At 38.6% G+C, this 72,089-nt stretch overlaps 1 protein-coding gene across 3 annotated transcripts; it reads right to left on the bottom strand.

The window, feature by feature from the left end:
- Positions 1–24,426: 24,426 nt before the first annotated feature.
- MAP9 (microtubule associated protein 9) lies at positions 24,427–44,573 on the bottom strand. Of its 3 annotated transcripts, XM_051790622.1 has the most exons (11): positions 44,365–44,573; positions 43,375–43,471; positions 40,631–41,050; positions 38,881–39,137; positions 37,997–38,055; positions 37,311–37,476; positions 36,135–36,224; positions 35,290–35,439; positions 34,698–34,843; positions 33,813–33,945; positions 24,427–28,007 (listed from the first exon to the last, which is right to left on the bottom strand). In XM_051790622.1, exons 1-11 carry the CDS (start codon positions 44,398–44,400, stop codon positions 27,885–27,887), a joined length of 1,677 nt encoding a protein of 558 aa, XP_051646582.1. In that variant the 5' UTR covers positions 44,401–44,573; the 3' UTR covers positions 24,427–27,884. The 3 variants fall into 3 exon arrangements, with proteins under 3 accessions (XP_051646582.1, XP_051646583.1, XP_051646581.1); XM_051790623.1 differs by lacking the exon at positions 40,631–41,050 and having other exon boundaries at positions 44,365–44,568; XM_051790621.1 differs by lacking the exons at positions 43,375–43,471; positions 44,365–44,573 and adding an exon at positions 42,749–43,349.
- Between the last annotated feature and the right edge of the window lie 27,516 nt (positions 44,574–72,089).

The raw sequence follows: 72,089 nt of genomic DNA, 5'->3' as shown, positions 1-72,089 counted from the left end.
CTAAGTAAAGATTAGGTGCTTCTGAAATATTATCATTGCTAAATGTTTGACCCTATTACAGAAATTAAATACATACCAGTTCAAGTACTGTAAACAGAGTGCCAAACAAGTTTGACCCAGTCTGTACTGCATTAACACTTGACACAGGTTTTGCATTATTTAAAGCACGATATAAGACTGTAAGATACAAAGTTGTAAGAGCTTTATCTGCTATTGTTACAAATGAAATCCAACGTGACTGAAAGTGACTAGAGAAAGTGTTTCTTTTTTCAGCTTAGTTACTTGGGACACTCGACAATAGTTTCCGTACAGTAAGATTCTTCATGCTGAAAAAGATGAGCTTGTACAAATACACAATCGTTACGATAAAGTTTCAGCCAACACAGCTTAGGCTCTGTGTATAGCTCCTGCTCTGTTTTATCTGCCTTCAACCCCATTTAAGGACATGATACCAAGTAGCCTGTATTCTTGGTCATGCTCTAGTACTGAATGCTGAACTGGGGGAATTCATGCGAATTCACTCCATAGGCAAGGTTAAAACGTGACAGCTGTTACTCACTAGGTCTCCCTTAAGCAATCTCACTCCACATTAAAGTCATAACTGAATGGGGCTCTGCAAGCCAAAAGCTTGCCTGTAACAGCCTTTGGGCAAGCACATGCAACCAGTTAAACCTCAAGAAAAAAGCACAGCTTCATCTCACTACACAAATGCCTCCAGAAGAATTTACCAGAGAAACTATTGCACATGGCTCTGGGCAGAACACATTGCTCTCCCTTAGGGAGTTCTCCCAGTTTTAGGAGATCTGATGTAACCGGTCAGGCCAGGTTGTGCCACTCCCCCTGTGTGGCCAGAAACCCCTCTGTGTTCTGCCACTGCCTTCATTTTTAGCTCCACTCCTCCATGTGCAGGTGCCACAAAGCAACTTGCTCTGATTCCAGACCTGGACCTTACTTGCTCCACTCATGCCTGCTACCTTGCTAGTCCACTTTTACTTGTTCTACTTAGCTCATGGGTTTAAAAAGTAGCTTTCTGGTAATGACTGGCTGTTACTCTACGGATCCAGCCTGAATTCAGTTCACAAATAATTTAGGTGGAAACTTCATCCCGTTTCATAATAATTTCCCTTGAAATCTGTATTATGCTACTTTGTTTCTTGGCAATATACCAGCAGACGCCCAATGCCTGTGGGAGTTATGGCAGCCAAGTAGCAGTTGTTTCAAACCACAAGCTTTTTCTCAGTAACACTGCAACCCACACTTGCTCATCTAATAGAAGTCTCATGAACTGTCAGCTCTGACAGTTAAATTATTGATAGGTTTGAGCAGATTTATCTGCAATAAAGTGTCTGAATTTTTTTCCATCTAAGTCAAAATATTAAAACTTAGAACCATAGGAAGGAAAAAATACAAAGTTCAAATCATTAACTTTAAAAGGAGCAAGCAGAACCAGTTCTTCTCAAACATAAAACCTGACTGTAGAAGGAATATTGAAAATCACAAGAGTCACTACTTTCAAGCAAGAAACTTCTCTGGGTAAAGTACATGAACTTAGAAATGAAGCATGAAAAAATAATATGACTATGATGGAACATTTACTCAGTTGCCTCATAATCACTAAGACATTTCTCAAATCAGATTTAAGAAAAACATTGTTAAAAAATCCTCACAAACCAACTAGAAATACTTATTACCCCACTAGAAAAAATATTTCATTTTTGGAACTGCTAATTGCTCTTGATGAACTTGGTAGAGGAGGGCAAGAGAAAGCTGCAGCACTCTCCCCTCCAAAAGCTTCAGAGGTTGTAGTAGTGTTTGTGATTATGTATTTTACTAATATTAGCAATACTGAGAGGAGGGCAACTCTTTAGTATGATTGGATACCTAGGAGTTTTTATAGATGCATCTCTACTGGGAAAAAAAGTTCTTCTGTTAATTTTTAATGCACAATCAATAAGCCTGCAAACTCCAATGCAATCCACAAAGATATTTAAATTTAGAGCATCTACTTACACGCTCCTAGTGGCTCTGGAAGATAGCATAACATCCTACAATGATCTAAACAACCGCAGACCTGCCACATTGCCAACAGTTCAACTGCCCATGCATTTTGATTTTGTAATTCAATAATGTTTCCTAAAAAGAGTCTGTGGCCCAATTTTCCAGCTTTGGAACTATTAAAAATGTTTGAATCATCACTACATACTGAAATTACCTACATAGGAACAAGAGTTTAGGATTTGGCAGGAAGATACTCAGATTTTAAACCTGTGCTTTTCAGCTGAAGTCCAGCACAGCATTACACTTAGTTACATCAGCTAGGAATCTAACTAGCTCTAGTCAATACCTACAATTTTAATTAGAATTGTCATGCCATAGTGATTGGGTCTTCATTACAACTCATGATTTTGTGTTTGCTAGTCTCAAAAAGGAAAGGAATCTGATGAGCCAGTGCTGTTTTTGCAATGAGAGTTCTGCTGTCCCTCACTATGGATGATTTCATCAAGAAAGCAAATTCCATGGAAAAAGTTCTTCTATTCTATCTGCTTTTTTGGTACATGGTTGAAAATATTTTCATCAGCATTCTCTGAGAAATGTCTCATTCTTACAGAACTTGCTCATGACAGAAGAAAGGTTTGCTTTCTGTCGTTTTACACAGGGAATTCAGCACAAACAGGAAAGGATGACAAATGGCACTGGATAGCTAAAACCAACATTCAAAGAGCAAGATCAGACAGACTGCTGACTCTTTGTGCCCATATAAATGCAGTAAGGATACAAAGCGAGTCAGCTACAAATCAAAAGTTTAATATAGCTGCACATATTTTACTGCCCTTTAAACTGGTGGTTGCTCTTAGATTACCTGAGAACAAGTACACTGTAGATTGCTGGAAAAGAGATTGCTCCCAATTTTGTTCTATTCACTCATATATGGAAATCTCAAGCTAGCATGATTGCTTTGATTCCCTACATCGTGCTTTGCCTTGGCCTTCATGGTTACTGCTTTTTTGAATGCAAATTCACATAAAACAGTTGTCTGTGTGGATAGGTAAAAACTGGTATCTTTAAATATATACATCAAAAAATCTGAGAAGCAATATGGTTCTTTCTCTTCCCCACACTATGTTAAGGGACAGGGTAATTTTAGCAGCTTGTGATATTTATTGATACAGTTTAGAGATAATATTCCTAATATTCTACTGAAGTACTTTGACACCAGTCAGTTATTAAGTCAATGTATGCTATACCACTTGAATGCATGACTGGTGTCGAAGGCTGTTAGTAAAATCGTTCAGTAGAATATTAGGGATATTATCTCTAAATATAATTACTGGTGTCACTCTTCACTCAGTAGAAATCTCCCTACAGTTTTGGGCTATCTGATTCAGGCCTTCCTTGCACTCCTTAGAATTTTTTTTCAGTTCCCCTAAAATGAAAGGTTTAGTATTACATACAGACAATAATAACTGCAATGAAAACGTTAGTAAGTCATGAACTACCTGGCCCTCTCTCTCCAAAAGAACACGTCTCTGTGTTTTTGAAGGACTATTTATTACTTAAAACGTGAGCTATTATTTCACTGCATTAGACATTGGACACAAGGTAGGATGCAGGAATGTGTCACCTCTGGATGAGAAGGTATTTAGTAACCTAAAGGGATTTCTTCAGTTTTGCAGAATGACCCAGTTTTTCTACAAAACGTAGAGCATACAGATTTAGTATTAGTGAGGACTGAGCAACACAGATCACCTTAAGCAAAGTATTTGATACAATACGTGCATATTTTGAAAAAAAAAGTTTACTTAAATATTCAAAGTGATTCATGTATATCTGTTGGAATTTAAGCTTTCAAGCAGGCATTGCCAGAAATAAGGTGCCACAATAATACCCATTTCCAGCACTAAGTCCCTTTTTGTACTTCATTCTTACAACATTTTACCTACATTTAGGTCCATTGTTTTCAATCTGCTTCAGGTTTGTTTCCGTTTTCCCAGGGAACAAATTAGTGGACCTAGTACACAAGTTGTCAACATAATTAGGTAACATTCCTATATATTTTACCATGGAAAAAGCCTCATAGAAGTGGAAATTGTAAGAGCAGAAATGGACACCACAATATTAGTTAACCTGTCTTCTGGCCCAGAGGAAGAACTGTCATCCCTCATATTAATCACAGAATCACAGAGTAATTGGAGTTGGAAATGACCCACTAGGATCATCAAGGTCCAACTCTTGGCACTGCCAGGACAGTCCCAAGGATGACACCATGTGCCTATTCCTTGAGTCTGTTTTTAAACCAACCTCCCAGACTGAAATACCATAACCTCATCGGTGCCCATCCAGCATCAGTGTTAAAGTATCTTTTCTTACTTTTTCTAATTACTTGCCTAAGTCTGCTCGCTATTGTTTAAGTCCATTACTACTTGCCCTACCTGCAGCACATGGAGGTGAATTGAATTCTGTTTATTATACTTTTGATGTAACTGAAGTCTTAGATCTCCTCAGTATTCTCATCATTAAATTTGAAGTTCCCCCACCACTCTGGATCCTGACATTTCATGTACATCCTTCCTGATCTGCAAAATTCAGTGCTGAAAAGAGTCTGAGAATCCTATTTCAAGACTGTTTCTGATGATGCATCCACTTCGGTGTGTGTCACTCCAACAGCATGACACATTGAGTCATATTTAGTTTGCAATCCTCTATAATGTTTAAATCCTTTCCTGCAATTCTGCTGTCCAGGCAGTCTTGATCCTCTAAAATTGGCATTCATTTCAAATGAACTGTTAGATAATTCCTCAAAAGTCTGAGATCCTGATCATGTCTCCCAATGTGTTTATAGCCTTTTCAATAAATACCATCTGCATAGGTAAAACATTATTCCTTCATCAAAATCACTGATGAAAGTATTGAATAGTACTAGACTCAAGTAAGGCCCTTGAAGAATCATATTTGAGGTCCTTGAAGAATCATGTTTGATTATATCCTTTTGATTTGACATTAAAGCACCCATTTTCAATTCTAGATTAGATTTTTCTTACCAATCCAGTATTTCTTAATAGTCTCACCTCCTGCATATTTTCTTGTTTCTTAGGCATAATGAGGGAGCATAAAAATTTGTAAAAGTCAAATTATTTGACTCCTATTGCTTCTCCCTTATTCATTCTGTCAGAGAAGAAAATTAGATCAGTTTGACATGACTTACTCCTAGTACATCCATGCTGGTTGTTACTGGTTGTTATAATTTGTTATAATTTTCCAGGCACCTACTGATCTTTTTGAATATTCTGGTATTTTTGCAGGATCTAAGTTGCAATGACACCAGTATAATTTTTTGGTTGCTATTTTTTGCTGTCTTAGCACAAGTCCCACCACACCATTGCTGGCCACTATACTTCCTCAGCATCTGGCTCCAGACCAAGCCAGCCAGGTCCAGCTTAACCGTTCACCTCAGTCACCACAGACACACAACTGCAAGTGATGACTGTCACAGGGCAGGTTTGAGCACAAGGGAACAGTGGCTCCAAAATGGGCTGAGGGGAGAGGATCTTGGAAGAGGTAAGGGAAAGGAACAAGAGATTAGACACCATGAGGCACAGCCCATCTCAGGCAAAGCTCAACTACAAAATAGTTGATCCGATGGATGTTAGCTCTGGTCTTGAGGCAGAACCTTCTACATTCATCTCCCTTTTTGAGAGCTAACAGATAGATTATCAGACTTATGGAACTTGCAACAATTAAGGTGTGATGAAGCAGATGAAGCAACAGATCTGAAGAAAATTAATTCTGTATTTCACCTTTCTCTGAGGTAGGTACACATCTGTGATAAGAAAGTAATGAGTATGCAGGTAATCATGCTCCAGACATCCTCTCAAACAGAGTTTAGTATTGTCTTCTTAGTAGCCACACTCACAATATTCATACTTATTAATGTTGTCGACAGCTAATGTACCTGCATTTTGCTTGCAGAAGACAAACGTAAGAGAGATGCTGTGGCAGAAGATTCTATCACAGATGTACCAGAGAGACTTTACAGATAACAAACATGAGCTTTCACTGACTCTTCCAACTTTGTTATTTCTGTAGCAAGTATTTTGAAATACCAAATCCAAATTACATAACACTCTGCAGCCTTTCCAAGTCTGCAAAAAAAGAAACCAACTTATCTTTAATACATACTACAAGCATCTTCTTGTTGCCCTCTGCCTTGAAGCAACTGGTCTCAAAAACAACAAACTATCTTACTTCACACAAAGTTCAATGTTTCTTATGGATTGCACAGATCCAGTCATGCTATTTGCATTTTTATTACTACCTTGTGTAATACAGGAATGAAGCAGAAATGTATATCAACTCTGACTTATTTTCCTAACTCTGGTTGAGTGTTGAACAAAAAATCTGGACTGTTCCAAACATCTGACAGTTATGCTGAATCTCCATTTGATGGAACAAAAGTCACTGTATATCTCTAGCAATGAGTGTAAAATTGGAATTTTAAATGTTTTTCATGCATCAAAAGGCAATATTATGTCATCTGCTCCATCAAAGCTTTAAAAACTCTGTTGGAGAAATTAAGGAATACATTCTATTTAACTTAATACCTCCTGTGATCAGACAGCTTTGTGATATAATACCACCAAAATAACTTCACAAGTAATGGAAACACTCCACATGTTAGAACTCAGGAAGCAGTAATAAATCTTAACGATTCAATTTGCTACATATGTTGGATGTTACAGCAACACAGAGAACAGCTCTGCACAGTGTAATAAAAAGAGGACACATGACAAAAATGCAATTTATAATATTCTAACCAGTTCTGATCAGCTTTTTTAAGAAGTTGAAAAAGCTGCATCTGATAGCTTTAGACTTGTGTTTTATTTAATCCTAAATTTTCTCCCTAGTAAGATGCCTCTAGATCTTTTTTCAGATCACGCTTCAGGCTTCAGAAAACTTTATTGCTATTACAAATCAAGCAAATAATTTATACGTTATGCTTCAATTTAGCTAGCATAATCTGTCCCTTTTCATCTTTCTCTGTGCCATCAGGTACTAGCCACTAGTGCAAGTGGAATACAGGTCCTTAGACTCAATCTACCACAAAAGTTCCTAGGTTTTGTTTAGTATTATCCCTCAAAACTGATCTGAGCAACCAGGAAATACAACTTCATTCTTGTCATATGACATATGCTTACCAACAGCTAGTGATGCCTCCTCTGCATTATCCTTCTGCATTTCGAAAGTGTGGTGCTAAATTTGTGTTTAAATGATCTAAGTGTCAGAGAAGTATAAAGAATTAGTGTAAACAAACAGTGGATTGATGGCTGAATGCCAACTCAACCATCTGAAGGACAATATTTTCCTTACATTAAGATGATTACATGTTTATAAACTATTAAGTATCAAGGCATAAGGAAGCTTGGTTTAACATCTTGAAAGAATGTGGTTCTTATGTCAAATAGCATAACATTACCTAAAGCCATTTTATTCACTGTTTCAGGGATAGATTTAAATCAAAGTTTGTTAAATTATGAAAATTCAGGCCACATGGTAAACAAAAAAAGCAAGGGAATAAAACAGTTGAAGAGGGTAGTTATCTAACTTAATGTTTTTAAAATATGTTAATAGCAAAAGGCAGACCAGAAAAAACATTAGCCTTTTACTTGATGAGAATGGTCACCTCACAAACAAAGCAGAGATGTTCAATTTTTCCTTCATCTCAGTCATCAATACTTGGTGATCGGCTCTGAGGGTCCTAGAGCAGTAGGACCATAACTGTCAGAATGATAAACTCCCAGTCAACCCCAAACCTGGGGGATTTGCTGCTCCAGCTGGATCTCTGTAAGTCTATGGGGCCTGATGGAATTCATCCCAGGGTACTCAAAGAGATGGCTGATGTCATCATGAGACCTCCCTCAATGATTTTTGAACAGTTTGGGTAATCTGGAAAGGTCCCAGTCAACTGGAAGCTGGCAAACATTGTCCCAATTTTTGAGAAGAGCAGGAAGGAGGACCATGGTAACTACAGGCCTGCTAGTCTCACTTCAGTGCCTTGTAAAATTATGGAGAAGATTATTCTGGGAATTACAGAAAAATACATGAAGGACAATGCAAGTTCCACTCAATGAACTTAAATTCCTTTTATGACCACATTGCCCATCCAGTTGATCAAGGGAAGCCAGTTGATGTAATCTTTTTGGATTTCAGTAAAGCTTTCCATACTGTCTCTCACAGGATCCTTCTGGTCAAACTGTCCAGCACACAGCTGGATAAACACATCATGTGGTGGGTGAGCAATTGGCTCGTGAGTCTAGCACAGAGGGTAATAGTGAATGGGGTGACATCAGACTGGTGACCTGTCACTAGTGGGGTTTCACAGGCTTCATTATACGGTCAGTGCTCTTCAACATCTTCGTAAAGGACTTGGATGCAGGACTCAAGGGGATACTAAGCAAGTTTGCTACCAACACTAAATTGGGAGGAGCTGCTGTCTCCTTTAAGAGCAGAGAGGCCCTGCAGAGAGACCTTGACAAACTAGAGGGCTGCACATCACCAATTGTATGAAGTTTAACAAGGGTAAGTACCGGATTCTGCACCTGGGATGGGGCAACCCTGGACGTATGGATAGACTGGGGAATGAGAAGCTGGAGAGCAGCACCACAGAAAGGGACCTGGGGGTCCTGGTTGATGGCATATAAGTCAGCAGTGCCATGGCAGCCAGGAGGGCCAAGCATGTCCTGGGGGGCATCAGGCTTCACCAGTCAGTCAAGTGAGGTGATTCTCCTACTCTCTTCTGCACTGGTATGGCCTCACCTTGAATATTATGTGCAGTTTTGGGCACCACAATATAAGTAAGATATTAAGCTCTTAGAGAGTATCCAAAAGAGAGCTGTGAAGATGGTGAAGGGCCTTGAGGGGAACCATATGAAGAGCAGCTGGGGTCACTTGGTCTGTTTAGCCTGGAGGAGACTGAGGGGAGACCTCATAGTGGTCTACAGCTTCCTAATGAAATGAAGGGGAAGAGCAGACACTGATCTCTTCTCTTGGGTGACCAGTGACAAGACCCAAAGAAATAGTATGTAGTTATGTCCAAGGAGGTTTAGGTTGGATATTAGGATGAGGTTCTTCACCCAGAGTGTGTTCAAGCACTGGAACAGACTTCCCAGGGAAGTGGTCATACCACCAAGCCTGCCAGAGTTCAAGAAGCATTTGGACAATGCTCTCAAGGCACATGGTGTGATTCTTGGGGGTGTCATGTGCAGAATCAGAAGGTGGACTCGATGATCCTTGTGGAGCTCTTCCAACTCAGGATATTCCATGATTCTATGACTCATCAAATAAAGATTACCCAGGATGGGAGCGTTGTCTAAATACCCAATATTCACCGTGATCTCTTTATATATCTGGATAAATGAGAAAAGACATTTCGTGAAACTAATATGACATGCTGATATTTGTATATCGTCCTGTAAACCTAGGAAATGTGTTGCTCTACTAGCATTGCTGAAATATGTCTCCTCTGCTTTGCTTCTCTTTTCTCCTGTCTCATATTTTTGCCTTACCCAGTCCAACCATGCACTCTACTCTCTTTCTGCAAGAGGCAGTTATCAGAAAACTGGGTGGCCGCAGGTACGTTTAAGAAGGTTCAGTTAAGTTTCCAGAACATTTCTATTTAATGAAAGAAGATGTATCTACAACCTGGGTATGCAATTATAATAGATTGTTTTAATATAGATTACGCATGTTATGCAATAATATATTATTCATAATGTATTATGCATAATATTTATTATATTATATATTACGCATAATATAGAGTATGCAAGTTCTGCTTTGTTACTAAAAGCCAAATGTAGAACACAATTAATGGTTTACAGTCAATTAAGCAACAAGTCACCTAACAGTATCTTTAAATGACGCCTATATTATCAGTCCTAATTTCTTGGGAATCAATGTTACTTTTCCATATTTCTATTTAAAACTTTAAAAAAATTGATTTTTACTAATGGATAGTCCAATATTTTTGTATTTGTTCCTGTGAAATGTGCCAAATGTGGTATATGACAAACTAATCGTTTACCCTGCTACAGAAAAGACACAGTAGTATGTATTTGAAACCACTGATTCTGTTCACTCCAGTTCCTATCCCAGAAAAAACCACAGCATTAAGAATTAAGTAACCTGTGTCCAACAATGACAGTACAGAAGAGAATTTGTCAGGAAGGGAAAAGTTCAGTCTCAGTGCCCAGTCACGGTTTGAGCCCTTTACCAAAAACACAGTAAAACAATCAAGCCATGAGAACAAACACCCCGAGAAGCATCTGGGAAACTCTCTTCAAGTTACAAGACTGAGGAAAACAAAACTGACCTTGCACATATGACTGTGTTTTGCCAATATAAGTAAATATAGGCAGAAAGGATCTAGGCACCTAGGAGGTAATTACTATAACGTTGAATGTTCAGGCTCATAATAAATACAGCGGGGTTTGAAGGCTGTATCAGATGCCTAGGTCCACACATGATACCCAGTGGTAAGCTGGTGTCTCATCCAGGTATTCTATATAGACATCATGCTGAGCAAATTGTCATCTATATACAAGGAAATCTGCAGGTTATAGGAAATACAGATTTTGCACCCTCTCTAGCATATCCTAATGTTCAACAACAAGTGCTGGAAGGTTGTGTCCACTTGTTTAAGAGTAAGTAAACACAGCTGCAGTACAGGATGCTGTTAGGGAAAACCTGGCCAGTATTCAGCCTAGTCTCACCATACTCCCAGCACTCTGAGGGTACATCGCTGCCTATGGTTTCACAGAACTAGCAACTTCAGCATTACCTTCCAGAGTTGCAACCGCCAGTTTTGAGCTTAGCATCCCATATGCATGGATTATTTTTTCTCCAGAAGCATTACTTTGCTTTAACAGAGTAATCTATATTGATGACGGTGTGCCTTTTTTTTTTATTTCCCCACTCAGATCTGCGAGGTCCTTCTCGAGTTGCCCGCCGTTAGTACAGCATTTAGCCACCCAAAGGAGCCAAAAGACTCATTAACTAGAAAGAAAATTTAAGGCAGCATAACAGAAAAATGTTGATGCTAATTAGTTAGGACACGTACTAGGGTAAGACCTGTTTTTTGTCTGGAATTCATTTAAAGTCCTTCAGTATCTGGTTGAATGCAATCTGTTTCAATTTTAACAGAATTTGTAATAAAAATGTAGTCTCATTATCAGTGCACTGAGCCATTTACTTACTCCCACACACAAGTCAGATGCATGGCAAATCAGTTTGCAGAGATCATTTAATTAGTCACGAGTGCATCTAGGGCAGTGTATCCTAATTCTCATAGATTATCTATAATTTCAAGTGTTTATTCAGAAGAAACACATTTCAGAGGGTCAGAAGGGATCATTCATCAGTGGCTTAGAAATTGCTCCTCTGTCAGTTTTACGTACAGCAAAAGCATACACAGTAATTTTCACACTTGCATCAGGTTTTACTATTTCTCTGATAACGAGCTATTTTTTTTTCCACATGAAGAATAAATTCTCATTTAAAGGATTTCTGAACTAGTATATCTTTCATATTGAATCTAGTACTGAACATCATTTTATGTAATCATCCTAGAATAAAAATATTTTTTTCCTGACACTCAGAATTTGATTGCTTTTGTATGGCTACATTTTATTGCCATGTACATAAGCTCTCCCTCTCCCCTAGACTTGAGAAAGAAGACTAAGCTACATTAAATTTTGAACACTCCTGAAGTATCACACTATTACCCTAAACATAAAGAGAATCTGATTTTCAGCATTTTACTACAAGGATTTTACTATTTACAAGGATAGAGATGTTTCCATGTGAATGAGAAAAATGAGGTAAAGGTCCTTCCCTTTTCTCTTCATCCAGGTATGTTGTGAATGACAGAAAGGCACGTTCTCACATTGTATGCTGGGAGCAGCCACGTGACTTGGGGTCCACCAACACGGGGCATCAAGTCACTTCAGTAAAGGTAGATGAGGGGCAGCACCACAGCTACAGGGAGACCCTCTGAGCCCTCTTCCTCCTCCCACTTCCCTGCCATGGCTCTGCAAAGCCCCAGGGAACACATGAAGTTCCCAGTCTGCCTAACAGAGAAGGAAGAGGAAGAGAGGTGAGATCCATGGCTGACCCACGCTCCAGCACTGTCTGCAGGAGAAAATTAGACTCTACTACAGCTTACACCTTACAGAGGGCATGACTTGCCCCAAGTCTTCCTTTGTATAACTGATGGGCATTGATTTTCACATCATGATTCATTTATTGCTTCTCTCTCTATAAACTAAAAGATGCAATAGTAATGATTGCAGTCTGTTCAGCATCCAACTTCAGAGATGTGGTGTCCTGAAAGGTTGGTACAGACAAAGACTGTTTGGCTTAGAACGTGTTTCAAATCTTCCCATCTCCCAGGAAACATTTATGACCTGCTTAACACACAGTAGTGTAAATGCAAGTATTTGTAAAGTCAAAAATATAGATATAGATTGGGTATAACTTACTATACCTCCACTTCCCCACAAAAAGATTGCAAAATGACTGAGGGTTGAAATCTTCCTTTCTCAGTTAAAAAATACTATTCTGAAGCCCAAGATAAGCACGAATGTAAGCACTAACTATTCAGATTCCTGTGATTTCAGTGGCTGAAAACTGGAAAAAAAAAAAAAGTTGAAATATGAACTCCTGATAATAAAAAAAGTATTTGGAAGAGAGACAAAGAAGAGGAACAAAAATTGAAACAGTACCAAAACCAGGACAGAAGCCACTGGGGCTCTTCCCTGAACTCACTGGCACTCTGCAGGACATATATCATGACAAAGTCCCAAAGAATGAACAGTTATGCCAAGCCAAACTCTACCCTCATCTCACCTGCAGATATATCATTGTTCTCAGTAAAACCTGACTTTGAACAGAGAACAGCACATACACGGACATGAGCCAGAATGTAAATTGTTTGAAGTGCGTTGTCTCTGCTGAAATATTTTGCATGACTTTTGGCTGAGAGAGCGGGACCTCCACAAATTTAAACAGAGAGTTAATAGCAAACTGCAACACTAACAACTGTGAGGTCTCTCTGAGTATCCACATAGCTCTGTGCCATATGTGAAGTCTGGGAACACTCTGAGGGGCAGACCCATCTATGGGTTGCTTGTCAGCGCTGATCAGTACTGCTGAGTGTATAACTGCAGGTGCCAGGGATATTGGATGACCTCAACCTAAGAGCAGTGAGCTCTAATCTCCAAATAAATTTAAAGACTCCAATTTCCTACTGACTTAAAAAGTGATTCAAGAGTCTCTCCAGCTACAGACTAGACTAGTAAGAAACAGCAAGACAGAAAAAATACAGAATATTCCTTGCAGTAAGCACCAGCTCACCATTACCCTCTATCAGTCTGAAGATCCCGAGCAGTTTTAAATATCTTGTAGCAGTTAGACAGACAATTTGTGGTAAAATGGGCATCTTCACTGGGACAAAACATACTTAACCAGCTAGATTCCAGCGTCTCACTTTCTGATTTATTTTTCTCCTCTTCAAACAACCCTAATAATGTAGATACCGTTTTCAAGGGTAAAAAAATTTAAAGTTGGCCCCAAAATTTAAAGAGCTTCCTCATTTTTTCATATTCTTACTCCCTCCCCTAGACTCAGATTTTTTACTATTTCAAATTCTGCAGTTTGAACAGCTTTCCATAAAATTAATGGCAAGCCTTGAATTTTGCTTCACGTGACTGATTAGAAACAAATAGAGCATAAGCTACAAAGGAAGAACTTTTCTACTTCTTCAGTTGACAGAAGGCAAGTTACTCTCAAACTCCCAGACATGGATCTGCTGGTTTATAAATAATTTCCAGACAGTCAGTCAGTCACATTTAAGCCTCCCTAAAAGAGAATTGAGAGGAATAGACATGTTTGGACAAAATTGCTGTTCTGGATCATTTAACCATTAAATTGAACCAGAAATTCAATTATTTGGTTACACTGCATAGAAACACTGGGACAGATATTTCCTATTGGAAAACAGGACACAATTATCCCTCTTGTATTTTTGTAATCACAGAATCATTGAATGATGACGATAGAGCATCACTTTGCCTGCAAGGGCAGGTATTATAACTGCACATGTTCTAATATTTCGGTAATTGTTTTAAAAATACCATTTATACTTGGTTTATTTTATATATTTATTTTATATTTGTATTTTTACTTGCTAAAGATTCATAATTAAACATTCAAAATTGTAACTAATTTGTATTTTATATAACACATATTAGAATCTAGCTGCTTAAAATTTCCTCCTCATGTCCATATTTTCCTGGAACGGCTTTAAAAAGTAGCTGTTTTCCTAGCTTTGGTGCTATTTTTAGGTATCTTTCTAGAGGTTAACTGCAACAGAGGAACACAGACAAGTCAGGTGCCCTGGGCTCACCTATGACCTTGTGTATTAATTGCCTCCAGTTGGACCAGATTGAAAATACCTTTAGTGTTTTATTTGCACACTACTGGTGCCTCTAATATCAAACAACAACCATAACAAGCAGGAAGGTGTCAGGAACATACCTTTGTACCACTAGAGATACGTGTGTACATCATGTATCCACCTGCGCTGCACTGAGCATTGATATTTGTATTAATTTAGTTTCCTGCTGCTTTAACATACATAATGCAAAGACTAAGAAGTTGTGCATCTGTATTCAAATAGGTACTTGTTATTTTATGCTACGCAACGGGACCAGTGACCAGCAAGTAGTTGTGTTTGGCAGAAGGGTGAAAGGGAGTGAAGATGATGACAAAGCCAAGAATGACGTGAACGTAGCTGACTGAAGGTGTTGGCAGAGACTTACAAAAAATTTACTTGAGGTCCTCTATATTAAAATCAATACATTTAACATCACAAAGGAATGTGCTAAGCTGCCCTGAATCTTAGTGATTTCCACCTGAAAACCAGCCTGCTCAGTTTTTTGCCACTGAATAATTCCAATAATATGTGAAGTGGGAGGGAGGGGGGCACTGGGAAAAGTGCAGATTCTCAGTTTGGATACCCCTGTCTACACAGCATCATGTCTACTCCTGCTCCCATACCAAACTGTCTTTATGCAGCAAGGTCACATGCATGAACCATGCAGAGAAAAATACTCACACAATTATGACTGACATGATTACACATTTAAAGATCAGTGTGTGGCTTCCAAGTTGCTTTGAAGATCTAAAGGAAAACAGAGAGCATAGATGCTTGTTTCCATGGGGCTATGCTCAGGCCTCTTCATTGATGTGGCCATAACTGTGACTCATTTTAAAACAGAGAAGACCCAGGGCACATCTCCAGCAAAGATCCTGAGGCTTCCCATTTCCTCACAGGATGCCCCTGCTTTGTAAGGTACACCTTGGAGTAAAAAAATCACTTCAAAAGAGAACACTGTCTCTCGAGCCATGTTTTACAAAATACTTTACACAGATGCACACAACTTCCCCAGGCTGTGAAGATTTTCTAACCTTTCAGGTTTTAAAGATTTCTATTAAACAACACTTAGGCGAGTGGGAATCCTACTTTCCAGTGGTAGTGCCAGTTTCCAGGGTGCCATGTTGTAATTTAATTGTGCCAGGTACTAGCTTAAATTTTAAAGCATGCTTTTAGCAGTTTGAACTGCATTTTCCACAGGACTCTTTCACTACATATGCTCTGAGCTTGCTGTTACACAGTCAAAGAACCAGGTTTTGCGAACGTGTAAACATCACGATCAAATCATGACTGTCTGATATGATCACAGTTGCTGTACCATGTCTAGCAAAAATAGATTATGGAATGTCATACGATTAGCAGAAATTATCTTACAATAACAGTATTTCTGGAGAGCTGACATAAACATTCAGAGCCACTATCTACAGCTCCTCCAGCAAGCATAAGGGAGCATAAGCAAGCCAAGTTTTCCCTGAGGCTTTTTTTTGTTGAGTGGATAACTCCAACCAGCCTTTTCTTAGCTTTGTTGAGTTCATTTTCTCTCACTCACCTTTATAATTATAGCAACATTTTTATCTTAAATTTTTTTTTATGCATTTGTTTAGGTGCCAGAATTCAGCTTTTCTCTTGCTTTCTTTATACTTTCCTTTAATTAAATCTTCCTTTATTGTTACATGTTTATTTTTAGCATTTGTATTTTCATGGCAAGTACTCCCTCTGGCAAGGCTTACTGCAAGAATTACTGCACCATATTTCTTTCATAGCACTTCCGAGGTTTGTCTGTCCCCTTCCCATCTATGTGCCTCCTTTTAGAAATACACAAATCATGCTAAAAGTGCACTGAATAAATAATAAATAACAACCACAACAACAACCGCAACCACCACCATAATAAATAATAATAATAATAATAATAACAATAATAATAATGTCTATACAGGAGAAACATCTCAGGAATCTGAGCCTCATTGCCTCCCTGCAACAATATATAAACAATCACTTTCCATTAGGATATCCATGTAGGAATACAAGGCTGTTGTTAATTACAGTCACCAAATATACAGCCCTAATGCTGGCAAAAGTGTCCAACAGAAAGAATATAGACGGGAACAAATAGAAAGGACTTGTGACTTCTACTCCATTCTTTTCACTGTGGCTGCCTATCCCACTCCTTAGCGGCCTCTCCTATCAGCCTCCATTTCTCTTCCCCTGTGTGCAGCACTGGCATCATCCGTCTCCTTGGGTATCACCCATTCAGATTTCCTTCTCTCCCTGGGCCTCCCATACTGCTCACGTCAGGCAACATACCTGTGCCTCAAGCCAGGAAGCAATACCCAAAAGAAGGCAGCCCAGAGGCAGGTTAGGAATTATCAGGATCTGCATCGTGAATCCCCAAGCACAAAGAGCAGAACTCACAGTTAGAGTACACCTGAACATACTCCTGAAAAGCTCTTGTTATTCCTCAGTTCCCACAGCTGGGTATACTGCTCAGGAAGCTGCCACAGGTTCTGTTCCCCATCTTCTGAATTTGCTTTCTAGCAACACTCTCCTTCCCAGGTTCCTGTCCCTCCTTTACATATGTAAATCCTCCAGCTACTACTGAGTGCAAATAGCCTCATAAAGCACATCCAGGTGATCTCACCTACCTATTTGTGCTGTTGCCAGGATGTAAGGGTCCTGCAGGTGAGGCAGCTGGTGGAACATGTGTAAGCTTGGCTACAGGGATTCACTAGGGTGATGCTGAGTATCAGCATGCCAACATTTTCACCAGGCTTTCTCAGCAGTACGCTCAATTCAGCTTCTGACTTCACAAGTACTGCTCTGCAAATTACACATAGAGTTGGGTGATGACCCTTCTATCCCCCTTAGAGAAGCACTTTTAACCAGTTTTGTGTTTACTAGCATTTTAGCAAGGATACATGCCACATTAATACAAGAGATACTACACCACAACCCTGTTAGATGCAGGAGTTAATGTTTTGGACACACATCTGGAGTATTTTCAGTGTAGTAATAGTGTAGTAATAGAAGATTGGTCTCTAGTTTCCCTACTGTTTCTTTGCTATAAGACTACAGCAACACCCATTTTTCCAATGAATCAATATAAAGCATGAATGAAGAAAAATAAGCAGTTCCTGATGCCCTACACAAACTCATTAGCAAATATATCTGTGCAACTGTGTTCAAGGGAGTTTAGGTTTCCAAGGTCTACCTGTACCAACATTCCTTTAGTAAACCATTGACACTAACTTCTCTGTGTGGTACTGCTGTCAAGAACAAGAGCTGAATATGAGTGAGCAGGGTGTCCCTGTGGGATCGTGCTGGTAGAAAGAGACCTTCAGGGCCAAGAGCGATTCTCCACATGTTGGGTGCAGACATGGATGAGTGGGATCCCTCCTGGCTGCTCTCCAGGGGAGTAGTAATGGACCATCTATGGCCTGTTGTTCCTACTGCCATTTAATGCAGCCTCCTTCATCAGCTGGCAAAGCAAATCTCAGCTAAAAATCAGCTTCCCAAAGGCAATGAAAGGGAGAGGAGTGGCATTTATCCCAGCTTGTAAGGCATCAAAAATAATTCAAAAATACACATTTCCAAAGCTTTCCCACTTAGAAGAAATAAACTAAGCTAGTTCAAGAGCTTCAGTCAAAACAGACATTCTCCATCCATAATTGAATAAGGGATTTGGGTTTACTGAGCTGCCCAAAGTGCTTTGTTCCTCACCGGCTGAGCACCAGCCAGCAGCAGCACTTAGCCCTGTTTGAGCAGTCGCCTGGGAGAGTTGCAGGCCCTTTGTGCCCTGTCAGCCTTGGTCTCTCGTCACGCAAGATTTTGTGTAATGGACCACATGCCACACAAGTGAAATATTTGTCATAATCATATTTACAAGGTGCTTGGCTCCCAGGAGAGAACGAAGGCCTGAATAACATACCAGAAATTAAATAACATGTAGCGTAATTTGTTAGGGTTTTTTTTTTTTTTTTAATTACATTCAAAAATTTGGAGCCAGACAAAAACCCTGGTTTGTTGGGGTCAGTGGCCACAAGAAATACTTGAACATTTCTGATGAGAGTCAGGAATAAAAGTAACTGAGCAGAAGCAACACTTATCAGCAGAAAGCCTTTCTCCTTGCATCAGGCTCACAAAACCCCACTGCACCTCTCCCTGCTACCAAACTGTTTGCTCTACCCCCACCTATCCCTCAGGTACAGACACACCAGCAGCTGCATGCAGTCGGTTCACTGGAGGCAGCAGGGCATAGCTATAAATGTATAATGAATGCTTTTATGGCTCCCCAGCAGGCAGTGTGTGTGCCACTTGTGAGACTGTGCTGTAATCTTACATCCAGGGCAAAATGTTGGTAGGCTAAGGGAGACAAGAAGCTGCTATGGAGGGAGGGAGTGGGGTGATTCATGGGGTGAGGGCACAGCTGTTGGCACAGCAGTGGCAGGGCACCCAGCAACCCAAACTGCAAAAGCAGGTGCCTGAAAGTTCCTACTCTGTCTGGAACTTAAACGCTACGGAAAATGTGGAAAGACAACTTTTTTTGCTAGAGCTTTTGCCCATGTGCAGCTCTGGAGGCAGGTTGGGTGCTGGTCAGGGGAGGCACCCTGATGTCCAAGCTACAAGTGCGGTAGGGGATTGTGCTTGTCGGCTTCATGAATCATTGTCTGTAAAAGGCAGTATGTTCTCATGTGTTTAGATGGAGGGAAGATTCAGGCTACGACTCCTTGTCTATAGCTGGTTGCCTCTTCCTCTAAAACACTTTCATATATACTTTACTCAAACACGTGATCAGAGGGTTCAACAGATTATGCTTATGTTCAGGTACTTTCTTTCACTTGCCCTTTGAGTCTCAGTATGTGTGCATCTAGCCAGCCACGCTGGTAACAGTCCACTAAGGGAAACCGTTTTGGGGTTTCTGTACTTGCCCTGTTTGAGGTTTGTCTCCACGCTTTTTCATGAAAACTCGCATGAGCTGATATTGTGAGCCATAGTAGAGCCTGATACTGTTAGGGTCACCTTCATCTGGTCTGATGAACCTGCAGAACACTTAAGTGCTAATGTTCAGGCACTGAATTTTCTCCTAGAGACGGGCCATGTCAGTACTGGCAATACTATCAGAATTTGGGGCTCAGAGCGTCTTTCAGGTCACACTGGGTCATTGCTGAGCTTTGTTCAATGACTATATTGCAGTATAAATATCTAAAATACCAGTTCCCATTCTCCTGAACAATCAAAGACGATGTGTGATAGGTGGGCAGGAGCAACACAGTCTAACGTGGCAGAAGCTGAAGGCTTTACGAGGAACTTTGCACAGCCAAAATTTTGTAAGAAAAAAAGCAACATCTGCAGGGGACAATGCAGACCTGGCAAATAAGAAGATGTGTTTTCTGACCTCTGATTTGGTTGGGACTCAGGGTTGAGAAACCACCTTTGCCTAACATGGAGGATCAAATCTAACCTCTTCCCATGGGACAATGGGAGGATCTCTTTAATGATCACCTGGGCAACAAATGTATCAAATGCTCTAATTTATCCAGGTATGGCTGGACATGAATACAAGTGAAATCTCTGGGAAGTCCAGATGCTTAACACCTGAAAATCTTACTTTGTTTTACAGAGCTGGAGTTCAGGATTCATAAAGCAAGCTAAATCTATCTTTCAGCTGCTAAGCTTTTAAGCATGGCCAAAACATCAACCTTTGCCTTTTCCCTTAAATATTCTTAATAGTATTCCAGGGCAATCTAGGCCTCATACAAGAGCAACAAATATGTGTGTACTAATTCTTGGCTGCCAGTTCTGCTAAAGATGGGTAAGATGCACTTATTGCCCATTGAGTGTTTTATTGTGGCAACAGTTTATTCATTTTTCAAAGGAATTAAATGTTTAAAATGATGAAAACAGAGCCTTGCCAGCTATGACTATATTACTGCTTATAGTAAATCTTGCTCTGGCACATGTGGCCACCAGCTTGTTCAGAGGCATTTTCCCAAACATTGTCAGGTCAGAAAAGAGACATTCAGCCTGTAACAAAGAGTGAAATCTGTACAAAACCCCACTGGCCAGTCTTGTCCTTGCTGTTTTACCCCATCAGTGGTGAGACAGTGGAGGAACTCAGGATGTCATTGCAGCTCTGTGGCATGGCCCCTTGTACAAACCTGATGGCAAAGGTGAGCAGAAAATGGCAGCTGGGAACTGGGTCCCGTGGCATCCAGTGCAGAGGCTCTGAGATTGAGCTGCAGGCTGGCAGACTCCACTTCCTTCCCTTGTGGCAGTACTTCTAAGTAGTACAGTCTTGCCAGTTCACGTTTGGCATCCATGCCCATTTTATAATTGTACTTCTACATGTAGCTCAGATTGACAGCAAGAATTGCATATAGACATAAAACTCTCTCTTCTCTTTCTCTTCTGAGTGCTTTAACCAGTGTACAGGATTGTTTAAAAAAAATACTTGTGTGAGAAATGGCATAAGTGAATCAAAGAGAATAGTTTAAAGGATATTTGAGCTGCAAATCAGCAGAAAGGCTTTGTGAAACACTTAATGTGCACTTGCTATGCTTAGCCTTGAGCCATTAATCCTGTTGTTTCCTCCAGTAATTGCCCTGATATTATTTGCACATAACCTCTCTTTCTAGTAATATTTCGTGATCCAAAAAACATAGTTTGTCCTTGAAAATTGGGGGTCATTATCAAGAGCCCTCACTTTGGATAGGTTATAAATGCATAGCTGTTCACAAAGAACATTTTTCCAATGCAGCATTCCTACATTTTATTGATTCACATGAGGAATAGAAACTTTAAACAGAATGTCAATTTTGCTGCAGTGAAATTTAACTGCTTGATGCATTACCATCTTTTTAAGGGAAAATACATATCAAGCTGATGTCAGGGTTTAATGCTATAATAATACTTTAAATTGTACGGCAATACTGATGGCAGATTCATTCTTTGAGCAGATTGATCTCTTTTGGAGGCGCTGTATGACAGCAAGAATGGACAGAATGATTTGGTCTCTTAAGCAGGAAAGACAGGAAATTTGTTGCATTAGCAGAAAGGACACCAGAGGGAGGATGCTTGACAACACAGTCAGCAGAAGAGTCAAGGGGAAAATCAGCATATTGGATTTTCTGCTGAGAGCAAGATAGCTAGCAAGGACAGTAGCTGGTGGACTGTGAAATCCAATAGCCAGGAGCTGTTGATACAACTGTACCACAGCTGCTGTTCAGCAACTGATGCTGCCTTCCTCATTTTTCTTGTGCTTTTGACTAAATCTCTATTGTGTGTTTTCTGGGATAGAGAGCCTTCTGTGAGAAGTCATCTTTACATTTTGCTTGTGCAGTATCCAGCACCAGGTTCATAACCACTAATATTTCCCCAAATGATAAATTTAATAATGTTTGCTTTTATTTTCTTATTGGTATTCATTTTGCTCACTCAACTGTTGCAAAATAAACCTTTCTGACTCCCATTTCAACTGGGCACAATATTCTCCTTCAGTGGTAGATGATCTAAGCAATAGAAACATAACAACAAGGGTCTACTTAGACAAAAGTCAAATCTGGGAAGTTTGGAAAGCTTTCTGCAGCAGTTACTTATTGGCCAAATTAACTGCTGTGCATATTTTGCCTGCAGTTCTTGGTGACAGGATCTTTCTCGTATGGGCAGGGGAGAGTGGATACTACCCTGCCTGTGTCAAGAGAGCAAACCTTGCAATCCCCAGGTCTCAAAGAAGCCCTTTGGGATGCAAGCAGTTATCCTATCCACCTTCAGGGGTTCATGACCAGCCTGTTAGGCTAGATGCTAAATCACCTCTGCACATCCTCATTACACTTCAGTATTGGAAGTCCTAATAAGCATAGAGGAATTTTTTTCCCAAAACATCATTTATTTGCCATGATTCTGCAGATGTGTCTTAAAAAAGGCATATAGAGAAACCTCCTTTGCTCTATTTTTTTTTCCTTGTTGTTTTTCCTTAATTATTTGGTTAGAAAGCAGCATATGGGAATGGGTGCTCAGTATGTTACACCGTATTAAAAGGTACAAAGGAAAATAGAAGTCAACCAGCGTATTATTATTAATATCGATGCTCCACCTGGGCCTTACAGCAGTTAAGTGTTGAGAGTTAATGATGCTTGTGTAGAATGTTATCCTCCTATCATTTGTTAGCATCAGGGACCAGACTATTCATGAAAAATGATTAACATATAATGGGAGTATTTGATGCTTCTTTAAATGAAAAAGTACATGAAAAACTTTCAACTGTTTTAGTCTGAATATATCCAGAAATAAAAGCATCACAGAGAAAGAGTATTCATAAAAGAAATAGTAGTAAAAGAGAAAAATATCTTGCAATACTAAGGGTTTCTAGTAGCACTTTTCCTCTGTTTGAGTGTAGGTGCTAAAATTATGTGCTATATTGAAAATAGCTCAACTGCCTGAATGCAATCTGCTAGTAAGAGCAGATTTCTCCGTGCCCCAGGCTGAAATAATGAGATAAGAGTTTTGCAATTACTTTACTATCCATTAGAGGTAAATCTAACCAATGAAGGTTATTAACATCTTAGAAATTGTCCTTTAAAAGCCAGTGGTTCAGTAGAAATTTGAGAGTGGAAATGCTGATGCCCTAAAAGGTGCTGGAGACTTGACCTTAGCTAATGGATGGTTACAGGGATGAACTGGCCTGGGTTGTGAAAGCTGATGGCTGCTTGGCTGCCATGACTCTGAGATAGTGAAACTTTCAATTGTGTAAGAAGCAGCAAGGTAAACAGAACCACAACCTTGGCCTTCAGGAGAGAAGATGATGGCTTGCTCAGGGATCTGTTTGTCAGGATCTCACAGGAAGCTGTCCTGGAAAGCAAAAGGACCCAGGAGAGCTGGCTGACCTTCTTTAATATCCTTGGCAGAGCACAGGAAAAGTCCATTCTGATATGTGGGTAGTTGAGCAAGTGTGGCAGGCAGCCAGTGTGCATGAACGGGGCTCTCCTGCCTGAGTTCAGACAGTAATCAAGCACAGAGATGGAGCAAAATAGAGATGTTACTGGAGTGAGCATGGAAGCATTCACTAAAGACGAAGACCTGCAGGAGTTAAAGCTCATACAAGACTCCAAGAGTATAAAGAAGGGCTTCTGTAAGTACACTGGCACAGAAACAAATATGTGATCCTGCTGCTCAGGGGGCCAAGTGATTGTTCCCCTCTGTTTGGCACGTGTGGGACTGCAGCTGGAGTGAGACTGCATCTTGAGCATCATGTTCAACTTCGGGCTCCCCAGCGCAAGAAAGATATGGACAAACTGGAGCAAGTCCAGGTTTTGATGTGCAGCCAAGGCTGCCATCAGCCTTCACAGCCCAAAAGAGTTTATCCCTGTTAGTGAGTCAAGTAACTCAGTTGAACGTATAATGAACCAAACAAAACACAGCAGTGCATAGCATACAGGCCAGATAAGATGATATTTTGTGAATGTGAAAGAAAAAAAAATACAACAGAGAACAACATATAATTTTTCTTACCCAGAATGAGAGACCTGAAAATTTTTTATCATCAGCCTGCCCCTATAGTGCACCAATGTAGCAACTTAATGCCTGAATGAAATAATTTGGGAAAAAAATGAGAGATACTGATCATCTTCCCAGTTATGACTTGGAAACTACGTTCCTGAAATGAATGTTTGCACTGTGTGGCAGCAAGCAAGAGTGTAAGGGAGGTGGAGGAGATAGCTGTAGTGCTGTAGAAGCTCTGAGTTCAGTGGGATACTGAAGTTCCCTATGTACTTGTCATATTAACAGTGATGAAAGAATAGCTTGTGCTTAGAGACACTGCCTAGTTCACTTCCACGTATTAAAGCTTTAAATAAAGATTTGTATCCTAGGATCTGTTAGAAACATTGAGGCTATTATAATAAAATATACTTTATTAAATACAAAATATTTTCTCTCTGTAATCAAAAATCATATAGACAGGATTTATACAGACATCTGTACATTTTTGTAAATTAATGTACATATGTTCATATTTCTCAGCTCTATTTTTTCTATGACATTTGCATCATGATGTAACATGTCCAAGTTTTCACAATGTAAAATTAGACAAAGCTCCCAAAATTTTACTGTAAAAGTTAAATACATCAACTGTTTTCCCCCCTCTACAGATCTTCAGCATCTTTTTCTAACTCAGAAGTTGTGAACTTACGTAAGTGCCTCCTCACTCCTCTGGAAGATGTCACCAACATCTTCTCACTTCTATTTTCTGTCAAAAACCTTCCACCCAGTCATCTAAAGGCTTAAAGCCAGTAAGAATGCAGTATTCAACTCAGGCACAATCACCCAACAAACTTTTTTTTATCTCTGCCACTAATTCTACCACACTTTTCATTTGCATCCCTCAAGTACAGGACTGTCAGCATAGCGACCTGCCTTACTTCCTCCAGCTGGACACTGTGAAAACAAAGATCCAGATGGTTCGCTTGTCGCAGACTGCATTCCTTGTCTCAGACTTCCCAGATCTGTTGGACAGCAAACTCTGCTGCCTGCTACACATTTCATCCTCCCATGATACTATAGCTGGAGTTTCTTAACAAAGTAAACCTGAATTCAAGGCTCCAAGATCTAGAAGCCTAGAGGACCAATGATGCACACCACGGCTCCAGTCTAAAGGCCTGAATTCATTCAATATTTTTCTTCTAAAATCTGGGTGGGTAACTTTTGAGTTGGCAGTCTGTTACATTCTGCCTGTGCTGCAATCCCACTACCTCTCCTGCTGCTATCTGTAATTTTACCCTACCTTTTAGGTTGACCAGTGAAACTGCTCTGGCTGGGCATTTTTTCAGCTTCTTGAAAGTTTCTGTGGGCAGTGGATTCTTTTCCTTTGAAGGCCAATACTGTTGATCTGATGCCACTACTGCTGGAAAAAATGCCTGGCCTGCCATAAGGAAATAGCCAGAGCCAGACCTGGAGGTTATGAGAGCCACATATTTGCTTATCTGCAATGTCTGGCTTATGCTAGATAAAAATCTGGATTTATTGATCTCTGCAAAAAGCTAATGTGCAGAATCCCTTAACTAATGTGCAGAATCCCTTAGCTGGGAACTTCTGTAATGCCATGCACTGCAACACTGCAGTGTAGGAAACTCAGCATGAGTACTACTATAAAGAGAGTCTTCCTGAAAAAAAACACCAAGGGCCTTGGAACACAGCCAGACTCCAGGAGCTTGGAAAGAGTTGACTGCAGGATTTGAGGTGCTTCTGAAAGCTCCAGCCTCTCTCCTGACCTCTCTCCCTTTTGACCAATGTCTTCCTCCTCCCAAATTACAGAAGATGAGCTTAGCATAAACTTGCAAGAACACTGCCCTACTCAGAAGTTCAGCATCTGAGTGATGACTCTTGGCACAAACCTGAGTCTCACAGAAGCATCAAAAAGGTCACTACTGTCATTAGGGTTAACTGGAAGACATCAAGAGTGCATTACCTGCAGACTGTATATAATCAAAGGATGGGTGTCATTAAGGTCCCTGGCTTCTCTTGAAACTCTTCAGTGGAAAAAACTGTTCTAGCCACACATTTATGGGAGAACAGCCCAGTGACAGAAGGCTAGAAACAAATAAAATAATAAAATCCAGGTCCAGCACAATTGTCTTTTTGAGGAAGAAACAGAACTAAAAGCAAGAGCCAAAACCAGCAGAGTTCTGCTCAAAAATCCCAATATGCAATGGGGCTACCATGAGCAAGTTACATGAAAAGCAACTGGAAGTTGAGCCATTCGAGGTAAAATAATGAACAGGACCTTACTGAATACTGAGACAGAACAGACACCCTTTTGATTTCATTTGTACATACATACGAGCAATAAATTTCACCTGTACAGCACTTGGGTAACAGAAACCACTATGGTCAAAACAAATGCCTCTAAATCCTCAGTCACTCTCATTAAAATGTAAAAAAAAAGCCAAGCAAGAAACATCAGGAAACTAAAAAGATTAATGTGCTTGTCAATCTTTTCTATTTGTCTTTTCTTTTCTGAGGAGATGCCCCAGTTTTACATGAAACGCACACTTAAGGACTATCTCAGAGATTTACAAACAGGACAGAACTCTAGGGAAAAAAGACAAGTCTACTTCTCATATGCTCCTTTTACTTCCCAAGGAGGCTGCCAGTCTAAACAGGAGCAAGATTTTCATTTGAGAAAATATATCCATAAATTAAAGACCAGGGTGGTTTTTTTTTTTACTTCTTGGTTGGTGATACTAGTTTTGTTTTGTTTTAAAGAATACACATTTGAGGAGCATATCTGATCTGGAGTGATTATTAAAGTTCAAATAAGAAAACACAAACAAAAGGAACAGCTTGAGTTTAGACAGCAGGCAAACAAGATGTGAAGATCTCTAAAGCCACATAGTCTTGCCATTGCTTCGAGAATAGTGAGGCAAATAGCCAAAAAAAATAAAAAAGAAAAAAATGTATTAATTTACTACAGGAACCTGCTCATTAGCAATGATGAAAATGTGTTTGGGGAGGATTTACTTGATCTTTTAAAAACAATCACAGAAGCCTTTAAATTAAGTTAAAAAAAAAAAATTTTCTAAGTTTGCCTCACAAGAGTACCACTGTTCTGCCCTTGAATTCTTATGTAAGATTTTGTGTGAACATGTCTCTAAAACTACTTTTTCATGAAGGAAGCAGGAAATCTATGGAATGTATATGAAGATCTGAAAGGGAATTAACAGCTACAATCTTACTTAGTCCTATATAATTTTACATTATATGGATTCCAGTTTAATTCTTCTGTACCATCACATGGCTGACTGCTTTTGGCCCCATGAAAACCTGCTTCTGCTAGATGCAGTTTTAATTTAGGAGCTGTATTTACATTTCATAATGTAACATAATCTAAGTTTATTTTCTCTGTATCTTATCTCTTCATGTATGAAAATGACATCCTCCTACCATTCTCCTTAGCGTTTTGTCTTTTACCATCACAGGAGAGCCAACATCTCCTTGCCCATCATCTCCACACCCCACCGCCTCCTCCAAGAATTTCTTCAAGACTTAACTCCTCAAAAGTGTGGCCTAGTAACTTAAAAATAACCATTCTGCTACCTATTGGGTAAAAAAAATGGCAGAGTCCAGCCTTATTCATCCTGAATATACACTTGCACGAAAAAGATACAAAGTAGCATAGAATATAGCAAAACTACATCAAATGTGGAATTAGAAAAATTAGTATGTTTTCTAAAGCAGTGGAAAGAGACAAGTGATTTATTTAAACTATGTAGATCAAATAAACTAAAAAGAAAGAATGTAACACCTACAATGTATCCAGTGAAAATCAACTGTTAATGAAATAGCGACTAGCCATTGTCAGAACTTTGTGGACTATGTTTTCTTCTACAAGGCAATAAACTTCTCAGTAATTCCCTGAATATGTGACTTTGCCAGGTGGCCTCCAGGGAGGACTCATTTCATTCCCATGGACAGACTGCAACTTCCTTTGCTTCTTCTCAAGCTCCTCTCTCCTCTCTTTGTTTTCCTGAGAATAAAAAGATACATCAAAAAAAGCCCAAACCAAAACTAAACAAAAAAAAAACCTACAAAAAACAACTCCACTAACAGAAAAGTTACAATTATTGTTATACCTTTCTCGTGTAAAATGAAAAGTAAACATGCAATAGAGATTTGCCTTTTGGAGCAGTGCCTCAGTCACAGACATTGCACAATGTAATACAAGCAGCTGCACACTGGGTGTCATTTACAATCAAGGTTTTGTGCACCAACTAAACAAAAACCCAAGCGAAGAACTAGTGGATCAGGTACTTGTATATAATTAGTTTCATATTAATTACTTACTGTCTTGAAGAGGATACCTAAATATGTTGTTCTCATGTAACATTGATGCAACATTGTAACTTTTTGTATTTATTAAATCACACTTGCCATGTACTAGAACAAACTAGGAATTAAACAATTTAATTTTAAACAAAGATCTAGCTAACATATTATAAGTACTGCAAGGTTCTAATTCCATTTTCTATTGTTTCAGACAGCAGTGGGCAATCAGGATGATGAACGATAAGCAAGATATTTGCAACATTCTTTTCGTGTCTAAATAACTAATGAATTTCAGGAGACTTGCCATTCTATATAAAATAAGCACTCTTCTTTGCAAATGACTGCCATTTCACCACGGTGAGGACCAGCATCTAAGGGTGCATCTGCATTAGCAATTCAGTACACTGGTGAGCTGGTGCAAATTTTCCTTATAATGACACTTGCAGATTTGTGGTGCATGTTGGTGCACATTTCTGACTGACTTGAAGTAGTAGGTTGACATTTTAGACCACAGCATAACTTACTGTGCCCCACTTGCTGGGTGGCTAAGAGGTCCTTGAGCAGCTGGCTTTTGGACACATGAACAGACCGACAACTGGCATACACATCATAGGTAGCAGACATGCAGTGTGGATATGCCCGCTTAAAATCATCGTGCCAAATCCAACCTCGGTCCTTTCATCTGTTGCAGCCCATCAGCCAGTATTGTGAAGCACCATAAAAGTGCTGTATTAGTTTTGTATTTTCACATGTATGAACTGCATTGCAGTGAAAGTACTGCTCCTTGAAGACAGCTGTAAGATAACTGGTGCGCTCATATAACCCATGATCCCATCCTTCTGATGGATACTGTACGTTCCCAAATCCTCAAGATGCTAGCAGTGTTTGCCTGTTATTCATATGTGAGAAGAGAAACAGTGATGTGACTGTGGCTGAGAGTAGACTGGTAAATGAATGTAGAAGCGTTACTGTAAAAAAGGGAGCTTGAGTGGAAGTTTATTCCTATTTTATACATATGCAGCAGTCAAACTACCAATGTGTACAAAATTTTTAAAAAGCACAACATGCACTGAAATATCAACCCTATGACATTAATCTGTGCCCTTTAGCTCTCTGTCAGTGTAAATCTGAAGATCCAATTGAGTCAGGAACATCTGGTCTAACTAAACAGACAATTATTTCATGTTGTTACTAGTAAGGCTGATTAAAAGCAAGGCAAAGTTTGTGTGGAAAAGGAATGCCCTTTGCTAGAATAAGTGATTCAAAAGTTCATCACAGTTAGTCTAATAAAAAAATTATCTCTCTGTACAAACTGTATCTTTCTGGATTACATGGAGTAATGGAGACAAACTGGGCTTGTAACATTGTGAGATTCTGACTTTTCTCATCCTATACTTTTGCCTTCTTTCTCCTTCCATAGAAATCTTCCTCAGATGAGCACAACTAGTGGCTTTGGGTCTTTAGAACAAATTCAAGATATTCTGAAATTCTTGAAGTGAACTGTTTAGTTCCCTAAGAGGAAAGGAGTCTGCATTATCAGTGGTATTTTTCAAAAAAGACAATAAGATATGTCACCCAGTACAGATGAGCTTGTGAAGAATATGCTCTAATGGAACACATATATAATACATGCTCCTGTTTTGGAATTTTTGCATATATCCAGTCAATTTCTTTTTACAAAATCATAGAATCATAGAATCATAATCTATGAGGCTATGTGTACCCTCAGGACATGTAGATGAAAACTCATTAAAAATAAGACCTATTGCAGCAGTATTGGCAATTATTTGAACAATCATATGTTACAAAAAAAGTGCATATTTAATGTTTGTCAAGCACTCTTTACTGAACACATGTGCACAATAGACTCCTGTATGAAAAGCCCAAATGAAAAATAAAGCAAACATCCACCCAGGAAGAGAACAAAAGTTGCTTTGGATTTTTTAATTGTGTCTCAGTGTTGAATGTTTGGGTTTGAAGATCCAGTTTTCATTAATGAATCCCAGTGCCAAGAAAAGAATCTCGAGCTAATTTAACTGGTTTTTTAAAGATTAAATTTGACATCAAGACTTACCGGCTTCTTCCCTGTCTTCAACACACACAAAGCTTTTTATGTTCTAGTCCTAATCACAGTGCACATTCTCACAAGATATAACTGATATAAATCTTCCATAAAATAATAAACAAGATGTTATTTGCACTAACAGAAGAACAGTAACAGAAATAGTGAAAGACTAAATCAATAACTGTAGCTCATCATACAGTAGATCAACTCAACTGCATGGTTTGATTTCTGTGGAAGTTTTCTACTCAATAGCCTAGTAAGATGAGTACATTTTTCACCTACCAAGTTCTGGGAAGACCACATTCTTTAGCAGTATGACTGCCACATAATAATTGAATTTTAGATATTAGAGAAGACGTACAACATTTAAGAGCAGTAACAATAGCAGCCTTATTTCTAACATGCTGCAGTACCACGACATAAAAATTCCAATATAGAAAGTATTTTCAGAGAGATCTTATTAAATCACACAAAATGAATAACCCACATCAGCTGCTCCTAACCCAGAAAAGCAATAAATCCATGAGACTCATCTGGTACATCCTTTCTTAATATTTTTAAACAGCTTTAGAATGCTAAAAATAGATGTTGTATATGCTCAACCTCAAGGGTTGTTGTATATGCTCAACCTTCAAACTTCCTCTAGGGTATTTAACCTTACTATGTTGATCTTTGAGAATCATTTGTGAGCAGCCTTACTTCTCATCAACTCATACTATGTTAATGTATAGCACAGAAAACGGACAACATAACATATCCAGGCTACTCACTTTTATCCACAGTAAACAGGTATCAAATTGATATCTCAGAAATAAATGAAAACTAAACTCATCTGTCATTATAAACTTCCAATGTGATTCTTCTCCACATTTCACTCCTCAGAACAGGTGCATGTCAGTAACAAGTGTCAGACACTGGTATTATGCATTAAGTAAAAACTCATCATTTATCAGGCTAGATTGGCTTGAAGAGTTCTTGGTGAATAGCAAGAGGCAAACAGTAGGAAAGAAACAAAATAATCAGAAGCTTAAATTTCCCAGGCAATACTACAGCATCTCAGCTCAAGATTATCCTTTTTGTGTTAATATTGTACAAGTGTTAATAACCTTTTTTAGGGCATTTATTTTCAGGCTTAAAAAGTAATCTTCTCTATGCAATTTATGTTATCAAACATTCACATAATGATCTCTAAAAGCAGAAGTAACACAATTTCCATTAATACAAAAGCAGAATGTTTCTTCTATTTAAGAAGAACTATAAGCAGATTTTTATGTCTTTTTTACCCATGCATTATGGTCAACACTTAGTTCAGGAAACCCAAGGATGAATTTAAACACATTTATTTCTGTTGAATATCAGTGAAAACATATTAGAATACTTGCCACTATACTACTCCTATTTTATTTCCCTTCGAACCAAAACCTCCTTAGTTGAAAGAATACACTTAAAAGGCCTCCACAATTCTTCCTTCAGATCTGATTCCTGTTTATCTACCTGCAGGCAGATATCATCTTAGTTCCCTTGACAACTTTAATTCCCAATGACAACTTTACAGTGTTTCCTTTCTGCAGTTCACTAAAGGTGTGTATTTTTTCTATAACTGTACAAAGTGAGATGATATTCTGGTCAAACATGATGACAGAGCTATTGCCCAATATGTTTTCTGAAATAAAGGTGTCTAAGCTGAAAAAAGCCAGCACAAATTCTGAAAGTAAAAACGTAAAGATCGGGTATGAGACACATCAGTCAACACCTGCACACAGACACTGAAAATGAGATCATTTTAGAGGTACCTCTGCCAACCAGTTCAGTATCTATCCCATTCTCCTGCATCTGCTTATTTTTCAAAGTGTTCCTCTCATGTAGGTACTTGTATATCCAGTTAGATCTGGTCATTCCTCCAACTACTAACGTTCATATTAATAATCCCATTGAAGTGGTGACCTCAGGAATTTATATACAATTTGAACAGGGGAGTCTGTGCTAGGCAGCATCTTTCATTCCCCCAAAAAAGGATAATATTTTTACCTTTGTACAGAGTCCAAGACAGCACAGTCACATTCAGGCTTTGATACAACTACGCTGATTAGGATAGTCCCAGTAAGCAGAGCATAGAGGACAGTGCATTAGTTACTGCTTAAAATGCAGCACTTCCTTCCTTGGCAACCAGGAATATTGACTAAGCAAGAAATAATCTAAGATTGGACATTAATAATTTGACTTAACTGAGCTGGAAATCACTTGACAAAGAGGACTAGAGAAAATAATTCTTACCAATGATTACAGAAATCACAGGTATTACAACAGGGACCAGGTCAAAGACCTTAAAAGATCTAAACCTCAGACTAAAAAAATATGAAAACAGAGAAGAGAAAACATGCAGGTTCTTGCTGTTTTATGCAACTGTGTATTTCTGAGTTAGCCAAGTAAAGGATGACTGTCCTTTTTAAACCTGTCCAACATCCGTACATCTGCCCGCCTCAATTCTCATTTCTCTGCCTCCTCATTCCTCAAAAAAAAAAACCAACAAATAAAAGATTTTTTTTAGCCATTGACAGTACAAAGAAATTCCTGTAAGGACCTTAAGCCAGATGAGTTGCAAGATCTCACTCTTACAAGTGACAATAGAGACCATATGTACAGGATGTGTGCCAGAAATCACATGGAAGAGAGAAAACAGAAGAAACACTCTCAAACTAAGAAAACCTTGAGAGTCAGTATGAGGAATGACTGTGTCACAGGGTGAGGAATTAAAACACAGGTTTTTCTTTAAATAGCAAGTCACATACGTTCAAGAAAACAATATATGCTAAGAATATTAGTGATCTCTCTTCTAGTTTGTCTCTCTGTAGCAAGGGAAAAAACCCTGCCTAACTGTTGGGACTAGAGTAATAGATTAGTTTACCGCTTAACTATTGAGACTAAAGGACACTGTTGTGGGAAAAATATAATTGGGAGCATCAGAGTTCCACTCTTTCTTGTAATAATAATTTTGAACATCATTACAAGTGCTTTTACCAGCTGCAGGTATACAAGTCTCCACTTTCAGTGCTTCCTTGAATGTACATGCACTCACTGTTGCAGCCGGGGATGCTGTTTGGCTTTGCAGGTTTTGTGCTGTGGTGAGTTGGCCCTTCAGAGATGGTTGCCTCTGACGTGAAATGGCAAAAAATCAAGAGTAACTATGAAATAGAAAACTCTGTAACATGTACGTAGGGAGAATATATTTTCCATGTCTGCCAAAAATCGAGTCCACCGTACTTTACCATCATTTTGCTCACGAATTCTGGAGGACAAGCTATGCAATGTTGCCACCGTCTGGCCTTTCTAATAACAGCACGAAAATTCATAAGTATCACAATACACAACTGTTCACACTCATTACTGCATTAAACTTTTTGGTTTTGACAAAGTGCAAAAAAAATCCCCAAACAAACATACCAGCCATCTTTCATATTCCTCCATAGCCTTTTCATTTTTTTCTTCCTTCTTTGCCTGTTGCATTTCTTGCTTTTTCCTCTCTAGGAATTTTTCTACTTTCTTCTTTTTTATATATTCTTCCTTCTTTTCATTCCTGTATAATGAGAGGGAAGAAAAAGAGATCATCATGTAACAGACTAAATGCTGTTGCTGATTAACTAAATTGAGTCAAGAGATATTTTATACTTTTAATAAAAGTTTGAGAATATATATTTAATATTATATATTAATATATTATATATTAAATCTTCCCAGTTCATTTTGATATATCACCAAGGTATAAATGAACCTACTACTCTATCTGTTATGGCATCACTTTTTCTTTACTGCTTTTCCCTTATTCAGTATCACAAAATAACCCTTAGATTCTGAACTTCTGTAGGTAACTGTAAGTTGCACGCGGTCTGTGAAAACTCTTGGTTTATAAAACACAGAATTTCTCCAGCAGATACATCTCATTTCTTTCCTTCCTGCATACATCTGCATTCATACATTGTATTCCACAAAACTTAAAGATTTACTTACCTTCCTGTGGCTTAGTAATGAAGCATGAAACTAACCACATAAGACATTATGCTCAGTCAATCTTACGTCTCCGTTGCAGTATCTCTGACTGGGCTTAGTTAGTAGCTTTTGGGGGAGGAAAGCAATTAAATTACTAACTGAAAGGAGCTGTACAGCTTGCTTTCACTGTTATACTTATTCTCCACTGGGACTGAAGAGTCTGATCCCAAGCATGCCATTGTCTTACAACTACAAGCACATCAAGCACTCACAGAAGACCTATTACATTTGTACATGAAGACTTTGGAAGCTACGATACAGGAAAACACAGTGGAGTAGTACCATTTTTCAACTGCTGATATGCTGATTCTCCTCTTCTCTGCAATCAGTTCCTCTTCTTTCTCCTTCCTGATTCTTTCAGATTCTTTTTCCTTTCTGCTTTGCTCTCTTAAATATTCCACTTTTTTTTCTTTCCATCTTTTGAATGCCTAAAGAAAACCATAGATTCATGAGAAATCTTACCCCTCACCTTTTTGTCAATACTCCCCTTGCCTATTCTGTATTATTTTTTTTTTGTAATTTCTACACATTCCAATTTCGGAATATTTGTTTGTAGCATTTCTTAGAAGTGGGCATCACTATGCCTAACAGGAATAAGTTATTTTGACAGTAAGTATTAGTTAAATGTATTTATATGGCGTTTATTTTATATTCAGTTAGCAAACTCCAAATATAGAAGTATGTTTGTCTGCAAATGTAAACATTACGTATTTCTGGCAGAACAGAACCTAATATGAACTTACTTCAAAAATTAAGCATGTCTAGACTTAGATTCTAGTTAATTTCCATCTCTTTCTGGATTAATCAGAATTATTTTCTACAATCTCCTGAACCACATTTGATATACGTTTTTGTACATATTTCACATCACCACCTGTGCTGCTTCTGTTTTCTCTTTATTCTGTTCTGCTGGGGTTTTTTCCTCAAGCTTCTTTTTTTCACTTAGCTTTTTTGCTTCTCTTGCTTTCTTTTCTTTCCAGGCTTCAAAACATGCAATTGATTCCTCTCTTCTAAGTGCTTCTTTCTAGATTGCAAATAAAAGTCTACATTTAAATACACTTCAGTATAAAATTATAATTGAGGTAGTACGCTTTAAACTAATTGTTAATGGAGCAATAAAGAAACAGAAATTGATTTGACAACAACATTTCAAGTATTACTCACAATGAAATTTTAAATACATATGGTGGGGTTTTTTCTATGTTCATTTTTAATTTAAGTTAACTGAAACAAACTATTCCAGCAAAATATGTGTATAAGGATATGAAATACATGTTAAGTGCCTAGCAGTGAAATGTATTAAATACTTAAAAGTCAAATCAAAGAGTGTGTACAGTACTATTCAAAATACAGTCCTCTGGAGATAAGCATCTCTTGAGGGAGGAAGCAAACCCCTTATGTTCTAATAGACAACATAAAACTTAGCACCTTAAGATTTGAGCATTCCAAGGTCTTTGTAAACAAACCTGAAAATTAATCTAAGAAGCACACTTTTAACACACCTTATGTAAATGTGTAGGGAAACATCAGACACACACTGTTTGCCACAACCATAACAAGTAGGACATATCATTTAGTGTTCCAAATCACCTCGTGCTCTTTGGAGAAGACCAGATGCCTTACAACAGCAGACTGATGCACTCAGGCAGAAAGTACAGGCAAGTACACTTCAAAGAATTATAGTCTGTTAACTTCTTTTTAACAAGAATGTAAACAAACCTTTTCAGTATCGTTTCTGAGATTTTCAGCTTTCTCCTTTTCAGTTCTCTTTAATTCCATTAGAAAGAGCTTTTTCTTTTCCAACCAATTCTGTAAGAATCATTAAAGACTTCTGAAGTCCTTTTAAGGTGTAAGTACAGAGCAGCACCAATAAAATGACCACCAAAATTACTCTTAATTCTTCCATGTGCTACTTAGATACTACCCCATGTGGAAGACTAAGCTGTTATCACATACACATTGAGATCAAAAAAAAGTCTAAGCTTCTAAAATCACAGCTACAAAATCTAAAAAAGCTTAAATGTCTTAAAAAAATCTTCATAGAAACACCAAAAAAATGTAAGCTTTAAACAAATTTAAAAAGAAGAATAAAATAAAGATTCTTATCACTTGGAATATAGGGATATTATTTACATTTGTTGTCTGTCTTGTAAATTCCTATAATTAAAGAGAATAAAACCCTACTGGGAAGAGTGAGACTTCAAGCAACCATAAAAGGTTATGAGCCATCTGCAGAAACAGACTTAAATTTTCAATATTTAACTATATTATTTGGTATACAGCTTAGAGATACAAGTGTCCTAAATGAAGACTATTTTACCTTTAAAATTATAGACAATATAAATTGTAATTTGAGGGTCTAAAATTTGTTCTAGGACCATAACAAGTATTAAAAACACATACCAATACAAACAGCTTCTGGATTTAAAGTTGTTCTCAAACAGATTAATAGTAAAAGTCTGTTGAAACCCATAAACTAATTGTTGTGAAATTCTACATGGAATTTACATAGATTTTTCTTCTGGAGAGAGTACTAGATTTGTTATCACTTTTCCTGAATGTCAGATGAATAGAATATACCAGGAAAAAAAGAGCAACTTCAAACTACACACTCATGTTAAAGATGAAGTAGAAATAAAGGAAAATATGTGCCGGAGAATAGTCTGACACAATAAATTATGAATCACAGTACATCCCTTTCATATAGCTTTTGAGTTCATAATTTGAGGAAAAGTGATAGCCAACAGAATAAAAGGATTATTACACCTGTAAGCCTATGCAAGGAATATAGTAAGAAATATTGATTTCAAGAAATATGAGGTGTTGACTCCTAGATCAGGACCTTTCTATGCACAGTTTTGTTTGTTGGTTTGTTTGCTCATTTTTAAGATTTACCTGAAAAACAGCTGCTCTTAAATTATCTGCTTTGTCAAATTCTGTTCTTTTCTTCTCCATGCATTTGTTCTCCAACAGGTTTAATGTTCCCAGACATTGAGATAAAACAGGTGTAGCTGATGGAACAGCCTTCACCTTTGTCTTTAGGTGCGCAGAAGATGGAGACCTACGAAAATACCAGGACACAAACACATTAATGATCTTTCCATTTATTGTGGCTGTTACCAAGCAGTGTTCCCTTTATTTCAGTACATACCAAAAGTTACTGTGATTGGTTTTTTATATGCACTTGACTGGGGACTGGGGAAAAGAAAAGAAAGAACCTTTTTTTTTTTTTCTGAGGGCTTTATTATTGCCAAAACAAGCCATTATGCAACATATCCAGGCCAAGAAAGTTTACAAATTCCTTACACTTTCACCTAAAAAGCAGCTTAAAACCTATAAAGACTTCAGTAGCACACACACATCACAGACAATGGCAAAAGATTTGAGAGTCTGATTGGATATAAACCTGAGTAAGGGTCATAATAACATGCCTCATCCACTAAAAGGTTTTTCACAGATGGTCAGATGTTGTCAGCAGTGAATACAGTGCTGACAGAAAATAAGAATGAAGCAGCACTGTCGGGGCCCTTACATGCATCTTACACTGTGCAGAGTGTGATACCTAAGAGTGTTTCTTTTACCTGTCAGATAAAGAAGCCTTTGAGTCTTGTAGAACTCTCTCCTTTGTTTCACCTGGCTTCTAAGAAACAGAGGAAAAGTAGAAGTTATAGAGTCTCTCAAGCAACAGAACTAGATCAGGATGAAACAGATTTTTACAAGTTAACAGGGATTTTGAGAGTTGGGCTTGACCCTTACAAATCCCTTCCAAACTGAGATATTCTATAGTTCTATGATGTTAGAAAAATAGGCAAGAAAGCCACTCTAATACAGAGGGGGTACAGTACAGGGTAAGAAAGTAAGGAGAAAAAACAACCAACCAAACAAATCCAAACCAAGCAACCAAACTTTCAGAATGCCTGTATAATTTTCAAATAGCACCTAGAAATGTTTATTTGTATTACATAAAAATATATTCTGTAGTTTAGAAATACAAAGAAATAAAAAGAACCCAGCTGGGTAGTGGGTTTCCCTGTTATTCTATCAACACTCTTTTAGCTCTTTGAATACTTAGCTTTAATAATTGTATGTATCTACATATTTTCTTTCTTATGATAAAGTATAGAATGCTTTGCAACCTATCCCTTACTCAGGTCACACCAGGGATTCCATACTCTGCCAACATGCACTGTTCACTGCAATTCAGTTAGCCTCACAATAGAGATCTGTTATTTTCACTTGGACAAGGGTACTTTCTTAAGACTGGAAAACACATGTCAATACCTTCAATACAACTATATAGAATTTGTAAGAGCCTCAGCTCTAGATAAATCTCAGCTCAGAGGTAAATTGTCAGCTCTACAGATAGCATTTTCACATTTAAGTTACCAACAGTAACCTTACAAAACTTTCCACCATGCTTCTAGGACATTGTTCCACACAATGGCAAAATGCTTATGAGTAATACCTTGACAGAGTTCTTTGATGCATTCTTTGCCTCCCTATGTTCAGATTGACCATTCATTGATATCTCCTGCATTGTATCAGTTATTATTTGCCCTTCTGCTATTTTCACTGTTCCATCTGAACTGTCAGCTGTTGGGTTCTCCAATTCCCTTGTCTTCTCATACACTGTGGTCATCATTTGTTCTATCACAGAAGGAGATTTTCTATCGTTGTCCTCCAGTTTCAAGTCACTGGTGTTGACAGTCTTCTGATCCTGATCTAACGGGAGGAAAAAAGATTGAGAGGACACATTAACAAGAATTTCATTGTTTCTGAGTATTTTTATTTCTGTCCAAAAAACATCTGTCCATGAAAGTTTTTACTAAATTTTATACAGTATTTTCTGTATACTTCCTTCTAAGAACTATCTACTAATAAGAAGAGTATTCACTTGTATTTAAATGTAAGACTGGAGTAGAAACTGAAGCTTTAACTAATGTTAAAGAATGTGAGAGCATGACAAAGGCAAAACTTCCCATCTGCCTTACCATCCAAATGCAGTTCTTAAAAGAAATAGAATTTTTGAATGAGAAATGAACTCCAAATTACCTGAAGAAAGGAATATCAATGCTCACAATCTAAGAAATTTAACCTAGATTTACAATGGTGAAGGTAAGTTCAAGGTGACAAGGAGAATTCTGAATTGAAAACCAATATGCCATTATCACTGCACTACTTTGATTCACATGAAGACAAGGAGTAATTCAACTTTTTTCTGCCAGTGTAAAACTACACAAGCACAACAGCCAGGACAGAGAGGTGTTGCACTGCCCAACTGTGCATTCAAATATCCAGCACTTTGGTGCCATCATGTGGAAACACAAAAAGGAGCTGATATCATTAATCATGCTCTAGCAATTTCAAAGTTGTAATCTTCCACCATGGCTAACGACCAGCCACAAATTTATCTCAACATCAAACAGGACTAATTCCTCTCATACTACTAATTAGATATGAATCTGAAGATTAGAATGGAATTAGATAAGAATACAAATGGAATTGGATATGAATATGAAGTCTTTTGACATTTTATATCTGTAAAAGTTAATTAGCAGAATTCCAAGTTCTGCTTTGCAGATTAAAAATGCATTACCTAGACTTATAACGAAACATTAAAACTTAGGGGTTTTATGTGTTTGACTATACATCCAAAGTGTGTCAGTATCTTTAAAGTAAAAGATCATTTGAAGTTTTAACTTTGCAATTATGAGAATCTACTATTCTGACATTCTGTCACATTACAGTTTCATGATGCTTCAGTATAACAACTTCAACACTGTATTTGCAAACAGTGTGATCAAACTTTCCAGGTCATAGAAAAGAGGTGGCTATTTAATAACCTTCCCATGGAAGGATACATGGAAGCTGTGGACACTATGTGAATATGGCTTTCTGAGCTAGGCACATACTGTGGAGCCAAGTCGGTAGGCCTCCCACAACTTTCATGGACATGCACTGGTGAAGAGCTGAACTTCAAGGACCTAAACAGCTGTTTTTCATCTTCTGAAAGGAAAACAGGAACCTCCTGCTATTTGGCCCACAGTTTTTCAGTTTACCCCCTGGTAGATGGAGGTTATGTATTTTAAGAAGCTTTGGCTGCAAGCCAAAGCAGCTGATCATTAACACAGAAAATAACCCAAACTAAACCACTTTAAAATACTGTAACATGGCTAAGCAAGTAGCAGCAACAACATTCAAAGCTTTCTTTTCACCTGATGCTGAAGCATTTCTTTGTTTGTGAAGCCGTGGCTTTGCTGTTGGTTGCTTTTCCTCTTGACTTCTTTTTTTATGTAGTTCATGAATAGGCAAGTCATCACTTTCACTATTATCACAGGGTACTTCTTCAGCAGCTGAAAGCACTTCATTATTTTTTCTGCCATTACCCTCACTTTGACCTTCCAAACATTCTTCTTTACCATCTTTTCTGTCATCTGGTATATTATCACCTTCTAAAACCATTATTTTCTTAAGTTTCTTTCCATGAAAGGATAAAGCCAAGTCATCAGCAGCTTCATTTTCCAAATCTGCTAGTTCTTGTGAAGCATCATCATTCAAGAGAGGACTCTCAACAACAGTGGATTTACCAGTGCTTGCAGCACCTGAATTACCTTCAGTAAGTTCTTTATCAATACCTGAAAAGGGCATATTGTCAACTCGCATTCGAGATAAGTGGGAAAAAAATGCAACTCAGAAGTGATATCTTCTATAACTTAAAACTATTTTTCATATAACATCCTCCCGACTTTAGTTTCTGAGCATTTCTCTTTCTGTGCCTCTTATCTCTGCAAAGCCACCAGACTACAGCCTTTATTTACTTCCTTTCCTGTCATCTGTTTCCATGGACCCAACCCAAAGAAAAATATTCACTCATTAATTCTCTTCTGCCATGCAATTCAAAACCCTTCTAAAAAACAGTGTCTCAATGCCACAAGAAGTGAAAGCAAGTCAACAACAAAGCTAGGCGTGTTTGGTATCAGAATCCATCCTCCCCTTCCCTTCACTTCTGTCCCATCTAAAATCTACTAGAAGATACTCAAAGAAGTATCTGCTCCAATGCTGAGGTTCTCATGTTTAACAAAGTATTTTGATCTTCCTGTTGAGGTCTGTTATGGCTAACAGGCTTAATTACAGAGTTCAAATGCTTGAAGAAGGTAACAAAAGCATGATAGTAACTTATTTACTGCTGGGGGAGCTTTTTCCTAAATCTTGTCAGCAAAGGGAAATCAAAGCATCCCACAAACTGTTAAAAGATGTTTTAGGTGTGAATGAAAAACAGGACACAGAGGAAATCCTTTTAAAATTCCTATTTTCCTTAACATGCAGTGTCAAATCAGGAAGAAAAAGAGTTATTTGGCCGATCTTGTTAGACTAAACATAAAGTAGTAATGGGTTCACCCTTGCTGGATGTCAGGCACCCACCAAAGCCTCTCTATCACACCCCTTCTCAGCTGGACAGGGGAGAGCAAATATAACAAAGGTTCATGAGTTAAGGACAGGGAGAGATCACTCATCAAACAACATCACAGGCAAAACAGACTCAGCTTGAGGATATTAATTGGATTTTTTACTAACAAAATCAGAGCAGGATAATGAGAATTAAACGAATCTTAGAAACACTTTTCCCCCACACGTCCCTCCTTCCTGAGTTCTACCTCCTCCCCCCACAAAGACACAGGGAGATGGGGAGTAGGGGTTACGGTCAGTTCATCACACGTTGTTCCTGCTGCTGGTCAGGGAGAGGAGTCCTTTCCCTGCTCCAGCGTGGGGTCCCTCCCATGGGAGACAGTTTCCCATGAACTCCTCCAGCGTGACTCCATCCCATAGGCTGCAGCAGTTGGTGGAAAGCTGTTATGTGAGTCACTTTTCCATAGGGTGCAGTCCATCAGGCACAGCCTGCTCCAGTATGGGTCCCCCACAGGGTCATAAATCCTACCAGCAAACCTGCTCCAGTGTGGTTTCTTCCCTCCATGGATCTGCAGGTCCCTGCAAGGACCCTGCTCCAGCACACGTTTCCCACGGATTCACAGCCCTCTCTCAGGCATTCACCCACTCTGGTGTGGGTCTCCTCCATGGGCTGCAGGATCTCTGCATCCCCATGGTCCTCCATGGGCTGCAGGAGCACAGCCTGTTCTCACCATGGTCTTCACCACAGACTGCAGGGGAATCTCACCTCTGTCATCTGAAGCACTTCCTCCCCCTCCCTCTGCACTGATCTTGGTGTCTGTCTGCATAGTTGTTCCTCTCACATATTCTCACTCTTCTCTGGCCACAATTACATCTGCACAATAACTTTTCTTTCCTTCTTAAACATGTTATCACAGAGGCATTACCACCATTTCTGACCGGTCCAGCCTTGGCCCGTGGCGGGTCTGTCTTGGAGCAGCCTGGCATTTGCTCTGCCGGACACGGAGGAAGCTTCTGGCAGCTTCTCACAGAAGCCACCCCTGTAGCCCCTCTGCGACAAAAACCTGGCCATGCAAACTCAATACAATTAGCAAACATCAAATGCATCTTGGCCCAAGAAAAACAGCTAGATCAAAACTATTCATGGTTTGTGTACACTGCCAGGGAAGTATGCTCTGCAGTGTGTCCTGAAGCCATTATTCACTGATTGTCCAGACTGGGAAAACAGGAAGTAAAAAACAGGGCTTTCTCTCCGCTCATGTTCACTTTCATTCACAGTATGTGCACTACTACAGATGGCTATGGAGAAAAACTGGGCATCACAATGGTAGAAACCAGTACAGACTGTGTCTGGTCTAGCAGGTTGGCACCACCACAGATTTCATTGGGAATTCTGCTCCTAACTTAGAAGAGGAGGACCCAGTGATTTAGAAGTTGTTAAAATATGAAATCTTGGAACATTAAATCATATTGACTCACAAAGATTTGCTGGGCTATAGCAATGAGTCAAGAAGAGGAAGAACACAAGGAAAAATATTTAATTCTGTTTTACCATTTAACATGCCATCTTCATCACTCTCAAAGTCGTCCGAGTATTCATCTGTTTGCTCACTTGATGCATGAGCAGAAATCGCTTCCTGCAGCTCATTCTGAAATGGTTTCACAAATAAATTTTGCACAGAAGGGAAGATTTAATTGAAAAAGTTCATCACTAATTCCCCCCTCCCACACGTACATAAGTAAAACTAAGCAACAGAGTTAAGCCTGTTTAACTGATAATTATTGTGAAGGATAGTGCTTCTATTCTATCACCATTCCCCCAATATTTCCGTGTTAAAAAATCAATCCCAAATCTCCATGTATTAATTTATATTTCTTCTTCATAAGAAACATATCTTGCAAATCCCTTTTCTATTTCTGGCAATTATGACTATCATCATGTGACACTTTTGCCCCCCTTTGTATGTTTTGATCAGCAAGAGCAAGAAAGAAGAGTCTGTGAGAGCAGGTGAGCACGGACCACCTCTTCACTGACTGTCGCAAAGTAAGAGCCTGAAGCAGGTGACACGTTCAAAACAATGGAAGAACTTCACGTATTTTGGACTCTGCTGCAGGACATCCTGAACACGTCACGTTTAAGTGGGTTCTTAAAGCCACTGGCCTTACTTATAGATGAAAAATACATCAAGAAATGCAGCATCATCTCCAGACTCAAGACCCTGAGCCCAAACCACCGAAAGCTGGCGAGCGGGTGTTTGGACGCGGGTCCGAGGCGCTTCCCGAGGCACCTGCTGGTGGCCAGCGCCGTCTGGAGCGGGGCAGCCGGGCTGCTCCCGCCTCGGAGCCGCCGCTTCCCAGCCTGGGCACGGGGAGCCGCTCCTGGCGTCCACACAGAGGGAAGCCTGCTTCCCCGCTTTCATTTTGACAGCAGAGAAGCATTTTTGTGCGTGTGCTGGCTTTAACAGCGAATTAGTGTATTACCAGAGACAGAAACCCGTTCGCAGGCCCCGCTCCCCGCAGCCTGTGCCCTGCCGCTGCTCACCTGCACCACCCGGTCGGCCGCGCCTGCCCCCGACATGGCGGCGGCGTCTCGCTGCCGGTTCGCAGTGCCCGAGGCCGCCGTCCTGCCCTCCGAGAGCCCCGGGCCCGGCCCCGCCGCGGGCCCGCCCGTCGCCCGGCAACGGCCGCGCCGGCGAATCCCTTCATTAATCGATCACAGCCGTGAGTGGCCGCAGCGCCACTGCCTTACGAGGGCCACAGCCACGCTGCGCCCGCGCCCTGCAGGGACCGGCTGAAGCTGACAGGGTTTATTGTCGATGCCCATGTCCTGCACATGGCCCTGTTCCCACAAGGGGCACCTCCATACGTGCATGGCGCTCGGAACAGGGTTAACACAGGTTCATCAGCCCCGCTTTTGCAGTCAGTCAGGTCACTGTGCAAAAACTTCCCGCCTGTGATTTGAACGCTGTCCACAAGAAACATACTCGTTTCAGCGCTTTCTGGAATAAAGATCTCATAGCATCTCTGTGTTAATTTAAATGACGTACATTGGTGTAAATCACCTGCTGCTTGCACCTCCTAATACTCCGACTTCTATTTCCCCAAGGGGTGGTTGTGCAATACACCTGGCAAGGCCCGGCCCCAGGTGACCAGACACACTGCCAAGCAGCACACGTCCCTGCAAAGCTGGCTGACCTGGGGGTCACCTGTCCCTGGCACTAGCCATGATGGAGGCACCTGAATCCCAGGGTTCTCTGGGAATATGGATCTCTTGCATCGAAGGAAAGCTGTCAACTTCATGATCATTTGCAGATATGGACATTTCTATTCTTTCTCCAGGTTAAATGCGTCTGATCACTCCTTTTCTAAAAAAGATTAGTGCTTCAGTTGTCTTAGTGACAATAAAGAACTTCTGACGTTCTCTCTACTGGTGGTATATTTGCATTTATTAATATCTTCCCCGAAATGCATTGCATTTTTGTAAGTTGAACAGAAGAAAATCTCTCTGACAGAAACAGGGAGAGAATATGTAGGACAGAGCCTTAGGACTTGTTTTCCCCTTGTTTATTTATGTAGAGTTATATTTTAAAAGCAATGCAGTTATGCAAAGGCCGCAACACACCTGGGGAAAGAGTTCTAACAAGTAACCTTGGATTTAAACTAACAATTACCTGTCAGTGATTAATTGATATTTAGGTCTCATCTGTGAGCAGCTCCTTGCTTTGTTTACCTGTATTTGGTTTTGACCAAATAATGCTTGATCTGCTAATTATTCATGGCATTTGGCATTTGTTGAGAATTATGCTCGATGCATGTTTTTTTTCTTCTATTTTATTCACATGTGAAAGCCTTAAAATTCAATCTGTGCTATTCTATCTCTCTGTGAAAGGTGAAACCAGACATACTTGTTAAGAATTTAAAAAGGAATAAAGAAGAAATGAATATATTTTTTCTCTGTAATGATGTTAGTGTTTGCTGTTGAAGGCTAAATTGTGTCCCTTTTACAAACCACTGAGATGCACATTTATTCAATTCCATAAGGTGGCAGCAAAATATTTTAAAATTGAAAAATTGATTCTTTTTTTCCAAATATCCATTTTATTCTAGCTTCTTTTACATTACCACTGATATATATGGGATTTTTAAAATTCATTTAGCCTTGCATACACTATAGAATTATTATGTTATTTATATGAGTCAGACAGTGGGTCCTTATATCACCTGTATTATTAAATATTCAATGCACTGAGTTGATTGTATGTAGGGGGGAAAAAGATCAATACTGTCAGCACTGAAGAACTCAAAATGTGTGAAGATGTTCTTGTCAAAACACATGAATGTCAGGTCTGCATCTTCTAGTCTTACCTGAGGCAAAAATCCCATCTAGACCCACTGAGGTGAATGGAACTTATGCTTAAATACGAATCTAGTGCTTTGAATATGAGACTTACTTAACAAAAAAAAAGCAAAACAAAAACCTTCCAAGCCAAAAAACAAACAAACAAAACCCAAACCAAAACCAAACAAGCAAACCTCCCAAAACATGGAGGTTTATTGAGGACAAAAGGCAGAAAATTTAAGGCAATGTATATCTGAATGTGAAGTTGCTCTTTCTCTTTTGAGTAGAGATGGAACATAGAGAAAAAGAATCTAAATGATCCCAGCAATTATATTAATTTGGCTAAAATAAGCTTAAAGGTAACATTCAATTCTGCTGAGCAAATGTGTGTGAGTCTCTGCCATGCCCAGAGTCTTAAAAAAAAAGCTTTTTAAAACAGGCATCAGGATGCAGTGCCATTACAGTCTGCAGGAACCATGTTATATTCAGAAAGCAGTCAAGTATGGGTTTTTTGGATGGCTAGTTCATATGCTATGAACAACTTCCAAAAGTGGTTTATTTTATTAATATGGCTAGAGTTTATAAAATGGGATTGGGGATTTCTTCTGAACAAATGACACATAGATTAAAAACTCTAAAATCATACACCATAAGTTACCTTAAGTCAAAATGTATAAAACCCCTTACTGGAAAGAAATATTGTTCTGCTTGCTTTGGTACTCCTTCCCATAGTCAAAAGTTACACTTGAAAGGAAATTTAATGTCATGAAAAAATCTCTGAGTTGGTGTACATTTGTGTAAAAGGTGATGTTTGTGTTGATTGCCAGGGTCTCCACTCATGAGTGACTATTCCTGTTTTTGATGTCAGTGGGAATTAGACATCTAGCTACAAGTGCATCTGGCTCTTGGATCTTGCATGTGTATTGGTTTAGCAGACTTAACAAGTAGCTTTGATTTTAAATGACAAGCTCTTCTATTTATGGCCCCCCATCATAGACATTTTTAAGCACAAACATTAAAAATTAATCTTCTCACATTTTCCTCCCAGTTCATATGAAACAGTCTGTTATAATGTATCATGTTTTGCAGGGTTATGCCTGTCTTGCCAAAATATCCCATTCTTTTTCTACTTGTATGGAAATAAAAGCAGAAATTTAATCGACTTTGTGCCTTTAGGGTTGGATGTGCCAGGGAAGTAATATTCCTTCTCTGGAAGTCATACTGTATAGATATGTCTGTGCTGGGCTTGACCTTTGCTATCTCAGGTGGTGAGAGCAGCATCACTGTGTTGGGAAAACATTCAGAGTGCAGAAGAAGCTGGATACCTTCCTTGATGAGCTTGTAGCCTACCATGCATATTGTCCCACCTCAGCTACTGGGAAGCCCAAAGGTGCCCAAACTGGTTTAAAATCCCTCTGGATTAACTGCAAAAACAGCCATCCACCACCACAGAGAAATGAACAGCAGAACTTCAGCTATCTCCTCACAGTTACAAACTGGTCACCAAGGAAGGCCCAGACCAAACGACTACAATATGAAAAACAAATATTTCTTGTTTTACTGGAACTATATTCAGTGTTTTCCTACCATGTTCCCAGAAGAGAGCACCTAAGTTTGTTATAATGCATTCTTAATGCACTGAACATAATACTATCTATAAAATGTGGTACCATGGAAATTAGATGGAAATCCCTTTTGTCATCAAATTCATCCTCTCACTTTTGCATCTTAATGCTGATTTTTAAGTAGTTAGAAAAGATGCTGTCAGGGTAAGGAGATATGCAAACTTCACTCAGTGGATTGTTGTTCTCAGGCGTATTATGAGGAAAGTTGAATTTGATAAAATTAATACCTACAGAAGTAAACATAGATAGTGTAGGAATAAACTGCAAAACTGGACCAAAAGAAGGGAGAAACTAAGATGAATAAATTCACAACTGTCATTTTATGGCAGCTTATGAAGAATACATCTATTCTTGACTGGTTAATGTCTTCCTGAGCATTAGATTTAGAAGTAGCAGATCAAGGTAGATATCCCAAAAGAGAAAAAAAAAAAAAGGGAAAAAAAGTATCCTTGACTTTTTAAAGTTATTTTAAGCTTTATTTTTTTTTAAGCTGCCTTTTTTTGTTAATAGTACTTGATGTGATTTTAAGGAAAAGCATTGGAACACATTGGAATGAGACACAGCTGTCTCAGTGTGTCATAGAAACAAGCAACAAACTTTTCAAACAGACAAAGCTTGTATATGTTGGTGACAGCAGATTAGACTTCCTGTACGGGGAGTCAGATAATGCAAACGTTTTCATGTCAGGGGGTGTCATTTTGTGTACAAATGATTCAAACTACTACTGTCTTTGTATATGTCTAAATTCTTCTTTTAAAGTCTTGCAGATGTGAGCTCCGGGTGAGTAAATATCTTTGAAAGAAATCTCACAGACCTGCAACTGAATTAAACATGTCTCACTCTTGAAATATCTCTGTGTCTAATCTTGTATTAATGCTATCTGGGAAAGCCAACAGCTGCTAAGTGCTGAGCAGTAACTCAGGCCTTTAATACTATGACACATTTCACAGAGAGGGGAACAAGGCTTGTCAAATTATCACCTAGTTTGAGAAGTGTCAGGACTCCAGCTGCTTCCACCTGCAGGATCGCCAGAGAGGTGGAGGCAGGACCCTGGGTTAAAGACTTGAACAATGTCCTGCAGACTTCCAACCCCAAGGGATAATCATTAAAATTAATCAGAGAAAATGGATGCAGTAAAAGGCCAAATTAAATTGCTTTGTGGTCAGAAATATTGACTTGCTAATTCTCACTGACAACAATAATGTCTCCTCCTGCTCTTTACATCTATATTCCTCCCTTGTCTCCTTTTAATTTTTAGTGCTGTTCCAGTTACACTAGGTCAGGAAGATTTAAAGGAGAGTAGTGCTGCCAGGTCTGATTTTGCTACCGTTATCCTAATGAAGGTAGAACTTTACTGGGCCAGTAGCTTCAGCAAGTAAGAGATGTATGATTACCTTACTTAAGTGTAGCAAAACAAAGGCCCATTGGAAGCACACTGAATGTATCACTTAATCTTTTTAAATTTAAAACTGACTATAAAAGATAATATCTTTTAATATCTTTTTATACCTTTTAATGTATTGGCTTGTCTATCTATATATCTGTAAGAACTTTACTTCTTCCATGTCTGAGCACTTACTAGTCTTCAAGGGAGTTATCAGCTTTCCCTGCTACACTGCTGAGAGAATTATTATTGCCATTTTGTATATGTAGCTGTGCTAGTGACAAAAAGGCATGCAAAAATTCTATGGTGTTCTAACTGTGGAGGATTTCTAACATGCCTGTTTTCCACTAACTTATGCTCTTAACCAGTGAAGAAAATTCGGACATCAAGTGAGAACTTTTACCCATTAGAGGCAGTGCTGCAGAAGGGGGATCTGAAGAACACTGAGCCATTTCAGTGCTTGATAAAAGGTTTAAGCACTTGCTAACAGCTTCTCTTTGTGGTTCTCCTTTTTTAGTAAAAGAGCTGCTGAAGAATATTTTTTTCTGCATACACTAGAGAACAAGGTATGTTCCTAAAATAACATAGCAGAGAAAGCTACAGTGTCAGACCCACTCCTGAAGAAATACATAGATGAGTGTAATATCTAGTTGGGCATTTCTTATTTTCTGTTTAGCACATAACTGGAAAGATCACTGATTATCTTGTAGATTGGAGCCCTGATTCCTTGGCTTCAGGTGCACTGTACTCAACTGCTCCTTTAAAAGAGAGCAGTGTTAAGGGAGGACACTTACGTACCCTTTTCCCCTTTCTAGGCCAACCAACACAAGTCCACTGGTCATGACCAGGACTGCAGGCTGAGCTCTACAGTGGTAACACCAGAGAGACCTGCAAAATACAAGCTCCAGATTTTGTGCAGTTCCTATGGAGACCATGATATGTTAGGATATTTTCATTGTGGATTAAAGATTATATTGACTTTCCCATTATTAATATTGTTGTGTACTTTTATGTCATCTCTGCAAGGGCTATGGAAAGAACATTTCATTCAGACTTGCTGAGAGAAAGCGTTGATTAATCCCAGCACTTGAAAACAAATAATCCAAGTTAGTAATCTGAAACATTAAATCAAACTCTGTATTTGCAAAGGAAGCTTAACAGTTCATCTTTTCTTGTTCTTCATGTTTCCTTCCTTCCGTCTTGTGTGTTAGTTTATAGCCCCTGGAACTGATTTGAAATTTTGCAGCTGCAAAGATGACTTGGCTTCAGTTTAACAGCAAATGTCATCAGCCCGAACCTGGGCTTCCAGTATTCTTTCTTTCCATTTCCTATTTCTTTTTCAAATCAATTACTCGTAATTTTAAGGGATTATCTAAAGCTACCCTAAGACTCGTTCTCTGTGCCAGGGCTCTTCAGCCTGTTTTGTCAGAGGAAAATCCTGAACGAAAGCTAATGGGCATGCCAGAAACACGTGAGGGGTGGGAGAGGTTCTGAGTGTCAAACCTCTTGCAGAGTGCAGGAGGAAGTCAGAGAGAAAGAAGCTTCGTCTTAGCACAGAAGGCAGCTGGGCTGGACATGGGGAGGAGACAGTGCAGAGGGGTGGAAGGGGGTAACTGACCTCTTTGTGTCAGAGTATTTTTGACTGTGTGCTCTTCAGGAATGGGATAGTGACTACTCGAAGTACATTTTCGTGCACGCGCAGATTCAGATTAGCTGGTGTAAATTGCATTTTCAGTTACATAGGTGCACCCAGACTGTTTGGGGAAGTGGGAATGAGAGCTGTTTGGCTTCAGAACTGTAGGATCATGCTAACAGCTGTGCTGTTTCCATTTCTGAACTAAACTCAGTCAGCAGTGGTGCTGGTATCCCTTACCAGCAATACTTCATGCCTCGAAGATATGTTCTAAATATGTCAGGTGCATGCAAACAGTTCTGGGCACAAGCCCACTGAAGTGTTGCAGTCAAAGATTAATACTTGAAAATGGTATTTTAAAACTGAATCTGGAAGACCGTTTGTATAATGAACTTTCATCACCTATTTGAATTTCTTTCTTAGTTTCAATACTTGTATCTTTAAAGGGACAGTGGCTGATGCTGAATCATAGAATCATAGAATCATAGAATGATTTGGGTTGGAAGTGACCTTAAAGTGATCATCTAGTTCCAACTCCCCTGCTGTGGACAAAGACACCTTCCTCTAGACCAGGCTACTCAGAGCTCCATCCAACCTGGCCTTGAACACTTCTGGGCATGGGACATCCACAACTTCTTTGGGCAACCCTTTCCTGAAGTTAAAACTTACTATTTAAAGCAAATAGTCTATAAACTACTTGCAACCTCATGAGTAGCCCATATATATGTGTGCACACATTTATGCTACAATTATCTAAGCACCTGCCTACCTATCTACTAATTCACTGACTCTGTGTGTTGACAACAAGAATACTTCATGAGAGGAGCCAGCATGATCCTTTTCATCTGTTGCCTATAAATTATCCGTGGTGTAGCAACAGCACTTCCCACCAATGGCATTATTTGAAGCTTTATAGTTCTATAACGTTTGCAAGCTTTAGATGCAAAATTGACAGGTAGCATGAACAAAGCAGAATGTATTTAACCTCCTGCTGAGAATTTTTACCTGATAGTGGAGCTGTGAGCTATGAAAACCATTTCATGACAAAATACAGCTGAGGACTCAACGCGCTTGCAACAAACGTGGGTAGAGCCCTTCCCAAATCTTTGTTCGCGAAGCCTAGCCATGTGACAGCTGGGGACTGCATTTTGTCTTGTATCAAAACATTTTTTTGTGTAGATGAATAATGGAAAGCAGATAAGACATGGTAGTGATCCCTTGCTGATCTTTTTATGCAGTTTCAAAGTTGAAATGTTTCATAAAAACTCTTTTTGTTAGTGATGGGAGAGACACATTTGTGTTGCAGAAAATTGGTAAATGGATTGTGCAGTGTCTTTCTTAGACAAAATTGTTACCTCCTTTTCTCTTCCTCTGTTTGTTTTTTGTGTTTTTTTCTGAACACAGAGCTATTTACCTCATAATTCAAGCAAAATATGCCAATTGTATATTTAAATCATCTAGGGAAACACCGTGAAACTCAGGCACTGCTAATAAACTTAGTTAACTTCACACTGACAGATGCTGATGGCTTACTGCACAAGAGTACCTAGTACAGATATAATGGGATTATCTCCCATTTTCCCAGTTTCCGTTTCTCATTTTCTCCCCTGAATCGTCAAGGGATCCTTGAAAATCAGTAGGGATCTACCAAAACCAATCTATATTCTTCTTGTTCTAGTGTATGTGGCCAGCTGCTGAAAGAATGCCCTATATAAGTCCTGGGATTTTTCATCTTTTTCATGAAATCCAGTCAGTGTCCAGCTCATTGAAAAAAAAGGAGGAAAATCTCTAGCAATACGGTGTCCATTATACATGCTTAGGCAAACTGAATTCAGTGCAATAACAGGCAGTGGTTTTATATGTGCTAATCCGTGCACTCGAGATACTGAAAGTATTCAGTGGTGGCCTAATTCTGCACTACTGGTATTAGCATCAGGACTACAATGATCTGTGAAGGGGCAATACTGAGGATTTTTCTAATTCTATGCTGTCCTATTATCTTAGTGAGAACACACTCTTCAGGTATTGAGCTCCTGTCTTTTATCTCTGCCTTAGTGCTGTGTAATGAATGGCTTTAGCCAGGGCTGGATTTAGCACAGCGAAGTTGTTAAGTGAGCACAGAAAGGTGCTAAGTGAGCCTACAGAAAGGAGTCAAATGGTGACCTTACACAATTCAGCACCTCCTCTGTTAGCTGTTGTAACTGGCTTTAATCTTACCTAATACGGATAAAAACACTGATGGAATCTGGATTGCGGAGACTTCCCTACTTGTTGTAGAAATCCTGTCAATAACTCTGCATTTATATGTATTTAGCAGCTGACCTCTGCTAAACTAGAAGCTAGCTGGCTAGAGAAAGCTATTCTGTGTTACAGTCAAATGCAACATGTAGGCAAAAAAAATCCAGAAAGGTATTTAAACATTAAAATCAATGAAGTATGAAACCTAAGTATGATTGCAAGTGGCGTGGTTGTGTTTTGTCGTTTTGACTTGGGGCTAAATGCATTGGTTTGAAAAAAGCTGGGGTAATCCTGCAATGCCTTTTAATGAGAATCCTCCCTCAAGGTTATTGTACCACTCTACTGGATATCTATGTATTCTGGGTAGATAATATCCAAATAGCCAGAAACAAAGCTAAAGAACAAAATAGAGTTAAAATTACATGTGACTTCCCATTTGTCAAAGTGGGGAAAGAAAAACTAACTGGCCTCAGTTTTATTTTCGGGTGATACCTTTCCCTCACCATAATAATAGTGCTGGTGTCATTACCGAGGATTTCACTTATTCAAAGTGTGATGTTGCCATTAATGAATGACTCTTACAAACCACCAAGTGAATTAACAGCAAGTGAAAATTAACTGCCTTTTAAGTTAGGGAAAATGAGACTTACAGCAGAGTCCATGTGATGAACATTTAAATATAGACTGTGTAGTACAGTACTTAGCCTCAGAAACACTCTCCACACAGATTTGGATTTTTTTGTTGTTGTACTGTTTTTTCATTTCTGTCTGAAAATGCTTACTGCTGACCAACAGAAGAAAATGCAGTTTGACATCCATTTTTCCAAGTGGAGGAACCATGCAAGATAGTGACCATGTGATTGTTTAATCTTTCAATTTGAATGTTCAATCAACCTGGCTTACATATATGGAGGTGGCTGTGCCATTTCTATGCTACAGGTTCTTGGGTGTGCAGTGGATGTATAGGTTTTTGTCACAGTTTTGTTACATGGAAATTTTAATCTTATCTTCTGGGGAAATTTTTATTTGGAAGAATATTAACACATTTTTCCCTCTGTTTCTCTCTCTCATACACACACATGCACACATAATATTGTGTATATTGGTATATTTTTTTTATGATCCGTATGTATACAGGTTACCAGATGCCCATTATATTACATGCATAATATACAGAATATAATAAATACACTAGCCTCTGTATTTGAGATTATATTTTCATTACTGAAATCCTACGCTGGGCTTTTGCAGTTTTATGTACTGAGCTAATGTTCTCCTTCTAATGCATACTCCTATGTGTGGTGATTTAGCCCCATGGCTATAAATTCTTGTGAAGTGGACATTTGTTTTGGATTACATCTTCTCGTCCTAAGGTAAGCACCTATTACATTTGGTATCATTTTGTTGTAACAGAAGAGTCTACACTAACAGACCCACAGTTGTTAATTTGCAGATGTGAGAATTCAGCAGTGCAAAGCTTGATTTATTTGCTTGCCCAGTGCTATGTTCTGTAATTAACTTTGGCTTCCTTTCACATGGAACAAAAAACATATGTTCCATGGGGAATCATCCAAGAGTGTTGAACTCAGAGGTAGTACTTAAATCCCTTTTAACTTATTTTTTTCTCCACTACCCTTTATAACTTCACAACTCTCACTTACTTAGAAAGATTTAGAATGTTAGAATATATTTTTGAAGGGTAGTGATTTGTACTTAGAAACCAGGTGTCAGATATCAGATTATTTCTCCTTTCTTTTAATGGAGTGAGAAAAGACATAATGATGTGCTAAAGGTTCTTGTGATGTCTACAGTCTCTAAAGTTATACTGAGGCAATTATGAAATGTACAACCTATTAAGGAGGACTGGTGGAATATACACGTAGTTCAAATATTCAAATTTTTGGCAGACAGAAATGCTGTCCTAGGCTGAGGATAATCAAGTCTAAATTATTTGGACCCTTCTGTCCTTAATTTTACAGCAAATGCCTACCTAAACATTCTTTTCTTCTTTAACCTTCATATCAGAGTGTTTCTCAAGTTACCCCCAGAAAGCAGAGATCTGAGTTATTGGAGGAAACATCTAAGCACTGTTGTGTCATTTTTCTGTGAGTCTTAGAAAAGGCTTTGTTAAAAAAAATTAGGTTTCAGAAGTGATAAGCACTTAAAACAAAATGGAGGGATCATTTTATCAATTTCTCAAATAACCTGCAATTAAGGGAAGACAAGTTCATCCTCTCTGCTGACTGTCACATTACTTGTGGTCCACAGAGAAACCATGTTTATGCGAGTCATAATTACTTCAGTGTTTTCTGTTCTAAACTGAAACAGTGGATCAGAACTGCATTGCTTCTGGAAGACAAGGTGCAGCCGATGCACAGAAACTCTACCTGCATTGAATAATAAGACTGTTCTTACTAACTGGTAAAGTCTGAAAATATGTTGTCTTATTACCTTTTGGCAAGTTTAGGTATCTGCCCCTACAGAACAGGATGTCAGAGTGTATTACTGAGATTAGTGAACCTAAAAGCAGATAATTTCCTTTACAGACAGATCTTTCCACTGTTGCCGCCTTCTTCCATGCAGGGTTTTAGGTCTTTTGGCCAGCCATATCCTTCCCAAGACCTTTTTCTTACTAAGTTTTTCTTTTCTTCTGGGAACTGAACTTCAGAGAGATTAAAGAGGTCATGGTCCTTCAGAATTAATCATAGTCATTTGACTAGATGCTGCTGCCTTTCCAAATTCATGAAAAGTTTTTAACGTTCATGTTGTTCTAAAAATCAAATCCCTCAACACATTCTACAGCTCTTCCATTAATGAAACACACACACACACAAACTCCTTCTCAAACCTTCAAGATAAATTTTTGTTAACTAACTTTTTGATCAAGGTTGCTGTGCAGTATATTCATAACTTGTATTTCTCTCCAGAAAGGCCTTCTCAAGAAATACAAACTGGGCTTGGAAGGATGGAACACATCACTCTTTAAAAACCTCCGAAGAGGCAAAACAACTGTCTTTCTGGATTTAGAGTGCAAGAAATGGAACCACTTATTCCATCCCTTTAACATTAAAAGTTTTCTTTAATTCCATTCTATTTATACTGGTAAAAGTGAATATTAGATCTTGGACTGGTTTTCCACTTCGGTCTTTACAGTGGACTCATGTGGGTTGTAAGGGACTACAGATGTAAGTTGTGATCCAGGTATTCTTACAAATTCTAGTATTTTACTCGTTGCACACTCTTCACCACTGTCCATGTCGTTTAGTGCAGTTGAGGTAATAAAATTTCATGTTTATCAGTTATATCAAAGGTCCATCTACTTCAACATCTGGTCTGTCATTGATTGCACCAAAAGAACATGGCAAGTCTCTTCTGAAAGTTTTCTCACCCCATGTCTCTGTGTTGCTCAGAAAGTTCTTGAGTAACAGCTTTCTATTTATATTCAATAGCCTGCAGTGGATTCTTCTGCTAATGATCTGTGTGTGGATTGACTCTTACCCCACACCTCCACACTGATCTTTTGAATGTTGCTATATATGATGAGTCCATTTGCACTAGGAGTGGAGCAAGCCATGATGGCAGGTTTAGGAGAACAGAAACACTTCTTACTGCTACCCACAAGGGTAGGTAAACAAGGGTAAGTTTAGTCCTTAAAATTATAATTAAACACACTGTGATTTAAACACATTTCCCATTAATTCTCTGGTACATCTGGAATTTAATTTTACTATTTTAATGTTAAAAATACATAGTTGAATTTCATCAACTCTCTCCAGCAAACAGGTTGCAAACAGAAGGATCCTGCACAGGCCTGAAAACTCAGGACACTAAAGTCAATGCTTTTCTTTTTCAAATATGTTTCAGACTTTTCCTATAAAGTGTTTTTATTTCAATGTGACCACAAACCACAAACAAAATTGAAATGTAAGACTGCATATAAACATGAAAAACAGAAATGTTTTTCGTTCCAGACATAAATTCCTCTATTTACTCCAGATAAAGACATCTCCATGTTTCACTTCCTCCATGGTGATCTGTCCTTAAATATTTTGCTTTAATCCAAGAATAATAACATGTAAACCTTCTCACATGGAATGTAGGGAGACAAACCTCTAATGGCTGTGAGATCCTTACTGAACATTTTTAATCCCTGATCAGAGGCAAATCATTAAATCATAGTAGTGACAAATGCTGATATTTTATTTTCATGCACTGGAAACTTTTAGCTTTTTTTTTTTTTTTGCATGTTGTAAATATCAAAACATTTTGTATACTCAGAACACTAAAGAGTTAGAGATGCATGACTCAGCTTTGCTCTCTCGTTCATTCTGGTGAAACAACATTTAAAACTTCATGTGAACAACGAGCTTATCATCTGACCTCAAGTCCTTTTCTAAGAGCTAAATACAATCACTTACACCAGTCATCCAAACCACTATTCATCAATTTGCAAATAAACAATAGCAATGAGATTATCAATGCAAATATAAAGTACCCTGTGTCTATACTGCCATCTTAAAAATGTTGCATCGGAAAGGTTTTCATGTTAGCTGTTTCACCAGAAATCATTCTAGGTCACTCATATTAATATTGTTATCGCTTCTTTATTAGCTGATGTGTTTTACTGTAATTCATTAATTTCCAGAGTTCCATCTTGTAAGCTATACACAAAATATAGCTCTAATCAGCACTGGTATCAGACTGCTGCTACTATTATGATGCTACATTTGCATAGGGAAGATCTTTGTTTATTTTTATTTTCATTCTATTCCTAGATTTTAGTTTAATTTTGCTCCTGAAATACTTAAAAGTCTTTACGATTTTTAAAGAATACGGACCCCAAAAGCTCAGTGTTAAGAGTCCCAGACGTTGCCTATGTATTTACACTAAGTTTTTAGGCCTTATATTACATGATGCTTTTGTTAAACTGCTTGGCCTTGTCCATACTAAAGTCTCCTTGAACACATTCAGCAGTCTAAATTAGGGGATGTTTAAGCGTTAAAAGTTGAGAACAAATATCAAATATCATCTCTCCTCTATGAGAAGGGACAATAATAGGTCTTAACAAAGGTGATAAAAGCAAGCTGCAAAACTTAGAATCATTCAAGTAAACACTCTTGTGTGCTTTAAATGGTATTTGGAAGAGTGTTTAGTAATTGATGTAACTTTTAATTATCAAAGGACAATCACTCTTGTGGTCACCATGTTATTTTCTATTTTGACCTGTTCTAACATCAACCTGGCCTAATGTGGAAGCTGGATCCTCTTTGGAGCAGGTGATTGGACTATAGGACCTCTACAAGTCCCTTCTAATCTTAATTATTGCATTATACTACCCATTTTGATTTTGTGTTAATATGATGACATCAATTCCGTTAAGGCTTTTCATGATGCAGAGTTGTCTGTGAAGAAATTAACACTGACATGAACAAGAATGACAGGGGAATCTGGCCCGACAGATTTTTGCAATTGTAGTTCATTTTTGTTGATAAGTATGTGCAAACCAACTCTGTTTCCTACATGTGTGGCCATTATTGGTAAGTATTCATTGAATAATTTTTTCAGAGAAAATCAGATTGTAGACGGTTAACAAACTATCTATATTGAATGCTCACTATTTATAGCATATGAGTGGTCACTCAAATAAGAGGAGACAGATTCTGCTCCCCAGAAGAATGCATCTGTATTTTCTCTGTGCTATAGCTAATGGTGGAAATTAGGTATTAACAAGTAACTAAATACTTCCAGAATTAACATTATCCTGATAATTCATGTAAAATCTGAGGAAGTGTGTAACATTTTCAGAAATATTTCACTGACAACAAATAACAGCATTCTCTCAAATAATGGCCAACTGAAATCTTTGGTTGCATTTACAGAGTATTTCCTGTTTACTTTTTGATTTATTTGACCAGCTCTTCAGGCATTCCTAGTAGCATTTCACAGAAAATATTATCAACATTTCTTTGTTCATTTAGGCTCAGGCCTATGAGCTCGACATCTGCAGCTCTTTATAGTAAAACTATTTAATACCGTTGTCCTCCAAAAAGATACACAGTTTATATCATGGCTGCAACGGGTGTCTGTACTTTAATCTTCGTGTTGGGTTTATGGTTCACCTAGAATAAGTGAAGGACAAACATAAGCATGTCAGACAAGAACAGTTTATGAGAAACACAAAACCTTTAAGAACATTGCACTCACTTGAGAGAACATTATAAAAGAAAAAAAAAATCCAGTATACAAAATACTGTTGATATAATTGCAAGCAGAAATGTTTTAAGCACATTTAAGTGCCAGTTTCCAAGAAGATCTGTTTATATCAACATTACCCGTTCCTTTTTTTGACTTGTATTTGACTTGATTCTTCTTTGCAGATTTTGCTGCTTGATGCAGATTACACTAAGAAGGCAATGAGAGTCAAAGTTTAAAAACTTTCTCAGTTGCTTTTCTCTCCCCCTAATGTTTTGCACACAATATGATTGTGAAGTTTGATGTTACCTTTATACTTGAACCAAGAGACTCCATGTTTTTTTCCCCAAGGCATTAGTTTTCAGTCCTGCTACTGTTTCATTTCTTTATTTTTTTTTTCCCCAGGCTACTATTTGTAATTCTCCTTTTTATGGAGAAAAATATAGGAGTAGAGATGTGACTTTCTGAGTATAGAAGTAATACGGAAGGGAAGCCTGTCCTTCCTCCAAAGGTTAAGGGTGAACCAAATTCTCCAACTGTGAGTGAGTCTATGTGTCTGTGCAGGTTTTGGAGGAGAAGAGGAGAATTTCAGGGAGGGGATCAGGACTGGAGATGGTCATGTGACTTTTTTTTTCTCATGACAAAATAAGAATGCAGAAAGGATACATGCCCAGTTGCATGGAAATGCTCTTTGCTCCCACACTCTACATGTGAGAGAAACCCGTTGAAAGCTCAGATCTCTGCCTCAATGGACAAATAACACGCCATGATATTTATTTTTTTGAATGCTCAGCCACTGATGAATTTGCTTGTTAATATTTTTGAGTGTATCTAAGAGCCATGTGTGTAGAATATAATCCAAGGAAACACAAAATCATTTTTTGCAGAGCTCATTGCACTCTGATGTGTGCACAAGGTATAAAATCTACTTAGCTTCTTGCATTAATAAATAAAAAGTGTGCTCGATTTTTAATAGATGCATGATAAACTAAATAGCATTATCTGATCAGGAATAGCTCCTGATCTGTGAGAGGTGGCATTAGTGTACAGATGCTTGAGCATTTTTTAATATTAGTTTGGTTTTCTTCCTGAAAGGTTGCTACAGACATTTTGAAAAAAAAAAAAAAGAAAATAGAAGAAAAGAAAATTGATTTATTTCCAATAAAAAATTGAGAGCACAGGTGTGGAATGACTGGTTTAATGGCAAAAGTATCAGTTTCATAGCATCTGTATCAACATATGTGAAAATGGACCAGTTGGAAAAAGTTAAATCAGCATGAATCATACATCCAAAAGGTCACTGATCTAAAAATATACATCCCAAGAAAAAGATAAAAATTATGTATGCAATCTAAAATTGCCAAGTAAAAATTAAAATCCTTCTAAACAATCTAAATTTAGGATATTAATTAATTTGAAAGTAATGTGGGAAGAGGCAAAAAGCCACCCTGTGATGTCACTTTCATTATATGGAACACAGCTAAGGAGATAAAAGAAGATCATGCAGAGCCCAGGAGGAGATTAAGCCTCTTATCTCTCTGTGGGAGGGGGGAGACCATAAATACAGGTAGTATTTTGTGTACAGAGAAGAGGCAGGAACCCTGAATGACTGAGTTTTAATGTGCACTTCTATCACTTAAGTGTACTTACGCATAACAGGAGATATGGATACAAGTGCTGAGGATCATAAAGTCCTGTGGTAAAATCTCATTACATCATCAAGCACTGGCAGAAGCATATTTGCAAAGACTAACATGCCACTTGCTGGCCAAATAAAGATTGGATATATAGACACATGCATTGTCCCATAAGACTTTTCCTAGAAAATATGACTCATTTAATTTTATCAGTAAACAACCCTCTTATTCTTTCCTTAGCCATCCAATTATAGCAAACAGGGCAGATGGGCTCACACTAAGCTGTTGTCAATAATATAGTGTCATTAAATTCAAGGGAATAAGACTGGTTTGCACTAATACCTATAGCAGGCCCAGAATATTTACAGAAAGCTTTGATTTTTCTCCTGTCTACCAGTTGCCTTGGTTCTGTTTTAAAACCTCATGCGAGTGCATCTCCCCCTCTCCACCTCTCTTTTCTTTGAATCTCACAATATCACATTGTGGGGGCACCTTTTATGTAACATCACTTCCTAATTGTGAAGTTTGTAATGGGCTTAATGAGTTCCTCTTATTTCTTGGAGTGTCCGTTTCTGCTTGACATCAGATGGTATCCTTCTTTTTCTGGTGAGTTTATTGACTTAGTTATTTTGCTTGTATTTATTTCTACAATTGTTTTCAAAGAGAGGTAGGGGGACGCATAGAAGAAAGAACTATTGCCATAAAAACTCTTTGGGGTGAGAGAGATTAAGGGACTTCGCACCGTTTTCTAAAGATGGATAAATTCCAAGTGTATTTAATTTCCCATGGCAGTCCTTTTCACTGCCTCATCTCCTTGACTGTGGGCTATCAACACAGTTGTAAATCCAAGATTAGACTGGTTGGTGAGTCACTGCATCAGCAAGGAGGAAGCAAAATAGAAGCAGAAGGTCAAGCAGAGGACTGTTGCATTAAAAAGAGGGAGGAGGATGATGGGAGTATACCGTGACACTGAGAAGAAGGAGAGAAGTTGAAAATAACATTATTTTGAGATTATCAAAGGCTCAATTTAGCAGCAATTTCAGTGAGGTTGTGGTAGATATTTACATATTTGGTGGAGACTGAGAAGATACGTTCAGATAAAGAAGGGTTGAGTAATAAAAGGTAACACAAATTGCCCTGTCAATCCATAGGAACAAAACTGTGTTTTAAGAAATAAAGCCAATTATCCTAATTATGTACAAGCATATGTGTTATTGTTGCTGCTTTTTGATACAGCTACCATTGGCAGGATTCCTCCCTCAAGTGAATTTCTGAGCAATGTTCTCAAACTGGCACTTTTTGTTGTGGGCATTATCATGTAAAACAAATAAAAATGTTGATTTCCTAATTGTTTACAGTATTTACTGCACAGTTTCTAAAGCATGGGAGACCAGTGTGATGTGATTGTTTTTTTATCATATTTAGTTTTCTCAAAAATAAATACTTGAATTATTCATGTCTTCATGACACGAAATGTCTTTTCAATACAAAGCATAGCAATAGATCAGTTGAGATCTGCAGCATGATAAATAATTCCTTTTTCTGCTTCTCCATTAGGACTTTGATTTTTTTTACAGTAATTTTTATAACAATTTCTCAAACTTATCTTGCACTGTAAAGTTCTTGGCCAAAGTTCTTACTGGTTCAACCAGCTTTCTGTCTGCAAAGTGAAAATGCCTCTTCAAGTGACATAATTCTTCATCCAGCAAGGACAAGAAACAACATCAGCACTTCCAGGTGAAGATGTTAGATGAAGAAAAGCAAAGGATAATCTACTGCTTCTCTTCAAAACTTACCAGTTCTGGCTACCAAAAAAGTTCCAGCCATGTTTGGATTGTCACTGACAAAAGTGAGAAAGGACACTATTTCTGACCAAAAAGAAGGATTCCTGGCAGCACCCAGTAATTACAAGTTTATTCAGGAGAGGGAAAGGGATGTTTATCATTCAAATACCCAGGAGGACTTCAAAACATCTAGATCTGGGCTGGTGTACAAAATCCGTGGCAGGAACCCACACTCAAGTCGTGAAGAGGGTAACTGCAGTCAACAGTCAGTGCTCATCTCCACCTACTTCCCTTTTAGTAGTCTGGTGCCACTGTGTCTCCAGTAACCTTGGCAGTCACAAACTTTCTCTTGTCACAAACACCTCTCACAAAGGCTCTCAGGAATGCCTTCATGTTTGTGATGTCTCAACTTGTGGAACAGTCCCAAAGCAGATGTAACCCTTTTCAAATTTTCACCAAGATGGTTTTATTTTGTCCTCACTTGTTATTTTATTCAGTGTGCATTTTTACCTTTTTCAAAGTCAGAGTCCCCTACTAATCAACCTTGATTAGAAAATCAGAAGAAGCGGGGCAGCTTACATCCCCAGTGCTTGTCAGGTGTAATTAGTAGGGAGTGGAAGCACATGATACAAGGTCTGAACTTACTTGAGTCCAAGGAGAAGCATAAAGGGTTAATGTGTAACATGGCTAAAGAAAAGCAGAAGGTACAAGACAAATATTAGAAGAATGGTGAAAGCTGTAGGAGGTCTAGGAAGTGTGTAACAGGACTTCTGTGAATAAGACATATAACTAGAAAGAAACATCCACTAGTCTCTGGGAAAAAATACAGGATTTGTCAGAAAACACTTCACACACATATTAGTGTAAAAAAAAGTATTAATGTTCCAGTTCATAAGCTCTGAAGTTTATTGCTGTTTGCACATTGTTTATCACAATTTAACTTTGTTTTCACATCATGAACTAGCTAATGAATATGACATTCCCATTTATACATATTTGCAGGCTCTTACCATCCCCTCTACCCTGCTTGTAACAGGCATTTATGAGTTATGAAAAATCCAAAGCCAAGCCAATTATGCAAACAACCAGAAATAAACAGCACGCTGTGCAATTATGGCTGACTGTTACAGGGATCTTTATAGACTTGTTGAGCTCTTCTAAGTGTGCCAGGTTATTCAAATCAGCAGTCCTTACTGCTGGGGATCAGGCCCAGCCAACACGGGTTTATGAAAGGCAGGTCCTCCTGTTTGACGAACTTGATGTTTTCTGTGACAGTGTGACCAACTTGAAAGGCTGTGGATATTGTCTACTCAGATTTTAGTAAAGCCTTTGACATCATTTCTGACTGAATTCTCCTGGAGAAACTAGCTGCTCATGGCTTGGACAAGTTCACTGTTCTCTGGACAAAAAAATGGATGGATGGTTGGCCTAGAGAGTGGTGGTGCATGGAGTTACACCCAGTTGTTGACTGGTCACAAGTGGTGTTCTCCAGAGCTCAGTGTTGGGACCAGTCCTGTTTAATATCTTTATCAGTGACCTGGACAAAGGGATTGAGTGCCCCCTCAGTCAGTTCAGAGGCAACCGGCACGCAAGTTGGGTGGTAATGTTGATCTGCTGGAGGGCAGGAGGGGATCAGGAGAGGCTGGATCAATGGGCCAAGGCTAATTGTGTGAGCTTCAACAAGGCCAAGTGCTGGATCCTGCGTTTTGGTCACAATGACCCCATGCAGTGCTGCAGCCTTGGAAAGTGGAGTAGCTGGAAAGCTGCCTGGTGGAAAAGGACCTGGGGATACTGGTTGACAGGCAGCTGAACGTGAGCCAGCAGTGTGCCCCGGTGGCCAAGAAGTCCAATGGATCCTGGCTTGTATCAGCAATAGTGTGGCCAGCAGGGCCAGGGCAGGGATTGTCCCTTTGTGCTTGGCACTGGTGAGGCCCCACCTCGAATCCTGTGTCCCTTACTACAAGAAAGATATTGAGGTCCTGGAGTGTGTCTAGAGAAGTGCAATGGAGCTGATGAAAGGTCTGGAGTACAAGTCTTATAAGGAGTGGCTGAGGGACCTGGGGTTGTTTAGCCTGGAGAAAAGGAGTCTCAGGGGTTTACCTTTTCACTCTCTGCAACTACCTGAAAGGAAATTGCAGCCAGGTGGGTAGGCCTCTTCTCCCAGGTAACAAGAGACAGGACAAGAGAAAATGACCTGAAGTTGTGTCAGAGGTGGTTCAGATTGGATATTAGGAAACATTGAAACCGCTGAAAGGTTGGTCAGACACTTGAATAGGCTGTTCAGGGAAGTGGTGGAAGTGTTCAAAAGGTGTGTGGATGGGTCACTTGGGGACATGCTTTAGTGGTTAATATGGTGGTGCTAAGTTAATGGTTGGCCTTGATGATTTCAGAGGTCTTTTACAACATGAACAATTCTGTGATTCCAAGACTATGAGGTCCCATGTGGCCATGAAACAGTAAATAGTGAGCAATTTCTTGCCGTCTCCTTCAGTATAAAATACAAAGCATACAATTGACTTACTGAACTGTTCAAAGAAAACTCATTAATTCGGTACCATAGGCAATTTTCCAAAAGTTGTAGAACTTCTTACCATAGCTTGTTGTGGATACTAAAATTTTACGGTGTTTAAAAAAGCAACAGCACAAATTACTGGAAAGGCAATTAATTAAAGACAATGAAATTCAATGTGAAAGCCTCTGACCTAGGAAGTCCTGAAGCTGGGAGGGTGTTCTAGAGATGAGCCACCACTTGCCTGGTCTTTTTGTTCTTCTTCTCTCAGCATCTGTTGCTGACCACTGTCAGGGAAGTATGAGGCTAGTTACTCCTTTTGCCTGGGACGGTGTAGCTATTCTCGTGTCCCTGTGTTCTCAGAGACACAATGTGGTGAGCTGAACTGGGTTATGTGACACGCTTTTGCTGCCTCTGAATTTATTTCAAATCTACCTGTATTTCCTGTTCCACAGTCCTGGCACACCTGACCGACGATCTGTCCCCATGCTGGGCTTTCCAGCCCCAACTTCTTTAACCTTTGGAAACTGTCTTGGCCAGACAGAGCCAAGCTTTGGATATGAAAACAGAGGAAGGCTGTGCCTCCATATAGTTGTGAGGATATTGTGGTATGCCAGAGCAGATTGAGGCCCTGGAACAGTACTATGGGAGGGATTATAACCATGGTACACTTCCTGGCCTTTCTTGTCCCCAGTGAATCAACATCTGGGCTGAGGGTTGGAAAATGAACAATCTCCGTCTGCTGTAGCCAGTATCTCTGTGCCAGAGGACATTTCAACCTTCATGAAGTTTGGGATCACTGGTGATTTTCCTGGATTTGTACTGCAGTATAACATGGCACATTCTTTAACACTAGCTTCCTGCTGCTCTGGTTTGCAGTGCTGATCATCACATGTCTATGATATCTTGCCCTTTTCATGCACTGGCATCATCAGCTACTCCACCTTGTGTCCACCACAGCTCCACTGGCTACCCTGGGAGTAGAGTCTGCGGGGGGATTTGTATGTGAACAGGCTCTGCGTTGCTACTTATGTCTCTAGGGCCCTATTTGTGACTGAGAGACTGAACAGAAACATGAAAAGGTATCATGAAAAACTACAACAGATATGTGAATATCAAAGAATGCAAAAAACATAGTGGACTGGAAGAAAGTTATGAGAATTTGAACCTGAGCTCCTTGTTGACATCTCACAACATGCTGTGAGGAGTAGTGCTCAGCAGAATGGCTAGGGTCAATAGAAAGTCTGTATAAAATCTGTTTTGCTCAAATGGACTTTTAAGGGGAGAACATTTGGCACTGGCAAAGGCAAATCAGCAAGTATGCATCTGTCCTTTCATTGCAGCATGTACAAATTGTAATCAGCACAAAGTTTTGCCAGAAGAACTTTCTGGTGTAGACATGACCTCAGTCCTCTACAGCAAGAAACACAGGCTAATATTTGTGCAACAGAACTATGTGTGCAAAAATCTCTCTTGCAACCCTACAGGAATGTGAAGCTGAATAACCAGTTCGATGGTGAGCTGACTGTTCATACAATCCTAAGAACTATGCATATGCACAAACTATAACCCAGCTATAAATTATGCTTTCTAGCACATAGTATTCTGAAATTTTGGAGGAAGTTTCATTTACTTTTTTATTTCTATCTTTATTTTCCTCCTCAAGAAAGGGATAATTTTTCTCTGCCTTTAGTAACACTCTGGTCATTTTATGAAAAGGTATCACATATTTACACTGCTTTTAGTATTTATGATAAAAAGCTATGATACTATTTCATTATGCAGTTTATTATGAAGATTTCTGTTTTTCAAGGAATGGTGTAGTTACAAACAAAATTTCCTCCTTTTTGTGCTAGAAGAACTGTGTTCTGCATTCATTCCATTGGGCAGCAGTTTCCCACGAGTCATAGGTACTGCCTCATGCGCATAGTACGAAGTCTTTTTATCTGATTAAATAAGATTAAAGTGGAAAACCTTTTAATCAACATGAGTACTAAATTTAAATGGAGAAAGTACTTCGTGATCAGCAGAGATATCATGTCCCCCCCCCCCCGTGATTAGAAGAAGTGACACGTCTTTGCCACTAGCTGACTTGTGTGTGTTTCACTTGTGTTGCCAACAGCAAGTTTCGTGTGCTGATCCTAATGAGTTGTGGCATATATTGTTAATTTTTCTGACATGATTTTTTTCTTTTGCACAGACGTTGTGTGTAGCATTAATAAAGTACCAGCCAAATACATCACTGTATCACTGTTTTCAAGGAAAGTTGTTCCATAGAAAATATATTGAAAAGCAGCTTCATATTAGGAATGTGGTTTCAGCTCTATATTAGGATGAGCATCTCATTAAAATTATTTTGGGGTAGCTTTGGAATGTGCAATAGGGTAACATACACGGAAATGACACACTGAAAATCAATTTATGAAAACAGAGGACTGGTATCAGAGTGATATAAATACATACCAGACAAATGACTTTGTTTTTTATTACACAAAGCTAGAGATGAAGTCAAAATAGTGAAGACATGCATTTTAGAAAGTGAGGGAGCAGTTTAAGCAAGCAGTAGGAGGCCTTCAGTCTACTGGTGTATGATCAAACAATTTTAATCAGAAAACCATCTCCTTCAGCATGTAGAATTGAAATTCCAGTTCAAAAAAATACAGAAAAAATATAGTCAGTAAGGTTATTTAGGGAATTGTGTATAAAATGATGGCTTTCCATTTTCCCACTGAAAGGAACATATAGTGTCTTGAGACAATGTTGGGTCTTGCTTTCTTACTGCAGTCTTAGAGTGGTGCTCGCAGGTGGTTTTCCTGACTGGAAGAACTTTCTCTTGAAATTCAGAAGCCACTGTTTCTATTATGCTTTCAGAACTCCTGCTTGATACCCATACAAGACGTGGCTATCCTGGATAGCTAAAAGAATGGAAAGCAAGGACATTTTTCTTTTATGTAATCTATAACATCAGAGAATACTCTCTCCAGCACATACCTTGTGGGTAGTCAGTGTACATCTCTGAAGAAAAACAAAAGAATTCAGAGTATTACAATACTTATTAAAATTACACTTTGCAAAGTGTAATCTTTTTTTTTTTTTTAAACATGTACCCTTTCCTTTCTTTCTGTAGACCTAGAAATAACTGGCCTGGATTTCAGTTTGGGTTACATGTGAATGTACAAAAAAAATAGTCTGGCTTTATCCAACTACCATTTTTGCTATAATTGCTGCTGTTTTTCACGGTTGCTCTACATTGATTTCTGTACTTTAAAGGTTTTCTCTTGCTCTTCTGTGCAATAACATATGGAATTAAAACCTCACAGAAAACACTGAGTAAGGAAAGATGCTATGACTATAAATCCCAACATTCAGATTTCTGCGTGGATGGATGTCTGGCTTTGTATATCTTATTTAGACCCAGGATGCTGAGATGCTATTCATGTCATGGACAGCTAACACGTGAACAAATAGATTCAAAATAATAGTATAAATAACTCCTCTCCCTAAGCAGACATAAAGATAAGCACACACCCCAGCTGGAATATGCCTGAATAAAATCTCTTTTCTAAATCCTTTTAGAAATCCTCTAAATACACCAGCTATTTGCAATACGTGCTTTCTTAGAGATTCATGAGTTTATAAGTCAACTCTTCATATCACATGGAAACAAAGAGGTATTCCTTTTTTCTTCTTCTCAATTGCATACTGAAGTTCATAATCTTTTGGAGAAACACAGCAAATATCATCAGGAGGGAAATTAACACTAGACACAACTAATCCCAACCATGCAGGAACATCCTGTTGTTCCCTGCTATAATTATTGGTGTTTTTATTCTCCCTTAAACATTTTTACATCAAATTAGTGGAAACACCACACACCAGTTTGCATTTAATCTAGCTGTTTGCTCATGGTACTCAAGGTATAACTTACAGTAGCAGTTGGGTAGTTTAGAAAATATCGATTTGATAATGGAAAAAATCTGATTTTTTTAATTTTGGGGCTAGCTCCATTTGGAGAATATGGAGAAAGAGGGGAGAGCCCCAAAGCAGTGTAACCAAGAGATGACTAGGCTGGTCAGCTGAGAAATGACACAGTCTCAAACCACTCCTCTGCTGGACACAAATAAAAAATTTGAACTTCATAGAATTTCATAAGAACATGAACTAAGTCTAAGGACTAGAATACGCTCTTGTCAAAATTTGAACCTAGATGTGAGGAAGTGTACAAGTGAAATTTTTTTCTAGACCAACAGACTTCCATAAAATGCTTTGAGATTGACAGAACAGGAATTTTGGCACAGACTTTTTTCCCTCCAGGTTTGTTATTTTCTTTTGTTTGGCTTTGTTTGGGTTTTGTCTTGCTTAGTTTTGCTTTGGTTTGCTTGTTTGTTTTTAAAGAAAGACTTTAGATTATTTAAAATGTAAGTGATATGTCTTGGCTTGACTTTTGTCTTTGTTGCTATTGGGTTTATAGCATTAGACAAAATGAATTAGATTATTTCTCACAGCTCTGTACCTCTTTATAAAGGTCAGTGTTTAGCTATTGAAAATGTTGGAAAGAAGATACATGTGGCATTTGGTGCTATCGATCTGTTTATAATGTATCATAGTGGCCTCCAGGACTTTAATTTCCTTAGTAGCCCACTTTCAGGGCTGCTGTCAAGGTGGGAAAGAATGTTTTATGTCTTCCATGACTCTCTCTGTCCTTACCTTCAACCTGCATTTCAACACTTCACAAAGTCTTTTTATGTTTGGGCTCAGGTTTTCTGTATTCAGGAGAGTAGTTAGTTAGTCCGTAACCCTTTTTATTTCATCTCCTATGCCTCAAAGAATTTAGCACCATATCAAATACATTATTATCCAGTACACACTTACTGTGAAGAGATGAGATACTGAAAATAATGTAAAAATTAAATATTCATTGACTTGAAGGTTAATTTGACTAGGAGTGCATGGGTGTAGGAGGAGTATGCTTACAAGCTCTATAGTAAGTATGTTTTCAAATTATATAAGTGGCAGGCTGATTTCAGAGCTGTAACATTTCATCTGACCAACAATGGAAATGGAAATGAATATATGAAAAAAAATTCTTGCAAATATACTGTCTCACTTATGCTAATGGAACAAATCCGTTCAATCCGTGGAGCAAATCCATAACAATGGAGTTAATCCATATTTAGATAACATATCTGGGATCAGGATGAGGGTTCTACTGGTTTGGTCCTTAGCACCTACACTTGGTGTTCCTAAATACTTGGGACAAAAGGCTGAATTTTTGTTTGTTGAACTTCCATGGTAAAGCTGAGAGTGCTGGTTGTAAGAAAGCATTCAGAAGTTATTCATATTGTCTCCCATTTGGAATTTGCTCTGTGAAGTAGAAAGGTGCTTTTGTGGGAAATGTAAAACAATATTCAGAACATGAATTAATAATGAAAAACTTCTTAGAGTTTTGCAATACATGGAGACTCCAGATGCAGGAATGGGAGTGAAAAGCAGAAACATAGTAGCATGTGTTGACAGATGGATAAAAAGAGAAGTGGCTTCCAAAACAAAAAAATCTGAAAGCCCTGAGATCCAAGAGGATTAAGTAAGCCTTTAAATTTTGGTCTCAATTCCACTCGAGAACCTAGCGAGACAGAAATTAGGATACAGTTAGTAGTTTTCACAGCCTGTTCTTGAATTTGTGGGCGATTACTAATTGTTTTTAATTATATCATTACTATTGTTCTAAGGGAGTTTGAATTTTTTTCAATTCCTCTGCACTATCTTTTAGCATATTTACAAAATGTAGTCAGAAAGAAGATTAAAAGTAGATCTTCTAATGCTGAAATGTAATGGTTACTTTCAGTTTGGAGCTCCCCCTTTCATTTATCATTCTGCCTGCCTAGGACAGAATTTGATTTGTTTTAAAAGGCCATTGCATTTTATAGACCATGTGGTCTTGTGTTCATCTCACAGGTTTGTATTTTCACCACTGACACATCTGACACACAGCCCACTCATCACTAGAAGCTACGTCTTACTTTAAAATATTGTTTTCCTAATGTGTAAGGTGTTGGCCCCACTTCTCCTCAGAGATTACTGAAGGCTGTTGAATACCTTCTTTGTGCATCACCCGGTTTTGTGGTGCTTGGGTTAATTAGTGGCTGATATTCTTTCACTACATAGTTCTCTCGTATCTTCCATTTGGAGCGTCCCTATACATGCTTCTGAGGTGTCCTGTAAAAAAAATGAAAACACCTCCCCTCCCAACAAACAAACATACAAATCAGAGCAAAAATTCAGCCATTTGAAAACTATTTCTCACTGATCATATAAGTTCAGTCTTTGTATTATATTCCCTCTAAAATAAACATTTCAGTTGAGCTTAATGAAATATCATCTAAAGTTTCTGCCAAAATATTAACAGTTATGTTTTCTTCTGCCTTCCTCTCGGTGCCTGGATCTGTTTTCTTGTATGCAGATGCATACCTGTATCTTTATCTCTATGTATTAACTGAACATGTAGGGCATTCTTTTACAAGTGACTCTTTAATAAGAATTTAGAAAGTAGAAATGAATTAAAATTATAATTAACTTAAATTAAAATGAAAATTAACATGAAGAGCAAATAAGCTTCACTTGAACTGGAGAAGAACTCTACATGCTTTCATTTGCTTCAGTTGTGTTCCTCTCAGGATACAGTACAAAGATATGACTTTTCCCCATCCCTTTTAACTTGTTTTACTATTCAGTGCAGGAAAGCCTAGTGTTAGTTTCAGGACCTAATGTTCCTAGTCTGGAAAAAAAACATGAAGAAAGCTGAGGATAACAGAGAAATGAAGACTGTTCTGAAGGGCAAAAGCCAAGAGAATTATCAATGTTTTGAGGAACTAAGTAATAAACACAAAGTTACAAGGGTATTTAATCATAAGACAGGGGTAATGGGT

The sequence above is a fragment of the Manacus candei genome, unplaced genomic scaffold (assembly GCF_025592945.1).
Source record: "Manacus candei isolate 608988 ecotype Guabito, Panama unplaced genomic scaffold, ASM2559294v1 h1tg000028l, whole genome shotgun sequence".
Classification (NCBI taxonomy): domain Eukaryota; kingdom Metazoa; phylum Chordata; class Aves; order Passeriformes; family Pipridae; genus Manacus; species Manacus candei.
The sequence above is the reverse complement of the archived record's forward strand: the minus strand, read 5'-3'. Positions and strand labels throughout refer to the sequence as shown.

Bases quoted from the DNA above. Each gene is read 5' to 3' on its own strand.
- MAP9 (XM_051790621.1), bottom strand. From the start codon at position 42,929: ATGCATTTGATGTTTGCTAATTGTATTGAGTTTGCATGGCCAGGTTTT. The intron at 37,477-37,996 runs GTAAAAGAAACA...GTATTTTCGTAG, and splicing joins AAGGCTTCTTTATCTGACAG to GTCTCCATCTTCTGCGCACC. The intron at 34,844-35,289 runs GTGGTGATGTGA...GGTTTTCTTTAG, and splicing joins AGAAAACAGAAGCAGCACAG to GCATTCAAAAGATGGAAAGA.